Source organism: Chanodichthys erythropterus, chromosome 14, assembly GCF_024489055.1.
Source record: "Chanodichthys erythropterus isolate Z2021 chromosome 14, ASM2448905v1, whole genome shotgun sequence".
Taxonomy (NCBI): domain Eukaryota; kingdom Metazoa; phylum Chordata; class Actinopteri; order Cypriniformes; family Xenocyprididae; genus Chanodichthys; species Chanodichthys erythropterus.
The window spans coordinates 8223833-8295921 of NC_090234.1; the positions used below are offsets into that span (position 1 = coordinate 8223833).

The 72089-nt window shown below is 37.3% G+C and overlaps 1 protein-coding gene across 1 annotated transcript; it reads left to right on the forward strand.

The window, feature by feature from the left end:
- The first annotated feature begins 20815 nt into the window (after positions 1 to 20815).
- On the forward strand, positions 20816 to 55618 carry hat1 (histone acetyltransferase 1). The gene is made up of 11 exons (XM_067409904.1): positions 20816 to 20859; positions 21721 to 21792; positions 22147 to 22222; positions 22372 to 22492; positions 29482 to 29661; positions 31365 to 31486; positions 33094 to 33198; positions 35010 to 35116; positions 40060 to 40211; positions 45832 to 45948; positions 54783 to 55618. Exons 1-11 carry the CDS (start codon positions 20853 to 20855, stop codon positions 54948 to 54950), a joined length of 1227 nt encoding a protein of 408 aa, XP_067266005.1. The 5' UTR covers positions 20816 to 20852; the 3' UTR covers positions 54951 to 55618.
- The last annotated feature ends 16471 nt before the right edge of the window (positions 55619 to 72089 follow it).

A 72089-nucleotide genomic window follows, 5' to 3' on the forward strand; every position in this document is an offset into this window, starting at 1 on the left:
TCTTGTTTAATTAATGTTATTTTCTCATTTTAATTTACCTTGTTTTATAAATTATACATTTGCTATTTTGTTTTTAAATAAATAAATAGTTATAAATAAATAAAAACTGCTGTAATGGAGGAAGGCGTGTGTGGTTGTGTAAGTGTGTGTAGTGAGCCCTCAAACATGTGTGTTTATATTATTATACAGTGGTCTCCTTGTATCAGTTTCCTCAGCCATAATTAGTAAGAGATTCCACTGTGGTTCCGGAAGATTTGAGCCATCCGGATCAGAGGCCTCCAAAGCTTCAAATCAGACACACTCTGTCTGTCTCATTCTCTGATGATACATACAGCTATGGTTACCCACCCTGCAGAGGACAGACCTCACTCACCTCCTGCAATGGAAACCAGAAGGAAATGATATGCAGACATCAACCAGACCAGCCGAGAGCTGGAGATCGAGAAAAAGTATGAACTGAGCTTCATAAAACTATAGTTTGTCAGATCCGGAGTGGACAGAAACCTGTTAAAGTGCTGGACACAGATTATAGTCTGCTGATTACTAAGTGAGGGTACACAGTACTAACTGGTGGCTCACATAAGGCATGGTGGCCCCAAAATGAAAATTATGTCATCATTTAATGACATCATCATTGTTTAAAATGCTCCCAGAGAAAAGATGACTTTTATTATGGGACTATTATTTTGATAATAGTTATTGTAAAGCCCACTTCCCGATGCTGCCACTAGGAGGAAGTATAGTTGTAGTTAATTTCAGAGTTCATAGTTCATATAGTTCATATAGTCATTGTACAGTTCTGAGAGAATGTCAGCTGTGCCTAGAAGTTTCTTCCTGCCTGTTATTTGGATGTTCGTTGGTGTTTTGGTGTTCAAAGTGTTAGTACATGACCCTAGATCTACTTTTCGATACACTTTGGAATCAGAAACTCCAGTCTCTTCATTCTTTGTGTCCTGACCGACACCCAGGAGTGTATACTGCTTATTAGTAGAACCAGAGCCTAATGGCAGTCTCTTTCCTTCTACACCAACTGGTCCTTCGAGCCTGATGCAGTGTTTATTCCTGGTATCATGGAGACTAATAAGGGGATTATTGGGTCAACCAAACCAAAATGCAGAACACATCCACCAGTCTGACTCCAAGACTTTGAAGTGCGGTGTGTAGGGGCCAGAACCGTTACTAAACATGCTATCTCATCCCCCTGGGAAGTACCTGCCCACATGACACCTCTCCAGTCATCATGGGACAATCCTGACTACCTCAATGACGATCCTGCTCCTCACACAGGCCCTCGATTAAGAACATTAAACTTCAGTTATACAGAGCGCAGTGAAAACCTACCTCAGACCTTCACATCATCCCAGTGGAACAGTTACACCGAGCCTGAATACTATAATGAACTTCAAGCCATTTGCAGTGAAAATGCACAGCTGCTGCAATCACGTTAAGCCTTTTGTGCTGAATTGATGGAGCTGAGAGAAGTTCATACGGAGTTCAAAGAACTGGTCAAAGTAGTCCATACCCTTAGACCAGACCTCAGCACAACTAAAACCCATAACAGTTCTCCAGTATGACTGGACCCCCAACTACTGCCCAATCCTTGGTGAAGATGCTAGGTGAAACTAGAGGGGCAACTGACAGAGGGGGAGCAAATGGAGGTGGAGACCCAGGTGGAGCTGAAGAGCCGAAGAGACCAGTCAACACTGAAAGGTCCTAGAGACCAAGGCGGAGCCATGGGGACAAGCGGTCGAGGTGAAGCCAGGGTGCTGGAGGACTGAGGCAGAGCTGGTGTGACTGAGGACTGAGGTGGAGTCAGAGGGAAGGAAGAGCCCCATGGAGCCAAAGGGGTGGAGGGCCGAGGTGCAGACGAAGGCCTGGAAGTCTGTGGTGAAGGTAGAGTGACAACTTACCAAGGTGGAGCTGGAGGGATGAGGGAGCCCAATGGAGCCAGAAGGACGATGGTCCCAGCTGGAGCTGAGGAAGCGGGGGGCCAAGGTGGAGCCAACTGGTTGACGGGCTGAGGTGGAGTGAAGGGTATGGAGAATTGAGGTGGAGCCATGGGGACGAGCAGTCGAAGTGAAGCCAGGGTGTTGGAGGACTGAGGCAGAGCTGGTGCGACTGAGGACTGAGGCGGAGCCAGAGGGAAGGAGGAGCCCGATGGAGCCAAAGGGGTGGAGGGCCAAGGCACAGACAAAGGCCTGGACGTCTGTGGTGAAGGTAGAGTGACAACTGACCAAGGTGGAGCTGGAGGGATGAGGAAGCCCAATGGAGCTAGAAGGATGATGATCCCAGGTGGAGCTGAGGTACGGAGGAGCCAAGGAGGAGCCGATTGGTCGACAAGCTGAGGTGGAGTGAAGGGCTTGAAGGTTCAAGGTGAAGCCAGAGAGTTGACACACCTGGGTGGAGATGGCGAACAGGAAGATCAAAAACTGCTGAGAGGAGCCAACAAAGGAGATGTCAAATGACTGAAGGGAGCCAGCAGGGACAGGGAAGAAGAACTGGATAGCATGGGCAGAGGATTACAAAAGGACCTCCTTAGTCATGACAGGGCAGGCAGAGTTCAAAAACGGCCTCTCTGGCCAATGCAGGACAGGCAGAGATTTCAGAAATGGCGTCCTTGGTTTATACGAGACAGGCAGAGGAGGTGGCAGTGGGAGGTTTGGTGGGAGCTTCCACAACAACACAGACTGGGTACTGGGAGACAAAACAGGCATAGTGGTGGGCAGCGGAACAGGCTTGGTGCTAATCCTCGGGCTGTCTCTGGGCAGGTGTTCTCTGGTCTGTTGATTTAGATCTGATTGTAAAAACATGCAGAGGTTGATGTCATCGTTGTGCATGAAGGGGACCAGATCAAGAAACCTCTGCATGTTCTCCTCGAGGTACTGTGCCCCCCTGGGAGAGGAGGAGGATCTGAACTGCTGCTAGATCCATGTAGGTCAATTCTTCTGTCAGTATAGGGTTGAACAAAGATGTAAAATAAAATAGCTAATAATAGACAATATGATCATATAACACCAATTTTATCATCTCTGCACTGGTAACCTATTAAGTTCTGTATCAATTATAAAGTATTGCTACTGACCTACAGTATAAGGCCCTAAATGATTTAGCTCCTGTGTAATTAACTGATCTTCTATCGCCCTACAATCCATCATGCTCTTTAAGATCACAAAACTCTGGTCTTCTGGTTGTACTAAAGTCCACTAAAAGAGGGAGCGCTTTTCACATTTGGCTCCTGCACTCTAGAATAACCTTCCTTATAATGGTCGGGACTCAGTTTAAGTCTAGATTAAAGATGCATCTCTTTAACCAAGCATTCACATAATGCATCTCATATCTTTGTACAGATCAAATGCACATGACTATCTTTGGTTTAATGTTATGAACAGCAGCTATGCTAATTATCCCCTATTTGCTTTTTTCTGTTTTATCTCAGGATGCCCATTCTAAGGTAACTAGAGAGCACATCAGTTTGGATCCAGCCTCCTATGAAGACTTCAGATGCCTCAACACCTGTGAAGAGATGGCGCCAACCCCTGCAAGGACTTCAGATGACGCAAACTCTGGATCAACATGCACCATTCCAAATTTGTCTATACATCCTAATCATTGTTAACATGTATTTATTACTTCAGTGAGCTCATTGTTAAATTAATTCATTGTTTAAATTAATACATTGTTAGCTAACTGAGTGATTTGTACATTTCCTAAATACATGACTTGGACACAGTCATCTCTGATAACAAATCACTCTAAATTGTAATATTGACATGCATTTCTGTAAAAATGCTTTGAAACAATAGGTGTTATTGCACAGACACACACACAAAATCTAGCTTTTTTATATTAGCTGCTCTCGATGCTGACTCAGTGTCTGGGTGGGGGGTCAGAAAAATAATTTTTACTAAAGAAAAAAAAAAGCCTATTCTTTTAAGCAAAACATTAAAACATTTTCCTCTTTTTTTGACTTAACAGTTCAAGTTTTTGTGGTTAGATTTTAAGGGGTCAGACTGGGTATTGACGTGTTTAATGCTTTCAGAAAATCATTGAGCTCTGTTGAGGAAGGTGAACAGGGTGAAAGGTTTAACCTTCTATTTCCTTTCATCACAATTCTCTCCATCCTGCAGAAGCTGGGTGAGAGAGCAGATTTGGGTGATTATACCTGTGGGATTTACCCTGAGCACTGAAATCTACATACAGCAACGTGTTCTACAGTCTCTCTCTCACACACAGCTGTTTTTACTGTAGGGCAGAATGCTAACGAGGCTGTGCTTTGATCAAAAAAAGTCACTGTAATTACCCACCTAGTGAGACCTCTGTGTGTGTGTGTGTGTGTGTGTGTGTGTGTGTGTGTGTGTGTGTGTGTGTGATAAAGAGCAGAGAGGATGGCCCATGGGCACCTCCGACTCTGCCTCCAGACTTTTACACTCTCACGACAGATAAAAAGCTCTGCTCCAAATCCCAGTGAGTTGCCTTTTAAGGTACCTTCTTTTGGCCAAATTTAGTGCTCGAAGTGGGCCGGTACAAAGCGATATATTTTAATCTGTAGCGTACCCTCACTTTTCAACCAAGGGGTAACTTTGAAACCAAACAGCTTTCTGTTGGTCAACACAGCGAATCTGCATGACCAACTTGAAACCGTTGAGAAATTTGCTTTGGGACATTTTTCGCCCTCACACAAATTCTATTTAAATTACTTTATTTTGCTCACGAAAAGTCACAGAACAACAGTACGTGTCCACACGTTTAATGTAAAAAATAAAATAAAATAAAGTCCATCAAAAGTCAATAGTGTAGTGATGTCCCAATATTTCAGGATCCTGCCTAAAGCAGCTACCTACAGTCTGTCTCATTTCTCCTTCTCTCACATGATCAGACCTCGTCTGAGGATCTTCACACAATAACCCAGCAGAAAGCACTGCCCTGATAAAAGCAGCTATTAAAGACTCTCAGATGTGAGTGTGTATGTTTGTGTGAAGTATGCATTCATGCAGAGCAAGGACGACAAGCCACTACTGCAGGAAATTGGGGATATTTTTTCTTCAATTAGTTGTATGTAATGCTGGATTACAAAAGAGAGCATGTCCCTGCGCTAATTCTGTTTTGGAGAAAGCCTGTGTCATTTTCCCTGTAATAAGCAGGCGATTATGGCATTATAGAGGATGAGAGACCCAGGAGATTAAAGCTTCCTTTAAAACCTACATCATAACAAAAGGGAAATGCTGAAACTCTGAGACCCGAAAAGAAAAATCACAAATGAGAGCTCTTCAGTATTTCAAATGTTTCTGCTAGACAGCAATGAGATTAAATGAAGAACAAAAAGAACTCTCTTGCTTCTCAGAGAAAAATATTGCATGACATTAATCTCATGTTAGTCTCAAGATGTTCTCAGATTTACCAAGATATCAAAGTTTCTAATCAAAAGTCATTTTGAGATTTGAGTATGTTGCTTAAATATTTCTTTTCAAGTTCTTTTTCAATCAAATTATCTGAGCTTTGCTTTACACATTTTTATAGCTCAGCTGTTTCAACAATTGACTTATTAAATTTACTTGCATCTGTTCTTAGGAAGATCTGCTACAAAGTGGATAATAAAAGCAATAGCTCACCCAGAAAACAGGAAATCTGTCATAATTTTCCATTTATCCAAATTTAGTGTCACACAAAAGGCCACTCTTTTCTGTATTGTAAAGGTTGCTGCAGTAGATAGCTCAAGAAGGCAAGGAATCTCCAAAGATATATTTTTTTTTTAATTAGAAACTCACAGAGACATAGAAAACAACCTACATAACACTGATGTTAAACACACAATGTATGACAAGGAACTATCTCAAACTGAGGGCTTAAATACTCACAGCAAACAAAGGGAGAACCTAACTAGACACACCTGAACAGAATACTAAATCAATTAGTAACCTAGGAAACAAATAGGCAGGGAACAGAGGAGAACAGAACTAATTAAAGGGATAGTTCACCCAAAAATGAAAATTTGATGTTTATCTGCTTACCCCCAGTGCATCCAAGATGTAGAGGACTTTTTTTCTTCAGTCGAACGCAAATTATGATTTTTAACTGCAACCGCTGCCATCTGTCAGTCAAATAATAGCAGTGATTGGGAACTTGAACAATAAGAGTCGAAAAAACTTCCATAAACAAATCCAAATTAAACCCTGCGGCTCGTGACGACACATTGATGTCCTACGACACGAAACGATCGGTTTGTGCGAGAAACCGAACAGTATTTATATAATTTTTTACCTCTAATACACCACTATGTCCAACTGCGTTCAGCTTCCGGTTAGTGAGGTCGGATCGCGCTCTGACAACGGAAGTGATGTCTCGCACTCATTGAAGTATATGGGCGAGACATCACTTCCGTCATCACAACGCGTTTTTTGACCTCACTAACAGGAAGCTGAACGAAGTTGGACATAGTGGTGTATTAGAGGTAAAAATTATATAAATTATGTTCGGTTTCTCGCACAAACCGATCGTTTCGTGTCTTAGGACATTAATGTGTCGTCACGAGCCGCAGGTTTTAATTTTGATTTGTCTAAGCAAGTTTTATTTACTGTTATAGTTGAAGTTCCCATCTTCTGCAATTATTTGACTGACAGACGGCAGCGGCAGTTAAAAATCATAATTTGCGTTCGACTGAAGAAAAAAATGCACCTACATCTTGGATGCACTGGGGGTAAGCAGATAAACATCAAATTTTCATTTTTGGGTGAACTATCCCTTTAACCAAATAACAGCAAACAGAAACGGAACACAATGAAAACTGAATCAAAACAGAACATACATGTGAGTGAGGACTGGGACAAGCTTCAAAGGGCCTGTTTACACCTGGTCACTTCTTTTCTGATCGGATAGCTATTATACGGATTTAAATCCGATCACTGAGTATTTCTTCAGCAAACGAAACTGAAAGTAAGTCCCAGATACTCAACACCCAGTCATCTTTATTAAAAGTAAAAGACTAAATGATCTTACCAGTGCTGTTGCTGCACTCTCTCCTATTGTGGTCTTTGATTTTGAAATTAACTGATGGTCAATAAAATGCAGCTCATATTTCTTGCTTTTAAATCTGCACATAGCACAGGAATTGAAGATAAGATTTATATCCATTTTGCTGAGACACATTTATGTGGCCAAGTGTAAATGGAATTCTTTTGATAAATCAGATAGCTCTCTGATCCGTTAAAATGCATGAAGTGACCAGGAGTAAACAGGACCAAAATGACCATAAATCACCGGAAAAGCAACAACACATTGATGCCGTTGACGTAAATGCATTGGCTCCGTGTGTTGTCTTCTGACAAAATTCAATTTGTGTCAGTGGTGCCATGTTTGATTGGAGAGCTGTGGTGGAGGGATTTTAAGGTATAATGACTTAACATTTCTTCTGTTGTGGTTTGTTACACAAAACTATTGTCATTTTGAACAGTTTGGAATAATTAAGATTATTTAATGTTTTTGAAAGAAGTCTCACCAAGGCTGCATTTATTTGATCAAAAATACAGTAACAGTAATATTGTGAAATATTATTACAATTTTCTATTTGAATATATTAAAATGTCATTAATTCCTGTGATCAAAGCTGAATTTTCAGCATCATTACTAAGTATCACATGATCCTTCAGAAATCATTCTAATATGCTGATTTGCTCAATTATTATCAATTATTATTGGTGCTCAATTATTATTAATGGTCCCGAACTGAGGGGTGGAAGCGCTCAACTCTCATTCCTCAAGATAGAGTCAAGATTAGGTGGAGCTTCTCACCGTGACCGCATCACAAAACATGCATTCAACTGTAAACGCACTCCGTTCACACACTAGATTGTTATCACTCTAACAAGAATCAGGTGAGAACGGTGCTCATGCAAACGCTGACTACTATCCCTTGGGTGAGAATGAAAAAAGAACAAAGCTTCTTACCAGTCTCTTTCAGTCAGTCTCACGAATGCATAATAATAACCTCATCCAGCCTCCTCGAGGAGTTGAACGCCCCCAACTCATAGCGTTTGTCTTGCTTACGCATTTACAAACAAACGTCTCCTGAAGACAAAAATTGTTGATAGTGTGCATTCAGGTGCCCCCTCTAAACTCCCTGGCACTCCGTGTGATGTGTGCGGTCTACCAATGGTTTATTGGCGTGTGTTTACAAGTGCTTCAGATGCCGGTCGCACTGATGGTGTTCCCCATAGCGTCAATCAAAAACGGTGTTGAGTTCTACTTTGCTGCTTAATTGTCACATCTAGTCTGTTAAGTAGGGTTCTTTGAGTTTGGGTTTGTCCCAGTGTCTTTGTTTGTCTTGGTTTCTGATTTGTTCATTGATTAGCCACATCTGTTCCTTGTTTCCTTGTCGTCCATTCTCGTCAATGTATGATTTAGTTTTTCCTGTATTCCCTAGTGGTTTATTTTCATTAATAAACTTATGCTGGCATCTAGATACTCATCACATCTCTACTTGTTTGAATCAACCCTAACATTAATTTTTTTTTTTTTTTTTTTTTTAGGATTCTTTGATGAAAATGAAAGTTCAATGAACAGCATTTATTTATTTGTAACATTACAAATGTCTTTAGTTTCAATTTTGATGAATTTATGGCATACTTGTCGAATAAAAGTTGTATTATCACTATTATTTAATCTTATATACCCTACATTTTGAACGGTAGTGTAACACGTTTTCCACAAAATATGAAGCCACACAATGTATTCAACATTGATAATAATCAGAAATGTTTCTTAAGCATCAAATCATCATATTAAAATGATTTCTGAAGGATCATGTAACACTGAAGACTGGAGTAATTGGAGTAAAATTCAGCTTTGATCACAGAAATAAATTACATTTTAAAACATAGCCACATAGAAAACAGTTATTTTAAATAGTAATAATATTTCACAGAATTACTATTTTTACTGTATTCAAATAAATGCAGCCTTGGTGAGCAGAAGGGACTTCTTTTAAAAACATTTTTGAAAAAATCTGAATCCATCCAAACTTTTGACCAGTAGTGTAAATGCAAATGTGACCAAATACTTTATTTAAAAAAGTCTTGTCCTCTTTATCTCTTTATTGTTCCCATTGTTGTCAAAACAGCTCTTTCAAACTTATCAGAATACAGTAAAATTATTATTTATCTATTTTATTTTTTTATCATATATGTGATGCATACAGCAGGTAAATATCTGCTGTGGGTTTGATAAGATGACAGACATATATAAGGTCCCAGGCTGATTGTTAGTTCCAGTCCATCCCTGGAAGGAAGAATAAGAAGAGAGAGAAACAGTGGTGTTAGAGAGGAAGACAGGCTTCTGCTCTCCCCGCTGGGAAACCCAGACTTGCTCCCAGCAGCATGAGCTCATTTTTTCCACAAGCTTTTTACAGTCTTGTAACCTGCATTACTGCTGCGTTATAATGTGTGTTTGCACACACAAACAAGAAAACAAGACTGGACCGGAGCCATAACACACACACACAGACTACAGGCCGCAGGCGTCGTTCCAGTTTCTGTCTTTCCTTCCCTCTTTCCCAAATAAATCAACCCCAGCAGCAACTGCTGTTGAAAACGAGCAATAATGTTAAATTTATGAGCTATAAATGCAATTGTAATGTTTTTATAGCCTTTAGCTTTAATCACAAAGGCTGTTCAGGTTGAGTGTGTTTAATATGCAAGACTTAAAGGTGTAAGTGAAATATTGTACATGAAATCTGCCGCCACTCGTAACAGACGTACAGGGTGTTCGGAGCCTCAAGCTAAAGCATTACAGATATTGTATAAGAAAACCATTTAACGAGAAAATATACTGACATCAGAGTTAATAACTACTTGGCCAGACGGTGGGAACAGTGTGTTATTACCCTCGATTATTTAAGCACCTCTTGCACAGGCGTTCAAACTCCTTAACTTGAAATAAACAGAGATGAGGAGTGAACCGCAGGACCTGTGGATGTGACCTCTGCACAATCCAACATTTTTTTCACTTCATAAAAACAGGTTAGTGGGACCTTTGTGTTTATAATCAACTCACAAATCTTTTCATGAGCTTCTTAGAGGACACCACCCTTTTGAGGTGTAATGTCTTTTAAAAATCTGGTGTTTTGGTGATTTTTAGTGGAAGTATGAAGTCAGTTCTCCTCAAGTCACATCACATTGCCTATCACAGAAATACCTTTTGGCTTGATCTTTAAAAGTTTGAATAATCTTATGCAATGACATTCATACATTTTGACTTGAGTAACTAAATATTTTTTTGGGGTCACTGGACTCTGGACTCACTTGTCTAACACACTCCTCTTGTGAAAAAGAAGTGTGCTAAATTGTTTTGAATGTGCACTTGTAGTGTACTTCAAATCTTAAAAGTATATATATATATAAAAAAAAAAAAAAAAAATAGATTTAAAAAAACTATAGTGTCACTTAAAGGGTTAGTTCTCCCAAAAATGAAAATAATGTCATTTATTACTCACCCTCATGTCGTTCCACACCTGTAAGACCTTTGTTCATCTTCAGAACACAAATTAAGATATTTTGATGAAATCCCAGATGTTTCTGATCCCCAATAGAAAGAAACATAATGACCACATTCAAGGTCCAGAGAAGTAGTAAAAATATAATTGAAATAGTCTATGTGACTACAGTGGTTCAATCTTAATGTTATGAAATGATAAGAATGCTTTTTGTGCACAAAAACAATACAAAAATAACGACTTTATTCAACAATTTTGTCTCTCCCCATCAGTCTCGTACACAGTTGACACAGTGACCCGTAATCAAAAGCATTGACTGGTTCAGTGACAGGATGAATTGACAAGCTGAATAATTAATGAGTCTTAACAAAAGAAAATACACATTAAAAATGTCATTTTGAAAATTGAAACAAAATTGAATCATTTCTGGAACCTCATCAGTGTTGCCAATTGCTTTCAGCTGAAATTAGCTAAAACTGGTCTCTAAATGTCGCTAGATGACGTCATACTTGCGAGTCCACAGATCTATATTAATATAAATATAGATCAGTGGGAGAGAATCATGGAATCTAGATAAGGTTTGTCCAAGAAGTTGGTAGATTTGTCGCTAGGCTTTTGAAAAAAGTCTCGAAAGGGGTGAGGAAATCGCTAAATTTTGCGTCAAAATTGCTAAATTGGCAGCACTGAACCCCATACCAACCTCTTGGAGTAAATTCAGCTGGCTACTTCATCTGAATCTTGAATTGAATGATTCACTCAACATACAGCAGAGTTAACTGCCCTCTAGAGGTTAATCTAGTACTGCAACACATACACACAAGCATTGCTTTGTGGTATACTGTACAAATCAAAATAAGTTTACTATAGGGCTAAAAGGAAAAGAAAAATATCATTGTACAACTCAAGGGGGTTACATACATGACAAGCAATTTCTAATAGGAATGACTTTAAAGCAAAATTTAGTTTAATTTAATGCTTGTCAGTACATTTGCCAATACACTTTAACCATATTTCAAAGACAACAGAAGCAATTATGAAAGGGTTAGTCAATAATTACTCACCCTCACGTCATTCCACACCTGTAAGACCTTCATTTGAAGATCTTCGGAACACAAATTAAGACATTTTTGATAAAATCGATGGCTCAGTGACGCCTGCATTGCCAGCAAGACAATTATCGCTTTCAGATGCACAGAAAGGTACTAAAAACATATTTAATGTAGTTCATGTGACTACAGTGGTTCAACCTTAATTTTTATGAAGCGACGAGAATACTTTTTGTGCGGCAAAAAAACAAAATAACAACTTTATTCTATATCTAGTGATGGGTGATTTCAAAACGCTGCTTCATGAAGCTTCGAAGATTAACAAATCTTTTTTTTTTTTTTTGGATCAGTGGTTCGGAGCATGAATCAATCATGAATCACATTATTACTGAAATCATGTGACTTTGGCAGTTTTTTTTTTCAGTATATGGTGTGGAATGACATGAAGGTGAGTAATTAATGACAGAATTTAAATTTTTAGGTGAACTTACCCTTGAAATTATAATCCTGGTTTCACAGACAGGGCTTAGATTAAACCAGGAGTATAGTTAAATTAGGACATAGAAGTAGCTAGCCTATTATAGATGTCCCTTAGAAAAAATAAAAACATTACTGGTGTGCATCTTGAGACAAAAAAATGGAACTCACATATTTTAGGATTTGTCAGTGCAAGTTCATTTAAGTTAAAATGGCTCAAACATGCATTAGTCTGTGATTATCTGTGACTATCTTAAAACTTGCACTTGAATGTGCACTTGTAGTAAAAGTATATTTATATTAATAGCAAACTGTAATATATATATATATTACAGTTTGCTATTAATATAAATGTATACTAATACATTTTCATTTAATTGCAATTAACATGTGATTAAATATCCGTAAACATTACATTCAATTTGCACTTGCAAAAGTATGTTAAAGTGTTTTTCTGACCCTAACTGAGAAAGAAAATGTGTACAATGCAGAATCCTGTGCATGTGTGTTTAAAACATTTTGTCGGTCTGAGTCATACAGTTCTTCGCCTTATGGAGATCACAGATGTGAAGATCTTGACTGGCAGCTCTGCTGGTGTGTGTGTGTGTGTGTGTTCTGCGAGTTTGCATGTCAATATGTGTGTTTAATGAAAACCACATCAGGTGTAGCCTGATCCTGAGCTCTGAGCCCTGGAGAGGAGGCAGGTGCTTCCGGAGCGCTGGGCCGTGATTCAGGCGGACGGCCCCACAATCAGCCGCGGCAGCCGCAGGAGATGGGGGTGGGGGTGAGGGCTGCTGCCGGAGTCAGCGCTGCTGTCAGAACTGATCAGATATTACGAGCGCAGAGCCTCTGATCTCCACAACTCAACATGCTATCAGTAACTGCAGCCAGGTCTGCTTCAAGACCCGCTGAGTGGACAGAAACAAATCCAGAGGCCCTCGGACAGACACGTGTGTCCACAGCACTCTCATGGGGTGTATTTTACTCAACTGCTGTTTTGGAGAGTTTTAGTAAATGAATGAAGTCAGTGCCCCTCAGATTCACACAGGTGTCCCAACAGTAAATGCTATATGTGCCTGAGCTACCTTTTTTAAAATATTTGATATTTTGTTATGTTATGCAATGGCACTCAGACATTTAAATGTGATTTTAAAAGTCCAAATATTTTGAGGGCCACTCTATTAAAAGGATATTCCCCAAGACATAAACAGAGGTTCTCTTGTGGAAAAGAAGTGCACTTTATTGTATTGAATGTGCACTTGTAGTAAAAGTATATTTAAAAAAACTGTCATTGCAAATAATATAATATTAATAAAAGACCACTTAAGTGTTGTTACTTAAAGAGAGTTTACTAGTTCATGAATACGTTTCTTTACACTTAAGTACCATTTTAAAAAGTGTACTTTGTAATAATGTCAAATTAAAGTTAAATTGTAATAATTTAAAATGTATTTTAATATAACTTTAATCTTTTAATAAAATATTGTGCATACTAAAGAACATGTGAAATATTTATTATAATTTTAACTGTAGTGTGTTTTTTTCGAAATTACACTAAAATTATTTTCATGATTTGTTATCATAGCATTTTTTCTTTTGTCAAATGAACTTAGATAATTAATGTAGTTCAGATAACATAATATTTTAAGTTTCTGTTGATTAAACCAATCGCCTTCATTTCAATGAACTTAAAATTTTAAGGCAACCAGGTAACTTATTTTTTAAAATTAAACATCAATTAATTTTTACAGTGTACATTTAAAATTAATGTACTGTGTTATAAATGTACTAAATTACAACTACATTACAAATGTGTAATAATTTAAATACAAATAAATTTGACATACAAGTTTCAATAGAAATTACATTAATGTATATTTTAGCTTACCATAAATGCTATTCAGTTAATTTGGCATTTAAACCACATTTCAAAGACAATAGAATTCTGAAATTACATATAATTACAAATCCCTATACGTCCAAAAAAAAAAAAAAAAAAAAAAGCATTCAAAAGTTAAGCTAATTGCATTTAATATAAATATAAACTATAAAACTTTTTTTTATTGATTTCCAATTAATGCTGTTAATTGTCCAAAAACAGTACATTCAATTCATACTTCTTTATATTATTTCCATAGTAAGTACTTTTTTATAGTACGCTAAAGTGTACTTTGTTTTTCACAGGAGTTAAGCACTTTTATCAAGGGATTCGCTCCTCAAACCACAAACCTTTTGTTTGATAGTTCTAATGTTTAACAACTACACCAAAATTACACTCTAATTTCAAACTCACAAACAGAGTTCTTAGATGGAAGTTATCGTTTGCAGCCACTTATAGTTTCTAGTCAATATTTACGCTATTAAACGGTCTTACTTCTTGTGTACATTTGGCATGCCATTTGCTTGTTAAAGGTTCCAAATTCCAAAACAAGCAAGTGAACATCAATATTTCACTCCATTTACACAGACATGCCAATACCATCTCTTTTTTTTTTTTCTTTTTCTCACTCAAGGACACTGACTAATGTGTGGTCTGTCATTGCCACTAAAGTGCTCATCCCTAAACCATTCCAAAGGCTGAAATCGAAGACAGCAAAAATCTAAGAGTATTCTTCACTCAACAGCACGTCTGGTGGCACTAATAGCAGTGGGAAATGAAACGCTCCACACGAATAAACATTTGTTTGCTCTGTAAAGTCTTCTGAGGGAACAGGGAGAAAAATCAACCACAATCACTCCTTTGTATCATTGTTCCCAGAGCGATCAGAAGGCTGCTTTATTTTCTCTGAGCTAAAGCTGCTTTTCACTCCTTTTTATTCTGCCTGTGAAAAGACCAAAGTCATTGATTCCGGCTTCTCAACAAAATCAGTACATACTCAGTCTGAACTGGATCGATAATTTTGAACTCTTTTCATAGATTCCATTGATGACAAAAAGTCTACAGAACACTTTCCATGTTCACCTGTCATTCTGCTGAAAGGTGCCGTTTGATGACGGCTCTTTATTCTCGACACAACACCTTCAATGACTTTAGGAGGAACAAGAAAAATAATTTGTGTTTCAGATTGCTTGTTACAAAACTTTTCTCGATGCTCTCTTTCTTTTGCTGGCTGTGGCAAAGTGAACAATGTTTAATTCTCTGTTTCTGAGCATTCACAACCTGTTTTAATTCCACAATGTGATGTGATTTCCAGATGAAACATTTAAAAAAAAAAAAAAAATCCAGAACTGAATGTAAGTTTGTCGTGGATTGTGGAGGTCTGGTCTACTCCCCTCCTAAAACACCAGCTGCACCCACTTTTCAACTGAGATGTCGAGGTCGAAGGTCAAGTTCACTCTCAAGAGCATCTCCACAAATCCCAATTGTGATGCTTATTGCCATAACCTTTATTACATTAACATAAATTTGCAATATGCAGATTATTTTGTTGTTACTACTTGCTGTTGGTTAATATTATCCAATGCCCTTTGTGGCCTTGATGACATCAGATGAGAGTAAGTTATCACAATTTGATGAAAGATAAACATTTTCACAACATTTTTTTGGAACAATGTTTGCTGATTAAACAAATATGTACTGAACAATGTTGGGGGTGACGCATTACAAGTAACTTGGGTTACGTAATCAGATTACTTTTTCAAGTAACTAGTAAAGTAATGCATTACTTTCTCAATTTACAACAAAATATCTGAGTTACTTTTTCAAATAAGTAATGTAAGTTACTTTTTCACATTTATTGACTGACAGTTCTCCTGTTGTGTGTAATCATGATGGTTATTGTAGTTCTAGACTAAATGTGAAAATGCATTTACTCATCTCACTTGCACGAAAACATTCAGTATTCTTCAAAATGAATAAAAACAGTGAAATGCATTCTCAGATGTTTACCCAAACCTGTAATAATTAACTATATTAAATTACACATATGTACTTTATGCATTTAATCTCACTTTATTAACCAATTCAACCATACTAATAAACAAAAATTACTTTAGATTCGATTTAGAAATAAGAACTTCCCTTTCCTGTATCCTATTTCTTCTTTAATCCAGAATGGCAGCACAGCTGAAAGGTTTGTTTGAGCTGCGCCCTCTACTGTACAGGTGTAAATATGCATTTCCTTCATCCTGAGGCTTATTCATTTCACTTCTGGTGTGAAAGGGCCTTTACATTTGCCAAAAATAGAATTTTGTTGTTGTTATTTAAAAAACAAAGAAACAAGCCCAGCCCAGGTGAGAAAAAGTAACGCAAAAGTAATGTAACGCTTTACTTTTCATAAAAAAGTAACTAAGAAACGCAATTAGTTACTTTTTTAGACAGCACTTTTAAAAAGTACTTTCCCCAATACTGAAAGAAATATTTTAGGCTATCCTATCAAATGTGACCCATGCTGGCAAAATGAGTTGGAATGCGCACAGGCTAATTTCGAGCTACAGGCAAAATGTCAATTTTGGTCAAATTTGAGGCTTTCATTAAGTTCATTAATTAAGTTCATTAATTAGTTCATTAAGCCCTTTTTTTGTTGTTGTTGTTTTGTTTTGAGAATAAAAATAACTCGTTTTTGAACATTTGCTCATTGTGACTCATATTGACAGACATAAATTCAGTTTGACACAATATCAAAGCTAGTCCACCAAACTTGATGGTCTGGTGTGGTTTGAATGTTATGCTGAGAAATACAATCCAAACAAATTAATTGCACAGGACTTACATTTATTATTCACTTCAGTCTTGCAGTTCTGTAGAAATACTGATGTGTTTCCTGTTGTTGTTTTAAATATTCTCACATATTCTACTCTTACTTAGATCACATTTACACTTCATTCCTCTCATATTCAGATATCATTTATCCACTTCATTTACACCCGGCACCACAAATGCATCTGATTGCATTCATCATGCTTTACTTGCATTTTTTATCATAAAATGTATCTTCAGTGTCTCATTGGCACATCAGGCACATTAGATGATATATATATATATAAATTTATGAATGGAGATAGGGGCAAGTTGTCACACACGCTTTATCGTTAATGATTGTTTTCTGTTTCAGTGGATATCTATGTTCATTTATTATGAACTGAAACAATAGCTGAAAAGTTTAACTGTTTTTTCAGATTGGGGCACGTTGTCACATTGATACCTCATCTGATATCATCACACAGAATTCTTGTTTGCTGTTTGTCATTTTCATTCATGAATTTCAAATTCAAAAGTGTAATATTTGATATGCTAGTATGTCTGTTTCTTAAACTTCTTAACATATAATTTTTTTATAATATTAATTTTGATTATAATTAAATTTCTGCTAATAAATATAATGCATTCACATACAGATATGCTGTGGTTGAAGATGTTTTCTTCTTTAGTATTTGCTATTTTACAGAAATGCATTCTTTTTAAAATTAATATCATTAGTTTCCATTGTGACAACTTTCCCAGCTGCGCCCTATTATAGGAACTGCATTTCTGGGCAATTACAGTGTAAATGTTTAATAGCATGCTGAAAACAGTGGACATGTTCAATAAAGAATATCAGGGGCTGTTGTGTGTAGCTCTCACATTGTATTCATATTTATAATTCACGGTGTGAGAAAGACACACATTTCCAGTCACACCTATAAGAGAAAACATTAATTCCAAACAATTTATTTAACAGCTTCACTACATAATTAAGCACAAGTTCAGCTTGATAAGCCCAAAGTACTTCATCGCTAAACCAAGCACGTCGCCAGCGCTGGGATGAAATTCAGCTCTTGCTAGCAGTGGTTCCTTTACACATTAAAGCAGTCTTAATTTCAAAGAGCTACTTAATTATTTCATGTGACAAGGGGGGTATTAAAATCATAACTCCATCAATTATGGATTTGATCATTTACGGGCAAGGTTAACTATGCAGTGATGTGTGTTGAGAAAGTGGCTTTTAAAATGGAACTGGGTTAAATTGAACAGCTCACTGTTGAGAGTAATGAACAGTGACAAGTGGGTTCAATGACTACTGCTGCCATTAACAATAGAATTCAATAATACTTAGTTATTTTCTTCAGAGACAACTGATATTATAATGCAATAATGCATATTTTAAAGGTACAGTATGCAACGTTTGTCCCTCTATTTGCAGAACATTGCAAACATTGTGGAAGAACCTCATGTTAGAGAGCTACAATTTACCTGTTCAATAAAATACCTTACTCACTTTGAGTAATAAAAACACCACCTCTGTGTCACTTTTACAACATTTTAAATCCCTCAGTTCTTGCCATCTCTGAAAAGCCAAGCAAATGTTGATTCTTGTTTTATTACGAGCTTTGTCGCATTCTCTTTTTGCCAGCAGATTCTCCTCTGTTCAGCTTTTTTTTTTTACGGGTGATTTCCCAGAGGTCCGGAGGAAGCTGCTCCATGCCAACCTTTCTCGCTCATTGTTGTGACAACTAACCTTTGCCACTCCTACCCACGCGTCTTTGAAAATTTAATAATATACATTTTAAGTTGAGGGAGATCCACTTTGAAATTTGTCATGGAGGTTTCAGAGATTCACATTGCCTGCTTCTCCTAATATCTGAGGTGGTCAGGAATCCACCTCACAGATCACAAATCAGTCAACATGTTTTACTCTTCTATGGTTCAGCCAGCCCTGTAATACCAGAGGTCATGAACATGCCTTCGGTAAACCACTAATCCAGTACTGTTAGGGAATCAGTCAGGATATTACAGACACAAGCAGTTTCAGTAGATTGTCCGGCACAGCTCAGAATCACTATTGCAGGGATAATGACACAGAATTTCCCAGGGTCAGTCTGCACAGCTATTCCATCCTCCACTCCGTAAAGGTCATGTTTTTTTTATTGAGCTCCCACACCGTCTTCCCCGTTTGGAGGAGATTTTCCCTGTATCTAATCTATGAGTCAACTGACATAATGGCCCACTTCATAAAGGTCCAATTTAGTGTTTGACAACATATTACATCTTACCTGATCTCTCTCTCCTTCTCTCTATATCTCTCATAGAGGTATTTTATGTTCTTTCAAGATCCTCTAATAGGATAATTTTGGTCAAATTATAGAGACTAACCCAGTTATTTCTAGTATTTGATCTTGTCTGTTTTCATATAAATGCCTGATAGTGACTGCTAGACTTTTCTGAAATATGTAAAGTTTTTCTTCAGTGATTGCTTTATAATTTCATCATCAAAAACCACTCAGATTTGTTTAATCAACACTTCTGCAAGAGAATATGGCATCGTTGCTACTGCAAGGCAATTTCTTTCCACAAAATGCTTATTTAGGGGAACATATTCAGAGTATTCACCATAGCTTAAAGAAATTTTCATAGGTCTTTTACAAGACTTTTAAAGGGTTAGTTCACCCCAAAATAAAAAAAAATTCTGTCATTAATTGCTCACCCTCATGTAGTTCCACACACATAAGACCTTTGTTCATCTTCAGAACACAAATCAAGATATTTTTGATGAAATCTGAGGTTTTATTATCCTCAATTGAAAGCAACGAAATTACCACATTTAAGGTCCAAAATAGTCAATAGTCAATGTGACTAGTGGTTCAACCCTAATGTTATGAAGCGACGAGAATAATTTTTGTGTGCAAAAAAGAAACAAAAATACCTTAATTGTGGTAATTATGTTGCTTTCTATTGAGGATATTTAATTTAATTTAAAATTGAATTACAAATAATGATATATACACTAATATTATTAGGCTATGAAATTGTAAAATATCTATTCATATATATATATATATATATATATATATATATATATATATATATATATATATTCAAAATTTAAATAAACTCATTACATTATAGACTTTTTAAGTAAATAAATAAATAGAGGTGTTATTTGTTATGAATAGTCAGAATCTTAAAAATCCAATAATAATAATAATAATAATAATAATAATAATAAATCCTAAAACAGGCTTGGTTTAACCTCAATTTTTGGAAGAGAAAAAAGTGTCTTGTTTGCGTCTGTTCTCGCATCAACGCATGCGTTGTGGTGCTCTTGTGAACGTGCATTGGAGATTAATATTTTGTAAATAAAGTTGTTTTTGGCGCAGACAAAGCACTCGCATTACAGAGCCCTGCACATGACGTGCAAGAAAAAAAAAGTAAATCATGCGGACAATTTATTATTTCGTTCCCTCGATTTGCTAAATCGCGTGGACGATTTATGATTTTGTACCCTCGATTTATAAATTGTTAGCAAATTGAGGGAACAAAATGGTGCACGATTTAGCCTACTATTTTTTCCCTGCATGTCATGTGTGGGGCTCCATACTCACATTGCTTCCTAAAATTGAGGTTAAACCACTGGAGTCAATTAATGATGTCTTTATTACCTTTCTGAGGCTTGAAAGCAGTAGTTGCGTAGGCTGTCAATGGAGGGAAAGAAAGCTCTTAGATTTCATCAAAAAGATCTTCATTTGTGTTCCAAAGATGAACGAAAGTCTTATGGGTGTGGAATGACATGAGGGTGAGTAATGACAGAATTTTCATTTTTGAGTGAACTATCCCTTTAACAAGAAGAGACATGAAATGTGATGCAGATTTTTGTATATAACTACAATCATTTTAAAAACAATAAACCTGTGGCTGCTGTATTATCAAGGTAACTGATAGTGACTGTTGTGAAGTAAAGAGTAATCTCATGCTCCCTTGTCTGTCATTCGGTGCTGCTGAAACCGCTGCTGGAGCAAAATCTGATTCTGCTGCGATGAGAAAAACAACGCGAGACGTTATCCAATGGCTTTAGCGAGCGGAAGCACGTGGGTAAACAGGAAGTAGTTTTGGCATTTGGCGGGTTGAACGGAGAAGAAGACGTGTAAAAATGGCGGGTGAGTGTGTAGACCCTCTATTATAGCTTCTGTGTTTTATATTGATGCTGTCATGAAGCATGTGTGTTTATGTGATGTTAGAGCTCGAGCGGTGCTGTGTGCTGATGTGCGGGAGCAGAGATACAACAGAGAAACAGAGTTTTAGCTGCTGCTAAATGCTAATCACCACAAAGAAGAACAGCACATGTTTGTTTACATGGTTATCTGTTCTTTTTTATTTGTCAGATACACTAATAAACATACGGACTCACAATATCACACAGATTAAGCAATGCACATTAGGGTGAATAGACGGGTGGCGGCTGTAAGTTAACTCGATGTATGCAGTGTGTAAGTGAGCTGTCAGTGTAACGAGCATTAGAGATGTTCATGTCTGCATATCTGAGTGTATTTCTGACAGAGAGAAGGAAAAATATATATATTCATAACTGATAGTTAGTTAAATACATGCATACTCTTGGGTCCAAAAGTATAAGGCCAGTAATGCATATGCTTCTATTTAGCACATTTTTTGTCATTACTAATTATATTATCAGTATAACAAGTCAATAGTTTAAAGCGCTCAATGATATAACTTGGTGAACATGTTCTTCAGCATGATTTGAGATGTTTTAAAGAGCAATGAAAGAAAGTCTGTACAAAGAAGCTCACATGGTCGATATCACAGATTTGTTATATTTGATTAGTGAAATTTACCACATTTTATTAATCTGTGAGGTGCAACAGCAGACCCATTATTGTGTTGTATCATATTGCATTGAAATGATTGTTGTATTGAATTACTTTGAGTTGTTCGGAAGTGATATTTGAACATATTATTTGTGCTGTTATGATTGACATGTTTTTCTGTGTTTTCTATAGCTATGAATGACATGGAGAAGAAACTTGCGGAGTATAAGTGTGACACTAATGAAGCTATATGTCTGAAATTAGGTAAATCATTAATCATTACTATAAAAAAAATGAATCTATTGTTGTACAGTCATGTTTTGAATTTAAAATACATTTATCCTGCAGAATTTTAGAAGTCAGGATGAAATTTACTTTATTTACTTTCCCTGATTGTGAACGATTCATCAGTAGAAGTTATTCCAAATTCAACTTGTTCTTCATCTGAAGCAACTTTCCTTTTCTGCTTCGGATTTGTTTGGATGATGATAATGTTAAACAGCTATTTAAGCACTATTTGATCAAACTTTTATTTGATTTGACTCCATTCTGATATGTAATGCTGCTAACCTTCCATTCAATTCCCAATTGATAAAGTCAGTCTTTTGTGTGATGTAGTGCGGTTCCCAGAGGATGTAGATGATGAAAGCACAACTTTTCACCCTGAGTACAGTCATCAGCTGTTTGGAGATGAGTATGTATCACCTACCATTGCATATCATACACTGTTATACTTTTATTAGTATTTTTTTTGTATGAATTTGCTAATATGTAATCAGTGTGTGTTTTCCTGGGACCCTTATTCTTTCCTGTTTCTCAAATGTTTGTTTTGTTTTTCCACAGTGAAGTGGCGTTTGGCTACAAAGGTCTTCAGATCCAGCTGTACTACAGTGCAGGGAACCTAAACACCCTGTTCAAAGTCAAGTACTCTTCCAGGGTCACAGAGAAGTTTGACTGTGTGGAGGTACAGCTTCTCATTCCACTCATTCATTTCATGTCGTGTATGTTCTTCTCCTTGACATGCACGGTATTTGCATGCGTACAGTCCAATATAGATATCCATTTACATATCACATGCTGAACAAAACATGAACACCATGTGCCCTTCTAACATATCCAGGACTCAACTGTAAGCATACTTAAATATTTGGTGCTTTGTCATGTATTGAACATTGTTGTTGCAAATTCTGCTACTTTAAAGGGTTAGTTAACCCAAAAATGAAAATTCTGTCATTTATTACTCACCCTCATATCATTCCACACCTGTAAAACCTTCATTAATCTTCGTAACTTAATCTTCGGAAATTAAGATATTTTTGTTGAAATCCGATGGCTCCGTGAGGCCTGCATAGGGAGCAATGACATTTCCTCTCTCAAAATCCATTAATTTACTAAAAACATATTTAAATCAGTTAATGTGAGTACAGTGGTTCAATATTAATATTATAAAGCGATGAGAATATTTTTGGTGCGCCAAAAAACACAAAATAACGACTTATATAGTGATGGCTGATTTCAAAACACTGCTTCAGGAAGCATCGGAGCGTTATGAATCAGCATGTCAAATCAGCATCATAACGCTCCGAAGCTTCCTGAAGCAGTGTTTTGAAATCAGCCATCTCTAAATAAGTCTTTAGTTTGTTTTTTTGGCGCACCCAAAATATTCTCGTCACTTTATAATATTAATATTGAACCACTGTACTCACATGAACTGATTTAAATATGTTATGACTCCTCATGGAGTCATTGGATTTCAACAAAAATCTCTTAATTTGTGTTTCGAAGATGAACGAAGGTCTTACGGGTGTGGAACGACATGAGGGTGAGTAATAAATGACATTATTTTAATTTTTGGGTGAACTAACCCTTTAAATATGTTGAGACTATAAAGTTATCCAGCTGACTAATATATGTGAGTTGTCAAAATACTGAGAATGAGTTTTGGTAGTCTTTAATTAATTATAACTTATTAATATATCATAATTATAAGCCAATCAATAATGTTTTGCATCAAATGCCTTTTTTTTTTTTTTTTAACCAGGAAAAGTATATTTATTTATCCTCCGTATTTTTAACATTAGAGCGAGGCATGTGCGAGGCTTCTGGTGGCATTCACTTCATTATTTTAGCTGTTATGCTGCTTGATATTACAAACTGGAATTTATTATCTTACATCATAAATGCACTGGTACTGCAAATAGTTTTACCGCACTTTGTTATTCTTCTGGTTATTTACCGATAGCGGCTAATGAATTTGGAATGAATAATGTTTTCTTCTGTATCAGAATGTACATCCGGTTTATTATAGTTAAACTAAAAACAAACCTTGTCACTTGCATTAAAATAAACATTAACTGAAATAAAAAAAAATAGAAAACAAACTTCAAAACTACTAAAAGGTTCAGTTTCCAAGGCGACCTTCCTTAATTTAATATAGTTTAACTTGAAGTACTAAAATACCTAAAACTGAAATAAAAATGAATAAAAACTATATAGATATATAAAAACAACTACTAAAAATTACAAAAATACACAACAAGATGACTAAAGCTTTTACTAAAATTAAAATGAAAAGGGTAAAATATGAATACAAAATACAAACAAAAATTTTAATTTTCTATAAAAATCAGGTTATTGGGAAAAAAATAGGACGGGGACTTGGTTATGTCCATCAGTTGTTGATTAGATGGAGGCAGATCTGATTGCAGGCTTGCGGTCAAATGTAAGAAAAAATCTTTTGTGTTCCAGAGAATTTGGAATGACAGTAGGGTGAGCGACTGATGGCAGAATTTGTATTTTTGTAAACTGTTGCTTTCATATCATTCAACTGTGCTTAGCAGGCCTCAGGTATATGAGTTGCTGGATGTGTCTGTGTCCTACTACTGCACACACACTCTTTATAGGCCTATTCACACACCGTCCCAGACTTTAATTTCAGCTAATAAAACGCTTTACACAGAGGAAATGTTTAACAGACACACTAACCTATATTGTTGTAACTCATCCTGTCTACAGTATTGAACAAGGTTGCTTGTGCATGTGATTGATTCAGGCAGTTGAGGCTGGATAACATCAGACCTGAGCTGTTTTTTTAAAATTAGACCTAATTATATATTGTGTGCTGAGTCCATGTGACTTACGTGTTTAGTGCCATTTCTGAATATCTTTCACCTTTAAGCGTAGTATGCAATTATAGTCGTAAACATATGTTTTTTGTGTAGGGATAGTTGATTTTATTATGTCTTTTCTTTTACAGGGCTCCACCGTTGCTCATATCAGGTTCTTTTTTCATCTTTTTTCCTCCATAGATGATGTCTTTGATTAGAAGGGGTTTTTTTTCAGTGTAATTAGATTCAATGCCGTTGTTGAACCCCATCGTATAAAGAAGACGTATTCTCAGAACGAACCTCAAGTCTCTGAAGAGTCTTGCATCCTTAAGCGCCATTAGTTAATACAGGAACGCCACAATGCCATGCTTTTATTTGTGCGATTGAGCAATTTGCCCGAGAAACTATTTTTACAATTTTCTGTCTGCTCTGTTTTTGTCATCCTCTTTTCGCTCCCGTAATGCAGCGGGACAATAGTGAGTGTTACTCAGCTGCAGGTGCACCGATCCCCTTCTGATATTAGCTGATGTCTGAATGAGCAGGAATTAGCGGCGTGTTGCATTAGCCTTTTGTCGTGTGTTTTGTGGCCGTTGTGAATGAAGAGTCCCGCGACACAAGCGCAGCCCATCACGCGGCCAAAGGGCCCTGCTTAGCAACTTAATACAAAGTGTTCTCATGTCAGCCCCGCTGGAAATGGATACAATGCAAACATGGGTGCGCATTCTGCTGGGTAAAAAAATCTCAGAGAGGGTGGAGGAGGGGGGAGGCTCTATTGTCCGACCCGGAGCCCGTGAATGGAGAGGGCAAACTCGTTTGATTGAGTTCGCTCACCAGCCTCAGAACACAGGAACCTATTATACATGTCCAGGCTTTTTTTTTGTTAAGTCGAGATCAATTCATTAAATTTTATTGCCCGGTGAGAAGCTGGGACACATTACGGTGGGGGGAACTTCATCTGATATTCATGGTTTAAGATAAGTAGTAAATGTATTCAATTAAGTGGTCTTTCAGAGGAGGCATGGGAAGAGGGGGGGCTGGAAACTCCTCAGCTGACATTGCTAATTGCCTAATGGGGCTCCTTTTTGTGCCACAAAAATATGTATTTTTTTCCTTTAATTCCTTTTTGCGGTGTGCCAATCACAGCTGAAGTATAGCTTAATGACAGAACAATAGGGAATTACTCTGTTAGGGCTCTTTTGTGATTATATGTAAGGCCGAGCGCCGGGGGAATAGACGCATAACTCATAAATGTGCCACTTCAGTTTATATGATTAAATTCAGCTGCTCTCTCTGTATACTAGACACAGCTGAGTTAACCGCTCTCGCTCTGTGGGAGTTTGAAACGTGCTTTAGATTAAGATGAACGTGCGTTACCTCTATAGAGATGCACACATTCATTCTCGTGTGCTGATCTTTGCTTTTAGAGGGATAGTTCAGCCCAGTATTCTGTCATCATTCACAAACCCTTACAAAAGTGTGATGTTTAGCAGAATGTTCACACTGTTCTCTTCTCCGTACAGTGAAAACCGACAGTGACTAGTGGCTGTCCAGCTCCTAAAAGGGCAAAAAGCACAATTCAAAAGTGTTGAGTTGTCCATATGACTCTGCAAGGATGCGTTAATCAAAAGTGACAGTAAATCATTTATAATGGGTTTGTATTTCAAATAAATGCTGTTCTTTTGAACTTTCGATTAATCAGTAAAGAAAAATAAATATTTCATGGTTTCCACAAAAATATTAAGTGGCACACCTGTTTTGTGTTTCTCGAGCAGCAAATCAGCATATTACAGGGTTCCTACACGTTTTGGAAAAGTATGGAATTTGATTTGAGTAATTTCCAGGGCCCTCATTTATCAACAGGACAGATTCGTGCGTAATGAGTGCGTAAGAAGAGTTTCACGCAAAGTGTGGGATTCACCAACTTATATGTAGAAATGTGTGTAAATATGAGCACACCCCTGAGCATGCTTATGCAGAGAATCTAGTGATAGAATAGCGACACTACACATAAAAAGCATTTAAGAGTGTCACAATATGCATTAAGCAATTCACATGTCCTGTGTTTCCTTTAAAGGATTAGTTCACTTTCAAATTAAAATTTCCTGATAATTTACTCATCCCCCATGTCATCCAAGATGTTTGTCTTTCTTTCTTCAGTTGAAAAGAAATGAAAACATTCCAGGATTATTCTCCTTATAGTGGACTTCAATGGACTCCAAACAGTTGAAGCTTCAGTGCGGCTTCAAAGGGCTCTAATCGATCCCAGCCGAGGAATAAGGGTCTTATCTAGCGAAACGATCGGCCATTTTCTTAAAAAAAAAAAGTAAAATTATATACTTTTTAACCATAAACGCTCATCTTGAACTAGCTCTCTTCTTCTTCTTCTCTATTAGAATTCCGGCAATGTAGATGATGCTCCACAGGTCAAAGTTTGAACTAAATTGTCATATACAATATGCTTGTGCAAGTATAAAAAATTAGTTCAAACTTTGACCTGTGGAGGACAATAAATTTGAATTTATAAAAATACATTTGAAAGTGAACTAATCCTTTAGTTATAAAACACTACATTTATCATTTGTCTAGTTTTAAACACAATGCATAATTGGTGTCAAACCCTATAAAAGACAGCTGAGAAAAATGTTTGCCTCAGTGCAATGGCTTATCTTGCTTTATTGGAAGACTAGGCAAACAATGCGCTCCACAGAGAGCGCATTTTTCCAAGATCGTGCTGATCACGGAGTGCTCTCTTTGCCATTATTGCGGTGAGGAAAAAACGCAATCACGTGACTTTTAAAGGGAAGTGTTGTCACCATATATGGTTCATTGGAGGCGTTTCTGAATGCTAATGACCGTGAACATGAATGAACATGTACTTACGCACATGTGGGATTTATCAACAATGATTGCTTACTCATGTGCGTAAGAACTGTGTGCGCATGTTTGATAAATATGGATTTTCTTGTACTTGGGCACATTCTAAATTTCATTCGTAGGACAAAATATAGAACCTTTTCTGTGCACTGTTGATAAATGAGGACCCTGCTCTTGATAAGTATGGAGTATTGAAAAATATTTGTCTTTCAAGACTATTGTCCTTATTCAGTTTTCTAAAAATCTAAAAATTAAGAATTACTAAAAAATTTAATTTGTCTTTCAATTAGAGCTGGGCGATATGGCAACAACAAAAAAATAAATCTTGTTTTTATTTTTTTTTTTCAGAACGATTGACTGATTCACAATTTCAATTCATTTATTTTTTTTATGTTTAGCTAGTCAATTTAAAAATGTAACTACAAAACATTAAATTCCAAATAAAAAAACTCTCGCAGCCCTACTTACAAGCAGAGTGTTTTCATGGCAAAAGTTTAGTTGATCGTTTAGTGATTGGCGAACATGACTGAAGATAAACAGACTGAACATAAGCGAGTCTCTTTTGAACCTCACTAAAAGAATGTACATGTGCCACTCAAACAGCAGCAGATAAAGCAGCAAACGATCATTTAATTCAGACTGTTTTTTGCTGTTTGGTAATAGCACATCAAACCACATTTAAAGAATTCAACTGATGTGTCAAAGGTGAATATATGCAGGTTAAAAAGCATTTTTAGGTTCTTCTCAAATCACATATAACATTATCATTTTGTGAAAACCAATGAAAGCAAGAGAAAATAAAACTATTACAGAAGACTGTAATGTATACCAAAAATAATACTGTATGAACTATTTGTTTAATATGGTCTGTATACACTTACATACATTCAGTCAAACCAAAAATTTTTCAGACACTAGATTTTTTTTTTACTAGTGGGTGCAGGACCCTGTAAGTTCAGTTATGTAAGTGAGGATAGCAAAATAAGGTAACTTGTGACATATCATACCCAAACATTCTTTCTTACAGTGGGCTACCAGTAAAATTGATGATAAATTTGGAACCAAAAATTATTCAGACACTTTGACCTGATCATGTTTTGCTTAAGTATTATCTGACATAATTAAGATTATTTTTTTCTGACACAGTTTAACTGAGATCTTGTCATATTTTATTACCATGTTTTTAAACTGTAGTGAATAAACTGTAATAATGAATTAAATGTTCAAGGTGTCTGAATAAATTTTGGTTTGACTGTACATACATAGATGCATACATATAAAGCTGTCTTGATTGTATAATGTTTGTAAAGTGTTTTGCTCAAGTTGAACAAAAACAACAACCTTAAAACCTTGTGTGTTTTCAGCTGTGTTCTGACTATCTTACTGACTAGCACCTCAGATTTGCCGTTGCGTTCAAGCGCTCAACAGATATGATTGTGACAATGCACAATTCTTGTAAAAACACACTGTTATTAGAAACCTTTGCTTTATACAGAAAGCTCAAACAAACATGAATGAGAGCATATGAAAGCAGCGTCTATCAGCTGGTACACGGTACTCTGCTCAACTTTGTTTTGTACCGGTAGTACCGTTATGTTTGACAACCCTAATGTAAGGATATTTCGAAATATTTAATACTTAATTTTTGATCAAATAAATGGATTTTGGATAGCATAAGAGACTTCTTTCAAAAGAAATCTTTTAATTTAAACACAGTTGTTTACCACATGTTCATTCTGTTTAGTATTTTTTAATTGAGTAAAATTCAGTGTGACTTTAGATTCTCACGGTTCTTTAATTGTGATTCTTGAAGGTTTAAATATTGACTTTGCTTTGGTTTGAATTGTTACATACAATCTCTCTTACATAACTGCTGTTTTCTCATTGCAAATCCAGGTAGTTTTTCATTTGATGAAATGTTTGTAGTTAGCCGTTTAAAGCCTGCTCTCTCTTTCTCTGTGTTTGTCCTCAGCCAGATGATGTGGAGGGTAAGATCAGAGAGATCATTCCTGCTGGTTTCTGCTGCAACACCGATGACTTCATCTCTCTCTTGGAGAAAGAGGCCAACTTCAAACCCTTTGGCAGCCTGCAACACACCTACAAAGTTCACAATGTGGAGGCAGGGGAGGATCTCACCTACCATATACACAAGGTACAGAGTTTCCCACTGCATGTTGAGTCACTGCTTTGACTGTTGGCAATGTCATTCAGCATTCAAACTGGTTAATATGGTTTGGCAGTGTGGATTATGAATATTATGTGTTAGGCTATAATTTAATTATTTTTTTTGCTCACTTTTTTTTACATCAACATAAAAGTGGAGAAAGTTGTTGCACTTGAATGAGATTATTGGATTACTGGTGTGTTTATTGTATTACTACCATGTCATCTAGTGATGCACCGAAATGAAAATTCTGGACCGAAACCAAAAATTCAGGATGCCTTGGACCCAAAACTGAGAATGTCTTATTTTTTTTATACTTATTTTAAAATAATTTTTTAAAATAAATATAGAATATAAATATAGACTTTTTAAATGATTAAATGATTTTTACTGAAACACCGACATTCAAATCAGAAAATGAATATGAAGTATTTTAAAGGGATAGTTCACCCAAATATGACTATTTGATGTTTATCTGCTTACCCCCAGCGCATCCAAGATGTAGGTGACTTTGTTTCTTCAGTAGAACACAAATGATGATTTTTAACAACCGTTGCCATCTGTCAGTCTTAAAATGCGAGTCAATTTATAAGTGTAAATAAAACACGACAGACAAATCCAAATTAAACCCTGCTGCTCGTGACGACACATTGATGTCCTAAGACACGAAACAATCGGTTTGTGTGAGTATTTATATCATTTTTTTACCTCTAATACACCATGTCCAACTGCGTTCAGCACTCGCTTAGTGATGTCTGATCGCACTCTGACAACGGCAGTAATGTCTCGCGCATATACTTCAATGAGTGCTAGACATTACTTCCGCTGTCAGAGCGCAATCAGACATCACTAAGCGAGTGCTGAACGCAGTTGGACATAGTGGTGTATAAGAGGTAAAAAATTATAAAAATACTGTTCGGTTTTTCGCACAAACCGATCGTTTCACGTCTTAGGACGTCAATGTCGCCACGAGCCGCAGGGTTTAATTTGGATTTGTCTGTGCATGTTTTTTTGACTCCTATAGATGGAGTTCCCATTGCCATGCATTATACTACTGACAGACGGCAACGGTTGCAGTTAAAAATCATCATTTGTGTTCTACTGAAGAAACAAAGTCACCTACATCTTGGATGCCCTGGGGGTAAGCAGATAAACATCACATTTTCATTTTTGGGTGAACTATCATTTACTTAATCAAATTTATTTAATAATCAACACTCAAATAAAATAGCTAAAATCGACAAAATTTGAAAGTTGCGACTTTGTTCATATTAAAAGCAACAAAACACAAAGCTTATTGCGATTATTGGATGACAGGCACGCTACAAATATTCAAATATTTTTGTTCACACATCAGCAGAAAACAGCATGGACTAAAAGATCGAGGTTGAGATTTAAGAATTCATATTAGTATTGATTAAAATCGAGAAATTTGTTTTGTCAACCTTGCCCTCCACACAGCTGACACGTTTACTGTTGTAGTTTATCCACATTGTGTGCCCAAAATAGATGTTTGGTCAATGATTTCGTCCCTTCAAAACAATTTTGGTCCAAAAAATTTTGGCAGCTGAAATTTTGGTGCATTACTCATGTTGATTTTCCCGCTACACATTTTAACGAACATTTAATGAAGTTCTAGCACAATTCCTTGTGGACACACCATGGATTTTATCTGCTCTTCATGATTTCAGGTGGATATCTCATGTCCAGGGTTCAGAGAGTACCATGAGCGCTTGCAGACATTTCTAATGTGGTTCATTGAGACGGCCAGTTTCATCGATGTGGATGATGATCGCTGGGATTTCTTCCTTGTGTGAGTGTCTAAGATTCACAGATTCTTTATGTTGTATCAGCGTTAAACTATAATCCCTCATTCCTCAGTTTGAAAACACTTGCAAAAATTGCTTTTACTGTAAAGATCTTCAGTGTAACAGGCAAGAACATGTTTACATCCGCTCACATAAGTTATGTTGGTAACTCACAATCAGCTGTGACGTTCCTAGAACTGTTGAACTGTAATCCCACTACTAAAAGGATGATTTAAGGCCTGTTCACACCAAGAACGATAACTATATAAGTGTCCACACCAGCAGATGATATCATTCTGTTTCTTACTGCATGCTTGTCTGTCACTTAAAAAATGCTCAAGCTCTTTACAGCAGGATGGAATCTGATTGGCTGTAAATGTTTTTATCGTTCATCTTCTGGATAAAATAGTTCTGAAAGTAATTCCAACGATTATCGTTATAATGTTATCTTTGTAATTGCTATTCTTTAATGCTGAGAGTGATTTTTAGAAACATATCTTTATCGTTATCTTTATAGTTTAGACTTTATAGATTGTATTACATGCATTTGTGTACATAAAAAAAAAAAACATAAATAAAGCAAACTTTGCATTTATGTTTTGAATATCTTGCCCCATAGACTTGTATTGTATGTCCATTACTGTTAGTCTAAATTACTGTAAGTGTAAAATCTAACTTATTAACTGTGGTAATTCACCATGTCACAGATACTGACAATAGGACTTATAGGTATAGTTCACCCAAGATTTAAAAGTCACCCTCATGTCGTTCCAAACCTGCATGACTGACTTTCTTCTTGAAACATAACAGAAGATAATTTGAGAAATGTCTCAGTGTTTTTACAATAGAAGTCAAGAGGTAACCAGAATAGTTTGTAACGACATGAGGGTGGGCAAATAACAAATTTAAGTTGTCTGCAAAAACTTGTGATTAGAGTTGATAACTTCAGTAGGCAAAAAATAGAAATCAAGTGCTCTCACAAAGTGAGCGAGTGCCGGTAAGAATGTAGTGTCAATTAATAGAAAACAGTAACTTTCTGAACAGTGATTTCCTGAGTCTTTCTCACACGCGCACACGTCTAAAGCATCCAAACGGACCCAGTTACGTCTCTCCTTCCTTTGTGGGGCCTGTGGGGCCAATTATCAGACTGCTTTAATTATATTTTCTCCTGCATTGAAGCAAATTGTTGATCTGGCAAGAGTTTCCTTTGTGTTGTTTGTCTCGTTTCTTTGCTCTTGTGTTTCTTTCTTTCTTGAGTCAGGCCAAGAGGCTGAATTGAATGTTGTTATCTTTTGAAACGCTGAATGAAGTCTCCAGCGTTAGTGAAGGGGACTCTGCCTGTGTTTTCTTTGCTTTGGCACCTATTAAAACAGACAATGGGCAAATGGACTGGAGTGATGTGAAGAGGCTAGATGCCTGCCTCTCTGCTCTAAGTTGCAGTGCACCAATTAAGTGCATAATGCATTCAGTGTCTCCAGCAGGTGCAGCGACAGGCCACTGGCCCTCCACAGCGCACTCGCGCTGACGATGGGGGGTTCGGTGCATGGGAGCGTGCCTACGATTGACCTGCCTGCCTTTGTCATCTCTCTCTATCTCTCTGTCTTTCTTGCAGATTCGAAAAGTACAATAAGGATGGAGAGACCCTTTACGCGACAGTTGGCTACATGACAGTGTATAATTACTACGTATACCCAGACAAAACCAGACCACGTGTCAGGTAATTACTAAGGAAGCACGTGCCCACTATCTGCTGCTTTATTCTGTGAAAAAAGGAAAAGAAAATTACACATCTCTCTCTCCCTTGTCCCTAAAACTCCCAAATTACCATCTTGCATCTCTTGTGTGCCAGCCCCTCACTGGGTATTATAAGACCAACCAATTCAGCATCACCCACCCAAAAGCTCGTTTTGAAAACGAGTCTAATGTATTGATTGGCAAGACGTGCTAACGTTTCATTACGTTGGCCACTGATGAATGAACAGATATAACCTTTCGCAGACTGATGATATCATTGCTTACTGTATTTGAGAACATTTTCAGCAGCTAAATTGAGGCAGTCTTTATCAGTAATTCTCAACTGGTGGGTCGCGACCCAAAATGAGTTCTGATAGGATCATGGACAGCAGCAGGGGAAAAACCATACAAAATGCAAATAATAAATTGCAGCTAACCATATAATCCTGCATAGAAAGCAAATCAAATAAGTCAAATAAATAGGCTTATCAACTTTTGAACGGCTGGAGAAAATGCTTCCCATTTCTTTTGATGTTGATTTCACAGGTCATGTGTCCAATCACTCTTTCACTTGGTAATATTGCAAATATAATTCAATATTTATCTCTTTAACACACTTCTGATTTTTTTTTTTTGTATTTTGGTACTTTTTAAAGGATTAGTTCACTTCAGAATTAAACATTTCCTGATAATTTACTCACCCCCATGTCATTCAAGATGTCTTTCTTCAGTTGAAAAGAAATGAAGGTTTTTGAGGAAAACATTCCAGGATTTTTCTCCATATAGTGACTTCACTGGGGTTCAACGGGTTGAAGGTCCAAATTGGAGTTTCAAAGGGCTCTACATGATCCCAACTGAGGAATAAGGGTCTTATCTAGCAAAACAATCAGCCATTTTCTAAAAAAAATATAAAAATGTATATTCTTTTTAACCACAAATGCTCATCTTGCACTGCTCTGCGATGCGCCACGCATTACATAATCACGTTGGAAAGGTCACGTGTGACAGACGGAAGTACTAAGCAAAAAATCTTATTTTCTCCTCCAACTTCAAAATAGTCCGACATCATTGTTTTACATTTTTTTGTAAAGAGCGTTTGACTTGGTCTATGCATGTTCGCTTTGTAGACACTGGATCGGTACTTCTGCCTATGTCTCTCACGCTTGACCTTTTCAACGTGATTACAAAATGTGTGGCACATCACAGAGTACTGCAAGATGAGCATTTGTGGTTAAAAAGTATATGCATTTTTAATTTTTTTAAGAAAATGTCCGATTGTTTCACTAGATAAGACCCTTATTCCTCGTCTGGGATCGTGTAGAGCTCTTTGAAGCTGCACTGAGACTGACATTTGGACCTTCAACCCGTTGGTAGTTGTTAAAGTCCGCAGAAACCTAATTTTATTTCGACTGAAGAAGGAAAGACATAAACATCTTGGATGACATGGGGGTCAGTAAATTATAAAGAAATTTTCATTCTGAATTGAACTAATCTTTTAAGGATATTTTTGGTACTTTTGGTGTGATTAAGTTTTGCTACTGTGTTTTGTCAGTAAGTTGATGTTATTGAATGATGGGGTTGAAGCAAAACCTCTTGCCTATAATGTCAGTTTCAGTAGATTCTGTAAAGCCAGTAGTATAGTGTCTGTCTGAAGGGTGCTAGAGTTGTAACAGGGCTCTGTGTTTGCAGAACAGTTGCTCAAAGGCTCAAGAGCTCTAACCTTAAATTGGTATTGTGCCTAATCATCGTGCTCTTCTGTGCAGCGTCACTGAAGCTTTTGTATTGTATGTGTAGCCAGATGCTGATCTTACCACCATTCCAGGGAGAAGGCCACGGTGCTCAGCTCTTAGAGACAGTCCACCGATACTACTGCACATCTGCAAAAGTACAGGACATCACAGGTATGAGTGGACATTGAAGCCTAGATTAAACATTTGAGTCCTGTTTTGAGCTATTATTATTTTTCCTTCTTAGATGCCCTGTTTAGCATTTTATGTTTTATTACTTGTGCTGTTTGCCAGAGAAAGAATCACTGCTATTCTTTCTCATACTTAAGAGTTAAAGGTCACATACACAATGTAAAGATTCAGGAGAGCAAACCGCATTTAAATACTGGAGTGAATCCCCTAATTTATAATTTTGTGCATGTAAGGAACATGACTCAATCCCAAAATTGTGATTATTATCACATGATAATAGGTATCATTTCTATGTTAATCAGAGAATTTGTCCTAATCAGCCGTGACGACGATACACAACAAATTTATTTTAGAAAGTTTCTGTTTCTCAGCTACTGTTTATGTGCTTTATTTAATGTTAAAAGCATCTGAGTTTGACTATCATTTAGCATGACCTTTATAGCCATAATGAAAGCGACAAATGGATAATTCACCTCAGCGCTTGAAAACATATTTTGAACGTTTGAACTGTGGTTGTGTATTCTATGACACAGATTGCTTCACTCACTCATTACTTTAATCATGTTAAAATGGTGTTATAGATATAGATATATAGATATAGATATAGATTATGTGCTCATCCATTTCGATGCGGTGTGCTTGCAGAGAGACTCTGCCCACAAGCTCTTCTGATTGGCTGTGATTTTATTTTGATTTTGCAATGTGTCATAGTCATGTCATGCCTGGTGTGGACAGACAAATTGCTTGTCGCTGGAATCTTATCGCATCAGGTCTGGTTAGTTAGTTTTTTTTTTTGTTTTTTTTTAACGCACTATTTTATGTTCGGCAAGTTTAACTAAACCATCCAACTACCGTCGGTTTGGCAAGAAACCACTACAAAATTCCAGATGGTTATTATTACGGTTTCATAGTTTAATTATCATTAAAGCCATTTTTGATTAATGCAATTAAAAAAAATCACTAAATACTGATGTCAGCAGTCTGACACAGGCACAGCATGCAGCGTAGGTAGTTTTGTGTGAACTACATCTGAGTGCTGAAGGAAATTTTATGAATGAATGACATTTTGGTGGTCTTGTTTTCAATATAAAGCTTTTAGATTTATTTCGTTTTATGGGTTAAGTCGTACCCCTTTCACATTGCACATTTAAATATGTAATTAACAACTAGTAGTTAATTTGGGTTTTGTATACACTGTGTAGAATGTGTAAATGTGGTTGTCACTGCCTTAAATTACTGAGCTCTGTGTGTACAGAGCAGGATTAAGCACTAAAAGCTGATTGGACAAACAAATTTAGCTGCAGTGTGTATTTAACCAAACATTTGAACAAAGGACTTATCCTAAGTATTAGGGGTGTGATGAGATCTCGCGAGATTAAAATGTGACAAGAATTCTCGTCGAGGTGAAAAGCTGTCTCGCGATATTGCCATGACGGAGTGTGAGAGTGAAATTAGGATAGAATATGCCACCGCTACGTTTACATTACGCCTCCACTGTCGTTTTGCTTTTTATAGACATAAAAAACATTTAATTCAGTTGGATAATGGTCGCTTCAGTCCCATCCAGCTCATCCAACACGAGCTACAGTCATACGTAGTGCAGCAGGAATCAGAGTTCACTGATTCCATGACAAGAGTAAGCGACGCTGATGACTGACAAGACCATGGCGGAGGATTCCTTGAACAACAGAGCCTAAGCGTCTGATAAATCTCATCTTGTAGAATGCGCTCTCAGCGCCGCCTCTCCCTATTCACAGAGAAACACGCAAAAGCGAAAGTAAAAGGCGAGCGCGCATTCAAACTCAATTTTAAAGGTGTCATCGAAGGTTTTTTTACAAGATGTAATATAAGTCTAAGGTGTCCCCTGAATGTGTCTGTGAAGCTCAAAATACCCCATAGATTTTTTTTAAATTCATTTTTAACTGCCTATTTTGGGGCATCATTAACTATGCACCGATATATAGGTTGCGGCCCCTTTAATTTTTTAATTCTCATGAATGCGTCGGATTATGTGGGTATTGTATTTATTTGGATGTTTACATTTGATTCTGAATGAGTTTGATAGTGCTCCGTGGCTAAAGCTAACATTACACACTGTCGGAGAGATTTATAAAGAATGAAGTTGTGTTTATGAATTATACAGACTGCAAGTGTTTAATAATGAAAATAGCGATGGCTCTCTTGTCTCCGTGAATACAGTAAGTAACGATGGTAACTTTATCCACATTTAACAGTACTTTAGCAACATGCTAACAAAACATTTAGAAAGACAATTTACAAATATCACTAAAAATATCATGTTATCATGGATCATGTCAGTTATTATTGCTCCATCTGCCATTTTTCGCTATTGTTCTTGCTTGCTTACCGAGTCTGTTGATTCAGCTGTGTACAGATCCAGACGTTAATACTGGCTGCCCTTGTGTAATGCCTTGAACATGTGCTGGCATATGCAAATATTCGGGGTGTAAATATTAATGATCCCGACTGTTACATAACAGTCGGTGTTACGTTGAGATTCGCCCGTTCTTCAGAGGTCTTTTAAACAAATGAGATTTATATAAGAAGGAGGAAACAATGGTGTTTGAGACTCACTGTATGTCATTTCCATGTACTGAACTCTTGTTATTTACATATGCCAATATAAATAACATTTTTAATTCTAGGGCACCTTTAATACCCCGCATTTTGAAAGCGGCTCCCTGATGCATGCACATATCTCCCAATATGAAATCTATATAGGCTGGGCTGTGTAGTTGTAACCATAGCTCTGTATCATGCTTGAAGAAAAATTTGGTCTATATTTGCGCTTTGAATATTGAGAGAATACTTTGATTATGGTTGCACTTATTGTATAAGAAGACTGTTATAAATTTTATTTATACAGTTTGTATTTCTATAATCAATTTGTGGAAAGGATTTCAGAAGTCAAAAGTTGTAGAAGCTCATAATTCATGTACAGTAAGGTCTGAAGGGACTCATACAGGAAATCATACAGGAGAGAAGCAGTCAGTTGTGGCAAAACCTTTTACAGTGCTTTAGTATTATTGTCTTTTACTGCATATGATAATTCATATTCAGAAAGTATAAATGAAATTACATTCATTACAAGATGATTAGTTAAAAATTTCAAATGACTATTTTAGTCACACATTTTGTCATTGAGGATTTCTTAAAAATATTTCTTAAAAATGTTGTCTTGTCTCGTCCCGTGAGCTAACCATCTAGTCACAGCCCTACTTACTATTATCTTTTGGCTTGTAACTTGTCCCACACAATACTAACCTCAAAGATGATAAAATGTGAAAGAAAATGTGAGTGGTTCAAATGGTGTAGCATAACTGTATAGTAAAGATTTATAATATCGGCTATCATATCAGTTTTTGGCCCTAACGTTATTTAATTATCCATTATTATACATTACATTAATACACATCTTGCTGGACCATCGCTGACCATTGTAGTAGCAAAACTATATTGTTTTTATATAGCTATGAGTAATTTCTTTATTTGCATATAATAAAATAATTTCTACTCAATCTATATTTCATGTCTATTTATTTATTTGACAAGTAGCTGTGTAAAAAGTGGAATAATATCAAGTCAGTCTCCATTTTGCGTCAGGGTTCTCATCACACTTTTGGGTTGGGTCTGCGGCTGACATGAGAAACCCATACTGATTGAGCAACATTTACATGCATTAATGCAGTCAGTATGTAATGACAGCATAAACGTTTCAATACAGTTGATTATAATTTATCATGTTGTTTTCTTTATTTTGATTTTGGAAATCCTTTGCAAATGGTTTTATCTGATTAAAAAAAAATGAATGTAAATCCTAATACCATTAGAGCGTGTTCAGAAAACCGACATGTATGGTCACACAGCTTTTCTAATGATAATCTGTGTGTTTGAAAGGGAGAAAGGGCAAAGTGTTGTGAATTTCCTTTCATAAGGCAGTTGTTGCTGTTGAGTTGCTCTGCCTTCAGTTTTGGGGAGGTGAAGGGATGTGATGTTAATTGCTGGCAGTTTGCTGCTGAAATGTGCTGGCCACATGCTGCCACTCACTCACTCACTCACTCACTCACTCACTCACCCCCTCAACAAAGACGCAATTATTCAGAGAGAGAGAGAGAACCACACTACCAGATCTCTACCCAGCTCGCACTATTTTACCATGTCTGTTCATTTTTCTCTCTATGTATAGAGAGAGGAGGAGATACAAGGGCTGTGTAGTATAGCATTATATAAAACAATATAAAAATATTTGCTACTTATTATTTCTACATTATATTTGCATTTATGAACGCTGAATAAGTTAATCATATCAATCATACACTAATTTAACAAATACATACTGTACATGGTAATAACCAGCAATATTTACCTTTCATATATTTTTACTAAAACATTTTTTTGATGCACAATTCAAATTTATTATCAGTTTGAATCGATTCATTTAAAATGAGTCAAGCTTAGCGACTCTAATGCCATTTTTGCTTCTGAGGTTTAAATATATTAAGACATTTTTAACACTCACATATTTGTATAGTCTAATACTGCGTGTGCATTAAAATTAATATTAAGTGCATTAAAATCATGATATTAGCTTTTTTTTTTTTTTTTTTGCCAGAATCTGCTATATACTGTAAACATTAAATACATTGCCCAGTCCTAATCTACATTGTGTAACTTGTCTTTTCTCTCCAGTCTTTTTTTCTTCAGTAAAAGTCTTTGTTTCCCCTGATTTCCAGAGTAAACATGCATTTAGCTTAATTGTCTCCAATGATGTATTCAGCATATAATGAGTGTTTTTATGAAGGTTAAGTTGTGTTTGTCTGGCGTCAGTATCTTAATACTGTATTTTACCAAATGGAAACTTTCAAGACTCATGGACTGACATTTCACAACTGTCTGCTTTGCAGCGGAAGATCCGTCTGAAAACTATGTGAAGCTGAGAGATTTTGTGCTGGTGAAGCTGTGCTTGACCCTGCCATCTTTCTCCAATGAGAAACTCTCTCAGGGCTTCAGTGAAGAGATGGCATCTGAGGCCAGAGAAAAACTCAAGATCAACAAGGTAACATCCCTCGCTGGTTTATTTACTTTATGGATTTTACCTGTTTAGTAATATCGATATTCAAGAGATAAAAACATAAGAAGAAGAGATGGAAATAAGACACACTAAGTCACAAGCTGGATTCAAACCTGCATCACACACGAGCACGTTTGTTATGCACGACATTTATTATTTTAATGAGATTTGGCTATTACATTTTCTAAGACCATCCCAGTAGGCTATCTTCGCAAGAGCATGAAGACTAAGATATTTGAATAGCACCTCAGTTTTAAAAACCTGATTAAATAGTTTGATTAATTTCAGTAAATCTGTTTCTTCGAACTGTTTCAGTGAATCAAATCAGTGGTTTGGGATCATCTCTAAAAATGTTCCCAACAGTTCCTGCATAGAATTTTATCTGCTTTAAAATGTTTTAGTAAAAAATATGGGTAACACTTTACAATAAAGTTAATTTGTTAGTTAACTACATTAGTTAACATGAACTAATATTGAACTGCACTTGTGCAGCATTTATTAATCTTTGTTAATGTTAATTTCAACATTTACTAATACATTATTAAAATCTTGTTAACATTAGTTAATGCACTGTGAACTAACATGAACAAACAATGAACAGCTGTATTTTCATTAACTAATGTTAAAGGTGCAATATGTAAAATTTTCTGTTCGCTAGAGGTCGCTAGAAGCCTATTCAAAACAGAGGCGTAGCTTGATGATGCCATGTTTGAGCACAGAATCTTGGGACATGTGGTCTTCACCTCACAGCCGGTGGAAAATAATCGGGACAGCACTCGGGCAGACATCATGTTCATGGATGGGATTATTAACATTACTGTAGTATGAAGCAGAGCAGGAGCGAGTGTTGTGGAGCTGAACGAGGCCACTGGAGCGATTGCACAACATGCCTCACGGGACTTTTATTATGACACAGTCGCCGCGTCTGCTATTCCTTTCAAGCGTATGAGGTAACACAGCTCTGTTTATCATATTAGATACATTTGAGTGTTTTGAAAATGATGTTATAACGTTATTCTGTGCGTTCACTCGACGGCTGCTGTGAAACACTGTTGCACACTGCAGTAAGATAGATCGATTGTAGAATATCATATTAAATATTGGATGGCTTGTGTTGATAAATGGCATGCAATTCATTTTAAAACGTATTGTGTGATGGAGAAAATGCTGTATTACTGTTGATAAAAATAAATCTGCATCTGATTATGCTATGTTGGCTACTTCACAAAATACTGTTTTTCTCTGAGGCATGGTAAAGCATGGTACTCGCAAAAAATCAAGAAAATTAGATTTTAACAATAAGAATAATTGAGCTATTTAACAATAATTAGTTTTCGGCCTATAAATATATCAAAATACTTGTTCCCTTGTCTGATAAAAAATATATTAAAGCACATTTCTACAAAATAAAACCGGAAACCGAGGGTAACACGGGTATGACGCAATTAACAGGCGGTGACTCACACGTCCTGGTTAAAACTGCAATTTTCTCAAGATTTGCAAATAATTGGAAACATTTGGGATATTATAAGTACTAGAGGTGGGAATCTTTAGTCACCTCACGATCTAATTCCGATTCTGGGAGTCACAATCTGATTCCAAAACAATTTTTGATCTACTTTAAAAAAAAATAATAATAATTAATTAATTAGTTTACCAACTTGAAAATCTTAAAATCCTACATTTACATATCCTTACATAAGTAATTATAAGTAGCCTTCTTTTTAAAATAATTACAAATTGAAAAAAAATATAAAATTAAAACCATTTTTTTTTTAAAGAATTTTAAACAGCCTATAGGCTATAACTTCAAAACATACAAACAAGTAGCAAATAAAAAAGAGGAGCAAAGAAACATATTACAAGCAATATACAAATAGTGCTTTCAGTATTTAAGATTATCGGAACGTTTTCCATTCAAGAACTGCGAGTGGTTTTTCTTTCTCATCTTTACTGTTGTTTGATTGTTACTATGACATCATAGAGAGTGGGAGATAAGCTGCATTCACGCACTTGAAATATAAGAAGTAATGTGGTTTGTCCTGTCCGTTTATTCCCTTAAGACATAACTGGCTGTGTTTAGATGAATTTTGCGTCATAAAACCATTTTGAGACGCAAGTGCATTAAACCACTTACACGCACAGCCACATGCGCGAGCACTCTACACAAAGCGCGCGTCAGCATTTGTAATTGAAAGCAGCCTTCTGAGTTTCATATTTTAAATATATAAGTCCACTGCATTCCAGACGACATACATGATGACTTCGTAGAGCATTTCTAAGGAAAATACCAGCGGGTGAGACCACGCACTGCATGTGTAACATCACACAGGCCATCCTGTGCAATGAAGCCCGCGAATGTCCTTTGTAATTCGCTTCAACTTTTCCGAACTTTATGAATGATTATTTTGCGAAAGTTTCGAGTGGTGTATGTGTGTGAGGAATTGGAAGCAACTAGAATAGGGGTGTTTCTAAAGCACACTCAGCCTCATTGCGCATCTAAATAAAAACTATAAGCTCAAAATCGATTCTGAAATTCTCAGAATCTAATCAGAATCGTTGGAGAGAGAATCGTGATGCATCTATTTTTTTCTTTTCTCCAACCCCTAGTAAGTACTCAAGTGAACAAAATATATAACACTGGCCTAGTGGTTTTTGGATATTTTACTGCAAAAGTCTTACATATTGCACCTTTAACGAAGATTGGTAAATACAGTAACAAATGTATTGCTCATGGTTAGTTCATGTTAGTTAATACCTTAACTAATGTTTAACTAATGAACCATATTGTAAGTGTTATCAAAATTAGGACTGTTTATTACTATACATTATTATTGATGCATATCAAAATAATAACAGTAATAAAAATAATAATAAAAATAATTGTCTTTCTTTCTTATGTTAATTTATTGGGAAAACGTGCACATTTTTTTTTTTTTTTTTTTTTGCTATATTTTGCTACTTGTATTTTGAATCCACTTGCCAACAGTAGCTGTATGGTTGAAAAAAACCCACACAATTCTAAAAAAGTAATTTCGTACTGTATATTGTTTTTGGCAATATTACCAGCCCTATTTTGCCTTGTTTTTGAGCACTTACTTTAAATCTTTTCTGGTGCTTTATACTGTAGCTAGTAAGGCCAAGTAATTATACAATTAATTCTAGAAAAGAGTTTGTGTATTTATACACAGAGGTTATGGCTTTTTCCTGATGGGTTTTCAACTTGTAATGCCCCTAAAGGTAGGAGTGAACATCCGTTTCCTCTGAGGGCTGCGGGCCATTAGCAGGTAGTGAGTGGGAGTGGGCCTAACAGTGACCCCTGTGGGACTCCTCTCCCTCTTGCCACTCTGGCCACTCTTTAACTGCTTCAATTATGACCCAGCATCTTCTTTTTTGCCCCACAATCCCCTCTGTTCATGTTGTTTGTGAGTGATTATCTCAGGGTGGTGCCTGTGGCATGGCCAGGTAAAATGCTTGGCTCTCCATACTACCCTAGTGGGAACTGCGTGAGGTACGGTGGACCTCTCGGAGTCATGGTTACAGATTCTCTGCTCTGAGATTAACACGGGAATCCCAGAGCAAGATGCTTTTAACCCAGAGAAGTGGACACCATTAAAGATTCAGTCCGTAATTGCTGCGGCTGGTACATTTTGTACAATGTATTTAGAGTCTCTGCTCTTTACTGTTACAAAACAACATTATTCTCTCCATATGGACGCAGCTAGCATATGGAGCATTTGAATCATCAAAATGACAATTATTTTGGTAATAGATTAATTTTTTGATTATTTTGATGATTAATCGAGCAATCGGATACTTAAAAAAAAAAATAGAGCTAAGGTGAACAATTGTCTTTTAAAATTACTTTAAATGCATATAATAACAATAAGGCAATAATAATTGGTTCAAAAAAGTATCAAAAGCAATTAATCGTGGTTTTATTGAACACTGCTAAAAAAACCTATAGAAACCATCACAGAAGTTTTAATGGTTTCCATTAAAAAAAATCCAATAAAAACATTACAAACCATCAAGCATTAACCATTAAAACCATCACTAAATGATTTCAGTGGCAGTATTGCCAAGTTTGCGGGCTATTTGAAAACTGCTGCCTGCTGATTTTTCCCCTCGAGTTTAAAGGTTTGACATATAATTGCAATTCACTGGAATGCATGTATTAAAATATTATGCAGTGAAAGCTTCCTTTTCATGTTTAATTGATTAGAAACATAATCTAATCATCTATGGTCTTTGCCCTCATGAGTATAAAAAAGACTTTTAGCAAAACGGAAGTTACACACATAGCACAGTATACATGATTATAACTCTAGTATGAGGGTTCTAGGCCGTTTTTCTAAATTGCATAACATTCTTCTTTTGATTCAGGTTTTTTGTTTTGCATTTGTGTATGTTACAGCTTAGGCTATGTGGATAGCATCTGTGGCACACTGATAGTTTTGACCATAGAATGTAAAAAAATATATATACGATGCACCTTCACTCTCTTCCATTGTAGAGAAGTAAAGCCGTCAATGTCCAAATATGGCGCTGACATCCTGGAACCCGAGTCTGCGCAGTAGTGAGCGTGAAGTGGAGCCGCGGTATCAAGGCCCCACCCACAGTCCCGCAGAATCGGTTAACTACAGTTTACTGCATTACAACTCATTATGTCAGTGTGAAATAAACAGTTATGGAAATGTAGAAATAAAGTTAAAGCTTCAATTTCATCCCAAAAATCCCCGCAAAAATAGCCTCAGTGACTACTTTTGCTCAGATAAGCTGTCAATCTCAGCTGTCAATCATGACGTCTCAGCCTTTTTTTTTTTATAGCATCAAATAACTAAAACCAAACTTATTTTAAAATGAACATTTGAACTTACATCAGCGTGATAAAAACTACATAAAATGACAGAAACCATCTTTGGACAAAATTTATTTGAAGTGTAATTTGACTATTTAGTTTGTCTCAAGCTCCATTAGATTACATGGAGAGGGCGGGTTTATGACCTATTCTGCATCCAGCCACTTGGGGGAGATCGAAACGTTTTGCCTTCACATTTCAGGACTTTTGCGGCACACTTGGTTTTGACACATTTCTTTTATAGGTGTTCGTTTCACTCCGGGCTCTCTTTATTTTCACATAATAAAATAATTTCATATCAAATCAATATTTCATGTCCGTGTTTTATTTATTGGTGAAAACAATATAATTGGATGAATGTCGCACAGTCAGTTGGTCATTATCAAAATAAATTTATTTACGGTGCTCAGCTTTGTATCCTATTCACCCTATCTGTGTTTATTTTGCAAACATTATGGGCCTACTGAACTCTCCCCACAGGAATTACATTGGTATGGCATAACTAAACTTTCAACTGTAATGGCATCACTAAACTTTCAGAGTTGTTCCACCTCTGAAGTTCTATATTAAGTACTATTCTTGTACTAAACCTCACATATTCTGCTTTTAAATGCTCAGGACTGCAGTTGAAATTATTGCTACAGATGCTGTCCCTAAACCTTTGGATAAAGATAAGCTAGAATGTGTGTTACATGAAACACAATATGCTTACAATATGCTTCTTTTTTACTTTCTAACTTTCAGAAACATGCAAGGCGTGTTTATGAAATTCTGCGTCTCAGAAACACAGACATGAGCGATGAAGAGAAAGCCAGAGAATTTCGCTTGGAGGTGAAAAAAAGACTCTATGGACCCTACAGAGTAAGTGTGCTTGTTTGTTTTATCTGCTCATGTCGGCTGTAGGTCCCTCCGTCTCTGTCTATGCTGATGGACTGCTTTTTAAGAAGCAGAATATCTGCAATCTGACTCAGTACACGAAGTGCATTACCTATTAGGCGTAACTGCTACAACTCCCATGCAATGATTGGTCAGTCATAAAGTGCAGAAAATGGTCCCTGAACTTCATGTACTGAACGTGGATTTCAAGAATCAACAAAACAACTGAAGTCTTGCCAAAACAAACCCCGACTGCGACTGCCAAGATTGGCCTGCTTGTGTAACGTTCTCCAAACCGCACAACTCAAACTACAACATGTGAAATGAAGCATTTCTTGACTTCAAAGAGAGCTGCACATTTCTAGCCCAGTTTATATTAGTGTGCCGTGTAAAAATGAACAGAAACAAAACTCTTTCAGTGCTGCCGTTCTGATAGTCTGCAGTCTTTGTCTGGCGTAATTTATTCATTGAGTGGTGTGAATAGTTTGCGCCGTTTCCTGTGTGATCCTCTCACGCGGTGTTAAGAGCGAGAGGGACCTGAGGCCTCAGTCTGGGTTTGTTTGAGGGTATAATGGCTCACACCGGGCGGCAGCCGCAGTCTCCACATCCACACCACGAGCTCCATTCACAACAAGTGTCATTATTACAGATTTGCATCTGATTTAAGCGAAGCCATTTAGCAGGGAGAATGCAGCACCCAGTCACCTGCACACGGACTCTCTCTCTAATCCGCTCTCTCTGCATGAAGACACCCTGTGTATCTCAGGATTGGAGCTGTGCCTCTGAGCATCAGTGCAATTTCACTAAATTCTTTTGACCCCAGTAGTTATCTTTCTGCAGACTTTGAATGTTATAGTTATAATTTGGAGCAGTTTGACGCAGTATTTTAATGTCTTAAGTAGTTATCTTTAAGCCCACACAACCTCTGTGCAATCTTATTGCCTTTTTCTGCTCTGATTATGGGAGGAAAGTCGATGCATTATCAAATTGGCCAAAATATTTCATAACGTTCAAATGTTAGGGTTATGATTTTTTTTTTCTTTAATACTAATTCAGAAAGGATGCATTCAATTGATCAAAAGTGACAGAAAACACATTTATAATGTTACAAAAGATTTATATTTCAAATAAATGCTGTTCTTTTGTACTTAAAGAAAAAAAAAAATCTGTTTTCAACTGATAACAATAAGAAATATTTGACTATGTAGTTAAAAAGATAATTGCGTTTCAAATATCATTCCTCATTTTTGTTCTAAGTTATTATTTCTTTCTTCTGTGGAACACAAAAGAAAATATTTTCACCCCAAAAATAAGTACATTATGCAACCACAAATGAGATTTCAGGAGCAGTATTTTCAGTGAATATAAATTAAAAATTTGTCCTGGTTCTCATGATAAACTCTCATCTTCAGGAGTCTTGGAATACAGTATATGATATTCTTTTATGGTGTTTTTTCGGAGCTTAAAATGCTCCAGTTACTGTATGTGTTCAGTGTATGAAAAAGAGCAAAATGAACATTCTTCTGAATTTTATTTTTTTTGTGTGTGTGTGTGTTCCAAAGTAGAAGGAATGTCAGACAGTTTGGAACTTTCCAATTCTCAGGAGGTTTTTACAAAATTCTGTGACCAAAGATTCCGTGCAGTGGTCTTTATCTTTTCATCTTACTTAAATTGTAAGTCGATTAGATGTTTCTTTTCGCTGCATGTGTCTTGATTCTTCTTGGAGGTTGTGAAGATATTAGTTGATACGTTGCAGATAATGTAAGTTGATATGAAATGTGCTTTGGTGCTGAAGCTCCAGCAGTGGTAATCTGTTGGATCAGAACTGCTCTCATCATGACACTGTCCAGGACAGAAACTCTGACAGCAGTATAACCGCACAAACACCAGACAAAAAGACAGAGCCAAAGAGAGAGTGAAAAACATGAGGCTGGGAAGGAAATAGATCAGGATCTGCAGACCATATGCCTCTCTCTCTCTCTCTCTTCTGGAGGTCTCTTTACTTTGAATGTGTTGCAGATTTTCCTGTTCTCACAACAAGACCCAATGTACAATATTTTAAATCCAATATCTAATCCAATATTTTGCCTGTTTAAATTCACTTTAGATGTTAATCTCTCATCATCACGATAGTCACACTCATTGTGTAGCCCGCATGCACATACACATTGTGTTTGAAGGCAGACGCCTGTGCGACAAACAGCACTCATACAAAGTCGGCATGCTTACTAATACTGTACCAATGTTGTAGTTTACAGCAGTGACGAGCGCATTCTATAACCAAACTCACACCTGTACATTTTCTGGACTTGCAACCGTGAAATCCTGCTGTGTAAACAGAACCAGACAACTAGTTTTCTGTAAAGTTTGGTAACTTACAAAGACGTTCATATAATCTACAGTATCTCACAAAAGTGAGTACACCCCTCACATTTAACAACAATTTTATTATATGTTCTCAAGGGACAATACAATAGAAATGAAAATTGGATATACTTTAGAGTAGACAATGTGCAGCTTGACTGCAGATTTACTGTCCTCTGAAAATAATTCAACATACAGCCATTATTGTCTAAATACAGACAGAAGTGAGTACACCCTAAGTGAACATGTCAAAACTGTGTCCAAAGTGTCAATATTTAGTTTGAGCACCATTGTTATCTAGCTCTGCCTTAATCCTCCTGGGTACGGAATTCACCAGAGCTGCACAGGTTGTTACTGGGATCCTCTTCCATTCCTCCATAATGACATCACGGAGCTGCTGGATGTTAGACACATGATGCTTCTCCACCTTCCGCTTGAGGATGCCCCACAGGTGCTCAATAGGGTTAAGGTCTGGAGACATACTTGAACACTCCATCACCTTCAGCTTCCTCAGCAAGGCAGTTGTCATCTTGGCGGTGTGTTCAGGGTCATTATCATGTTGGAAAACTGCCGTTCTGCCCAGTTTCTGAAGGGAGGGCGTCATGTTCTGCTTTCGAATATCACAGTACATGTTGGAATCCATGTTTCCCTCAATGAAGCAGAGCTCCCCAGTACCAGCAGCAATCATGCAGCCCCAGACCATGATGTTACCACCGCTATGCTTGACTGTAGGCAAGACACAATTTTCTTGGTACTCCTCACCAGGATGTCGCCACACATGCTGGACACCATCTGAGCCAAACAAGTTTATCTTAGTCTCATCAGACCATAGGACATGGTTTCAGTAATTCATGCTCTTCAGCAAACTGTTTGAGGTCTTTCTTGTGAGCCAGCTTCAGAAGAGCCTTCCTTCTGGGACAACGGCCATGCAAACTGACTTGTTGCAGTGTGCTGCGTATGGTCTGAGCACTGACAAGCTGACCTTCCACTTCTGCAAACTCTAAAGCAATGCTGGCAGCACTCATGCATCTGTTTTTTGAAGCCAGCTTCTGCACCTGACGCACAGCACAAGGTCTCAACTTCTTTGATTCAAAGTGGAACCCTCTTAGGGTGTACTCACTTTTGTTGCCAGCTATTTTGACAACAATAAATCTATAATGCTATACAAGCAGCACATTGACTACTCTAAAATATATCCAAGTTTCATTTCTATAGTATTGTCCCTTGAGAAGACTAAAATGGTTGCTGAAATGTGAGGGGTGTACTCACTTTTGTGAGATACTCTAGCTATTTTGGCTCTAACAATGTTTTCATCCAAAGTTGCAAATTTGACTTGGAAAAACATTTGCATTCCCATGTGTTCAAGAGAACAAAATTGTCACTTCCTAGGAAATTGGCACAAAATATCTGTAATAAATATGAAAGTTGCTGAAATCGCGGAAGCCACTGTGGCTCTTTTATCCTACATTATCGGTTGGCAACCTATGGCACGTGAAGGGGTAATCGCTGGCGCGTGAACAAAAGCGAAAGAGGCGTATGTACTTAATTCAGATAAAGTACTACCTCTTACCTGCATACAGAATTACATTTTGAGATAATCATTTCTTATAGTAACACAGCTAGTTTTATTAAATTAGGAGTTAAAAAGTACGAGAATTAAACTGCGGAAGTCAATGAAAGTGCGCAGCTCTGATAAAACCTTAACGCTACCACTGCGCAACTCGCACACAAGTTACTGACTGGCAGCTTAAAGCTTGTTCCACTGTACAAACCAAAAATTATTCAGATGCTAGATATTTTATGTTTTTTTTTTTTACTAGTGGGTGCAGGACACTATAGTTTATTTATGTAAGTGAGGATAGCAAAATATAGTAAACTGTGACATATTATACCCAAAAAATCTTCATACAGTGGACTACCAGTAAAATTTATAGAAATTTAGGACCAAAAATGATTCAGACATTGACCTGACCATGCTTTGCTTAAGTGTTATCTGACATAATTAAGATGAATGTTTTCTGACACAGTTTAATTCTGAGTTCTTTTCATATTTTATTACCATTTTTTAAACTATAGTGAATAAACTAATAATGAATGAAATGTTCAAGGTGTCTGAATAAATTTCGGTTTGACTGTAGTCAATGCTATAAATTTCTGAGATATTCAACCAAGCATTTTGGTAAACATTCCACACACATCAAAATGACAGTGATGCATGTGAAAACTCTGTGAACCTGGTCGCTTCATGTGTTTTCTCTGATTGTATAGCTATCCAGTCGTGAAAAGACTGAAAGAAAGGGCATTTTTTCGCATTCCAGGTGAAAGTGGACAAAATGCATCTGCAGCAAGCATCGCCGCAGAGGATCTCTTTAGCAAGCCGAAACTGAAAGTTCAGTGTCACATCCTGAAGCTTGACACACAGTCTTCTTCATTAAAAGTAGTGACACTAAATTATCCTACCAGTGCTGATGCAGTTCTTTCTCCAATTGCAGTCTTTGATCATGAAATTGGCTGACGATGTGTAGGGTGTGGCACATTTGAAATGCTGTGTGATGAAACTAATCTGCTGGTTAGTCCATGTAGCGAGGTATGAAAAGGGAAGGTGGCATAACTGGCAAAAGTTCAAACACTTTAATGATCATAAAATAAACATAAAATGAAAGTAAAAGCGTCAGCCCCTCATGGACAACTGCCAAAAGTAAATCCATGCCTGGTCCTCTCTCGTCCTTCACTGTCGTTGCTCCTCCTTTTATGCTTCCAAAGCTCCTCTGTGAGATACGAGACTGGTGGGGCACGCGGGTGACGCTCATTATCAATCACGCCACCAGCCTCACTCCATTCTCACGGCCCTCAACCTCATCCTGCTTGCTACATACCCCCCTCGCAGGCTGGGGGTTCCCACGAGACTCACGCTGCCTGCAGCACCTGGGGGTAAGGACAGATGAGGTGAGAGAAAAGGAGACGGAAGTATGAGAAGTGACAGAAATTAGAGAGGGGAGAGAGGAAAAAAAACCTTGGTCCGGTTCCCAAAACGCACTGCCATCCAGTCCTCCACCAGCTGGGTGAACTCCTCCATGATGCCTGGCGGTGGCACTGGATAGCGCTTGGTGGACGGCTCGGCACTCCTCCACCGCCTGGTGGACTGTGATGGGTTCGGGCAGCTGGCAGGAGTCCCCTGTTCCCTGCTCTTCCACTTCATGGTGGACGGCAACAGGCTTCGGCCTGAGGCAAACGGTGGCAAATCCTCCGCTCCCTCAAGGACAGCAGCCACCCCTCCACAACCCTGCAGCAAGTTCGTATGTCCCCCTGGCAAACTCACTCCAGCTTATGGATTCCCCACAGCGGTGAGGGCTCTTTGACAGAGCGTTCCTCTTTCCTTCCCGGGCTTCGGCACCATTGTAGTGAGGTATGTTTATGAGGGAAGGAAGAGGCGGGAACCGGCGAACGTTCAAAAACACTTTAATAATCATAAAATAAACACAAAACGAAAGCCCCTCACAGACGACTGCTGCACACACACAAACAAATCATAATGTAAATCCAGGCCTGGTCCTCTCTTGTCCTTCACTGTCGGCGCTCCTTTATTTCCAAAGCTCCTCCGTGAGATAGGAGACCAGTCTGGCGAGCAGGTGACCCTCATTATCAATCACACCACTGGCCTCGCTCCATTCTCTCAGCCCTTAGCCTCGTCCTGCTTGCCATAGTCCAGTTATCCAATCACATCCTCTAATGGGTAAAGTCACTTGAGGGTTTTTTTTTTTTTTTGCACGTGTTTCCATCATAATTCATGCGCATGTCTTCTTATCTGATCAAAGAATTATTATTAACTCAATTGGGCTCTAGTTTTTTATGCACATTTTTAGAATTTATGCACATCTTGGTGTTTCCAAGATATTTTTTATGTGATATCCCAAAATTTGCATAAAAATAGATGGATGGAAACATGGCTACTGTCTTTACTGTCTTAACATGGCTACTGTCTTTAGAGTTTTGTGGTGTGCGTACAACTCAAATGCTCTGCAAATACCTGCTTAAGTTTTAAGGCTGCTGTCATGTAACTTGATAGATGAACTTGTGCCTCGACTTTTGTCATTTCAAATGTAATACGTTTTTACATTTTTAGACTTTTACATCTTTGATATTACTTTAGTCACTGTCACTAAGGTTACAGTTCCTGTCCAGTTCATACAGACAGTATTCAAGAGCTAAAAAGTAACATCATGGATAATCTTGACCGATCATTGTTTACATTATCAGTCTTTGGTGTCACTTGATTACTTGTGTACAGCCCAGTCAAATAGTTGTATGCTGTGTTATATATAGCTAGTGTTATGTTGCAGTGCTTATATTTGCAACAACCCAATAAATTCATTTACCATCAAAACTTCAGGTATTTAAAACAAGTTGGAGATTATCTTGACTTTTTAAGAACGTTCTTTTCAGGAATTCAAATTCTTAAGTTTGGTCCTTAGAAAACTCTTAAAAGGAAAATTCACCCAAAAATGAAAATTCTGTCATTAATTACTCGCCCTCGTGTCGTTCCAAACCCGTAAGACCTTTGTTCATCTTCAGAACACAAATTAAGATATTTTTTTGATGAAATCCGAGAGCTCTGACCTAGGGCTGGGCGATGTATCGAATGCTTTTGTCACGCGCATTTCTTCAGTAAAGCCGGTTCCCTGATTACCGCTAAATCGCCATCACCTGCTTTCAAATGAAGCGGCATTTAATAGACAGAGCCGTAGTTCACTGATAAGACACGCAATATCGCGTTCAATATCGACGGCGATACATATCGATATTGAACGCGATATTGCGTGGCTTGTCAGTGAACTACGGCTCTGTCTATTAAATGCCGCTTCATTTGAAAGCAGGTGATGACGATTTAGCGGTAATCAGGGAACCGGCTTTACTGAAGAAATGCGCGTGACAAAAGCATTCGATACATCGCCCAGCCCTACTCTGACCCCTCCATAGACAGCAATTTAATTACTACTTTCTAGGCCCATAAAGGTACTAAAGACATCATTAAAACAGTCTACGTGACCACAGTGGTTCAACCTTAATGTTATGAAGTGACGAGAATACTTTTTGTGTGCAAAAACAAAACAAAAAAATAACTTTATTCAAAAAATATCCTCTCTTCTGTGTCATTCTCACACTTTGTTTACGTCCAGCACTTCCAGGTTCTACATCATAACGCCGACTCATTATTGCTCCTGCGTCAGCATCACATGCATGTGTCATGCTGCTCACATGATCAGCTTTGGCCAATACTGAGCCGGCGTTCTGACGTCAAAGTAAAAATGACCTTAATCTTCATCAAAAATATCTTCATTTGTGTTCCGAAAATGAAAGAAGGTCTTACGGGTTTGGAACGACATGAGTAATTAATTGACAGAATTTTCATTTTTGGGTGAACTAACCCTTTATGTACAAAGATAAGCATTGTTGAGAAATGTTCTTGGGAATACCAAATTTTCTTAAGTTTGAAAATAAGAAGAAAATAGAAGAATTAAGAAGGTTATTCTTGAGAATGTTTTGTGAAACGTTTGACATCCTTATCTGGGACACGTGACATCCACACACTGTCTGCACTGCTTTAGTGCTTACTAAAGGAATTACACAATAGAGTTGTTCAGTCGTGATATCAGTTTGTAGGCCAACCCGGGAGACTAATTCACCGTGGCTTCTCTCTGGAATTACCCATGGGTTTTCAATAGTGCTTTTTTTATTCATGAGTAAAATGAGGTTCTGTGGTAACATTACCAATTGTTTCATGTAACATAAATGACGCAATCATACCTCAAATGTTAATTTTGAAGCTGCTTTGTTTTTTTTTGTTTTTGTTTTTTTGTTTAATGCAAGTTGTTATATAAGGATTACAGTGTCTGATTTGTCAATCACCTAAACTCCTTGTGGAAGTGGTCCTTCTCTTAGCAACTTATGTTTTATTAAAAAACAAAGTAGATTTACAGGGAAATCAACTGACGAATGGCTTGCTTATAGTTGTTACTGCGAATTAAGCTGTGATAGTAGGAAGTATTTTAACATCAGAAAAAAATAAATGCAGAAAAAGTAAAGATCCTCGTTCTTGAAATCCTATGTGGTGCCACTGTTTAGCAAATGCTTTTGTATGTGAATGCTAAATCTATATACGTTGTGTGTGTGCGCTTTCTTCTGAATTCATGTTTTGTGAGTCTTGGTTCAGTGCCAAAGCCTCTCAACAACTTTACAGACTCAATTTCTGTTCATGGCTCTTTTATTTCTCCCTTCTTTCTCCCCCTTTTGTTTTTATACGTGATGTTTAGCTGTGATGTAATCACATTTGCCCTGGGGTTTCTATTCAATGGCAGTTTTTGGATGGGATTGGGTGAGCTGGTTAGCGTCTTATTTTCTCCTGCGCTGTACTGACACCTGTGTATTTTTTCCCAACGCTTTTGCCATGTGTGTAGAAAAACCAGCGTGAGCTGTCTAAGATGCAGAAATGTTTGAGGCCGGAGGAGTTGGCGTCTCACATCAGCCAGATGGACACAAGACTTCAACACGAGGAACTGGAGAAAAGCTACCAGGATGTGCTGGCGGATTATCGGCGAGTCCTGGAGCGACTGGCTCAGGCTTGAGTACAGGGAGACTTCTGCATCATTCTGGAAAGACTGGCCGAGACACACACACACACACACACACACACACACACACACACACACACACACACACACACACACACACACACACACACACACACACACACACACACACACACACACACACACACACACACACACACACACACACACACACACACACACACACACACACACACACACACACACACACACACACACACACACACACACACACACACACACACACACACACACACACACACACACACTGTTCTATTGCATTGTACCCAGTGTTAATAAGGGATTAAATATGAAACATCTGCATTTGTTACTTGTGTGATAGATGATGGGCAGTTTTTCACATAATGAGATTTGAGTGCATTGGTCTACTGTGGAAAAGAAGATTTTTGAGTTGATGTTTTTTCCATCAAATATTTTCCTTAATGTAAAAAAATGTAGATTTTGAAGCACTTCCTTAAAGAACAAATAAAATGTTTTGTATATTGCTCAAATGTATGATTTGCCATCTCTTTGGTGATGTGTCTAAAATAAAAAGATCTTCATTTTACTTAACAATGTTTGATATATTATGTAAAACATGCATAATACAGTATGTGTTTGAAGTATGCGACTGATGGAAGTTAAAAAGAATAAAAACTTATTTAGCAAGGATGCATTAAGTTGATCAAATATGACATGCTTGAATTGTTACAAAAAAAATTACAAACAAACTACAGAATCCTTAAAAAGTTAGTATCACGGAAGGATCATGTGACACTGAAGACTGGAGTAATGATGCTGAAAATTTAGCTTTGATCACAGGAATAAATTACATTTAAAAATATATAAAATATTCAGATAGTAAAGTTATTATTTTTTTTTTTTTTTCAGTCAAATAAATGCAGCCTTATTACAAATATTACCGATCCCAAACTTTTGAATGAGTGTATTTTTGAGCACACTGAATATGTTTCTCATAACCTTAAAGGGGTCATATTATGCCATTTTTACAAGAATTAAAATAAGTCTCTGATGTCCCCAGAGTGTGTGAAGTTTTAGCTCAAAATACCCCACAGATCATTTTTATAGCATGTTAAATTTGTCATTTTTTGAGGGTGAACATCTGTTTTTGTGTGTGTCCCTTAAAATGCAAATGAGCTGCTGCTCCCAAGAGCTCAAGTTAGCAGCTCCGATTACCTCATACAGACTCACTGAAAATGTCAGAAACTGTTCAGCCTTCTATGTTCAAACCGGAGTCGGACAATGATGGAGAGACTCAAGTGACAACATGTAGACTCCAACAGGACATTTCTGAACGGTTAGTTGATGAATTTATGTAGCTGATGTGGAGTTAACTATCTTAAAGTCATTAATTATTATATTCTTCATGATCATCTATAAATCGCTCGTGTTGGAACTGTTGTAAGATGCCTACAGAGCCAGATAATATATGCTGAATGAAGAGAGAACAGGTATAGTGTAGTTTAATTATGGTTATAACTTGTCATTAGTCTTACATACTGTACTTCAATAACATGGCCTCACCCCCTTTGTTGCATGTTCTCGTGGGCAGGGTTTATGTAAATTTTATGTCACCAACCCAGGAAGAAACTCGTTGTAGTCCTTAAACAGAATTTTTTAAAAGAAAGTATCTCACTTTGCTTTCAACTTTGAGCATCGTAATTGAAGATGTTGTTTTTGATCTAACAACAACATTACACACTAACTAGAGTAAAAAAAAAGTGAAATCATAATCAACCACCCCTTTAAGAAATATATATGAAAACCTATGCTTAAATGTTTGAGATTTGGCAGATAAATATAAAAGAATATAAATAAATTTCTTTACAAAACTGAAGTGCTACTTCATTAACAAATTAATTAATCTATTATTTTAAATGTGAACAGATAGTGGAGGAAAAGTACCGTACAATATTATTTGAATCACAGAAATAAATTACATTTTAAAAGATATTAATGTTTTAACATTAATATTTCACAATATTACTGTTTTTACTGTATTTTTAATCAAATAAACAGCTTTGTTATTTTAGTTGAGATTTTTTTTTTATTTTTATTATTGACATGTACCTGAAATATGTCCAAAAGAACTGATATTGAATCAAATTGAATCAAGATTAGAATTGAATAAAGAGCTTGTAAACTGGAATCTAATCGAACTCTGTCAATACCCAGAACTATTAAAAAAGTTGTGGAACTTAAACGACACAGATAAACAGTGGAGTGTTATACTACACATACTAGCAATTTCGGAATAGCCTACTTCTTGATGAATCACAATAGAGGATTAGAGTTGTGATTTGTTTACTTTACATTTTGATTTCAAATGATCTTATATAAGACTACTTAATTTGTGAACTGTAAACCTCATGGCCAAATGATGATTTCCTGGGTTGAGGTAAACCTGAGTGTCTGCAGCTCCACATGATGTTAAGACAGTCACTGACATACGAGCTGAGATCTGAAGATTAGCCGGTGATACACTAAGAAGAGTTAGAGCTGGCATTACTGCACAATGATACAGAATTTAAACCTCTGATCATTCACTCATTTCAAGTCAAATCAATTTACAAGCAGAAACGTGCTGTAAAATTTGCTCCCTCCCTCTTGCAGCTAATGCATCTTCTGATTGCATTTAGCATTGAGTGCTTCGCTAATGACTGTTACGCTGAAACCCTTCCTGTCCTTACGCCGACCACTCATGCTGATTCCATGGATGAATTACCATCTCTTCCCTTTTACTCAACGCAGTTAAAAAATTAAGGTCTGGAGGTTAATTTTCATTTGTCATCCTCTCCAAATGTGAGAAGTTGAGCCCAGAACTCTTGACCATGTCAGATATTAATTGTATCCTCTCATGTTCCTCTGGCTCCTGAGTTCATATCAAGGCCTCTCGTCTAAATCCAAATAGAGGAGAATAATTAATGTGGCTGAAGTATCTGGAGTGTTAAAGAGGATTTCCACTGAAGATTTTGACAGTAGATATTTATGGTGGAACTCATAATGATGCTTTGGGATTTTTTGAAAGATTCAACCCAGACATTTGAAGAGTCTTCTAAATATATATATTGTTTGTGATTTTCAGCTGGTGACCAGATTAAATAACAAATAAAAATGATCTAACTGACCAGAACATTTGGACATTTTTGCAGCAGAATTTTGCGGGAAGATAAGGTCTATTTTCGATAGTGTAGCAATTTATGAAACACAGCTCACACAGAAGTCGCTTCCAAACAAAGTAGCTTTCTGTTCATCAGCATGCTGAATTTGAAACCTTTTTGCCTTCATTAATTCCTGATTGTACAGAGCCCCTAAAAGGACATGGTGATGGAAAAAAATATGGGATGGGAGGAACACAATTTTTCAAAGCTTTTCTCTCAACTTTTGCATTCCTCCGAGAAACTCGAAAAATTTTGCGTTCTCTCACGGTCAGTGCATAGATCAAGGCAGGTTTCGACGTAAATGGAAGACACCTGAAAGGGATATTACGTGAATCTACAGAGCCCCTAAGGGGACACGGTTGTGGAAAAATAAGTCAATGCAAGTCAATGCAAATGTTTTGCGTTCGCCTGAGAAACGTTGCATTCCCTTGCAAAAACTTGTGCGTTCGCTCACAAAGTTCTCTGCGAATTAATGCAAAGTTTCTTGGGGCAACGCAAACATTTTGCAAGTGAACGCAAAATTTCTCAGGGGAACGCAAACCTTTTGCGAGAAAATGCAAAAGCATTGCCAAATTTTCTACCATCTTATACTTTTGTTTCTTCACCATGTCCCTTTAGGGGCTCCTTACAAATACATGCACGAAGCACCACACAGAAGTCTCTCGCTAGGACACACATTTTGCAAGAGAACACAACAGGATTTGCAAAAGAACGCAAATATCTTTGAAAGATAACGCAAAAGTTTGAGAGAAAGAACACAAATGTTTTGTGAGCAAACACAAAGTTTCTCGGGGGAATGCAACCGTTTTGAGAGAGAACGCAAAATTTGCACAAAATATTTTTCTGCCGTGCCATATTTTTTCCACCACCATGTCCCTTTAGGGGCTCTGTACGATTGTGCAAATTCCTAGTGAAATGACGGGTTTCCTGAAATGACGTCCACAAAATTTCGCCAGGCAGAAACTGCATCGTTGATCTGCTCTTGTAAACCAGTTAAGACCATCTTGGACTTTAAACTGGTCCAAGCTGATCTAAGCAGGTTTTTCTTTAGGAATGTATCTTGGATCCACAGCAATTTCTTTCTTGCTCTTATGTACTTGATACTTATTATTTAACCCACAGATATTTATTTCCACTAGTCTGCTTGTCATATTTCAAGTGTGTGTTGTAAAATACACCAGTAGAGTTCTTAGATTAGTAAACAGTCCGTCACGCTCAAAGGTGAAATGTTTTAAAGCTGCTGATGGTCTATGTATGTGTGTTTTGGGGAAAATAACTGTGTTCTTGGAGGCATCACTTTTGAGAGCTGTGTAAACCATAATATGTGCTTGTATTGCAGGGTTTCCCCGACTGCAGTCACTCAAACCGCTGAGCCCCTGAGAACCAAACACAGACATCAGAGTTAACGCGCACTGCAACAGAGCCTTTTGTGTTTTATTGTAGAGGATCCATCATCATCACCGTAAGAATGGCTGTCAGTCAGTGTTCTGAGTTCAGTGCTGGGTGTAGGAAAGGTTAGATTACAGGAATCTTACTGTCTGCACCTCTTTTTTGAGATTAGCAGGGTTTAGCTTTCGTGAACTGAGATGGATATAAATGCTTTCATAAGTTTGATTATAAACATTCATAGTGAGGATCATGCTGTATTTGAAAATGTCTTGAGCACTTTTAAAAAATAAAGTTTGTTATTCAATATTTAGTTCCACAAAGAACCTTTAACATCCATTCAAACATCCAAACTTTCAATTGCACAAAATGTTCTTTCTTAATGAAATTAACAACAGTTGCACTAGATGGGCAACAATGAGATGACCCCCAAACAGGAATGGTTTTACATGTGCAGGCCACTGACATTTTTTTACTCATCTTTTCTGACTGTTTTTTGCTAGTTTTGCATTTGGCTAGGGTCACTGTCACAACTGGTAGCATGAGGCGATACCCTACAAAGGTTGCACAGGCTGTCCAACTCCTCCAAGATGACACATCAACACGTGCCATTGCCAGAAGGTTTGCTGTATCTCCCAGCACAGTCTCAAGAGCTTGGAGGAGATTCCAGGAGACAGGCAGTTAGGAGAGCTGGACAGGGCTGTAGAAGGTCCATAGTCCATCAGCAGGACCGGTATCTGCTCCTTTGTGCAAGGAGGAACAGGATTAGCACTGCCAGAGCCCTACAAAATGTCCTCCAGCAGGCCACTGGTGTGAATGTCTCTGACCAAACAATCAGAAACAGACTTCATGAGGGTGGCCTGAGGGCCTGACGTCCTCTAGTGGGCCCTGTGCTCACTGCCTCGCACCGTGGAGCTCGATTGGCATTTACTATTGAACACTAGAATTGGCAGGTCCGCCACTGGCACCCTGGGCTTTTCACAGATGAGAGCAAGTTCACCCTCAGCACATGTGACAGACGTGTAAGGGTCTGGAGAAGCCGCGGAGAACGTTATGCTGCCTGTAACATCGTTCAGCATGACCAGTTTGGTGGTGGGTCAGTGATGGTCTGTGGAGCCATATCCATGGTGGGACTCACAGACCTCTACACCCTAACTACCATTGAGTATTGAGATGAAATCATTGGACCCATTGTCAGACCCTACACTGGTGCAGTGGATCCTGGGTTCCTCCTGGTGCACGACAATGCCCAGCCTCATGTGCAGGTAGTTCCTGGAGGATGAAGGAATTGATACCTTTGAGTGGCCCCCACACTCACCTGACCTAAATCCAATAGAACACTTCTGGGACATTATGTTTCGGTCCATCCGATGCCACCAGGTTGCACCTCAGACTGTCCAGGAGCTCAGTGATGCCCTGGTCCAGATATGGGAAGAAATACCCCAGGACACCGTCCGTCGTCTCATTAGGAGCATGCCCCAATATTGTCAGACATGCATACAAGCACATGGGGGCCATACAAACTACCATTTTCTAGCCTGCTGCATCATTTTTTCATTTAGATTTTCTGGGTGTCTTTGAATTCAGTCCTCTGTAGGATGAAAATTTTAATTTCCATCAAACGATGGCATCCTTTTGTTTCTAACTCATTACCCAGTCTATATCATTATATATATCCAGCATGATATTTTCCCCCATTGAGATCTGATGTGTTTTCAAAGTGTTCCTTTCATTTTTTTGAGCAGTGTATAATTTTGATATATTTAAATGTTCTTTACACTAAGAAAAACATTGTTATTTTAAGAACTGTTCACTAAGAGGTTCTTTGGGGAACCAAAATGGCATTGCTGTATAAACAAAGAAAAAGCTTTTTGATATTTTATTTTAAGAGCGCGACCTAGATGTCTGTCACGAGAAGTATGAAGTGAGAAGAAGTGAGAAGTTCCTGTTCATTGAAAATCTGTTTGCCCAAAACTTTGACATCATAAAGAAATTGTAAAAGTACTCCAAGCAGTTTAATCCAAGTCTTCTGGAGAGACATGATTGCTTTATATATTATTGAGCTATGCTTTTATTCACATTTATACAACAGTTCTTTCTGGTTCTCAAATCTGATTGGCTGAGAGCCATGATATTCTAGTGATAACAGCACTCTTACCTTTTCATCGTTTGTATCACTCGCTTAAAGCGACTGTCATGGCAGCCAGATAAACCTGAGATATAATTCATTTTGGGTACATAAAACAGGCAATCTTTGGTCTTATTACTCTATTACTTGTTCCTGAGCAAACTGAATTCATTAGATCCATTAGATGGTGGGAAATTTTGCAATGAATGAGTCGGTCGCAAGAGTCTTTTAAATTGAAATGGGCTTTTGTAAATAAAGAATGTTATTTTAGCGCTGTTATAAAAAAATCCCTTAGCTGTAAAATGGAATATAAATATCACACTCATAACCGTGGGATATGGCTGTATATCAGCACATTGTGATTACCTACGGTACTTGGACGACAGCTGAATCAAAGCCGTGCTGTAACGCACAGCTGCGAGTGTGATATTGTTCATATAAACATTGATCAGCGCACCTACATTGAGCACATCCAATATGGTAAATGGAATCTAAAACATACTTGCTTGAGAACAAACCTCATTGGTTCTTTTGCATCAAGCAAGCATGTTTGAGCTTCTGTTACCATATTTGATGTGCTCTATATATGTGCACTGATCAGTGTTTATATGTAAAGAAAAGCCTAAATTAAAACTGTTCGTCAAAAGTGATCTCTTCACAAGACTTGTATTAAACCACTAAATTTATATGGAGTGCTTTTACAATGTCTTCATGAACTTTTTGAAGCATGAAAGTTTTGGGTGAATGGACTTTAATGAAGAGACATAAATCTCTCATGTTTCTTTAAAAATATATTTCTTTGTTTCAAAGATTTTTTTCATTTGTGGGTTAAGGAAATTATTTCAAATTGTTCCTCAGTTTGTAAAATCACATAATGGACCTACAATGGCCAGCAATTAAGATAAACAATTAAAATATGCAGTTATTACATGGTTTCAGAAGTATTAAACATTGCATGTGCTAGCATGAGATGTTGTGACACAGCTTACCAGCCATGTCATATACAGAACAAAGAAAGTAAACCTAGCTACTTTTATTTTGTGTCATCACACCAGGAAGAAACATGGAGAAGATCCTTACAGTTCTGGGTACATATAGGGACCTCCACACCTGGGAATTACAGTGGTGACACACAACCAGAAGTTATTCCACCTAGACAAGTAGTTCTGCTTCCAAATGATGACTTAGTGTTTTAAGGAGAAAAAAAAAAAAAAAAAAAACTCTAAATACTCTGGAACGCTTGTCTGCTAGGCTTTCATTGTAAAAGTAGTACAATGTTTCCATTTATACAAACTGTGTGAATATATATCTGGAATATTCCTGTAGGAAGGTGTTTTGTGCAGTTGAGTTCTGGTTACTGTATATGTTGAGTATATTCCAGTGACAGCAGTGTTTCCCTCTGTAATTATGATGGACTGGAAGTTTCAATCTGGGTTTTTGGATCTCCAGTTACGCTAGTTGGCACGTCAACTCAGCGCCTCTCGTTACCTGGTGGCGCCTCCGTATCCCTGGCCTGAGACAGCGAGGAGCGGTTGGAACTCATCCCAGTCGTCTGCAGCAGCCTTACAAACCTGATACCTCTCCTTCGGAATCCCAGCGTCTTAGTCCCAGAATTCCCAGGGGGCGGGAGAGACAGACATGCTGTATCCCCCCCTTCCTTATCGTGTTCCCAGACCATTGTTTCCCTGTGCGCATTCTCATGCCTGAGGGACAGCAGTTCTCCTCAAACTCACTTTTCCAGACCGCTCTCTTTCTGCCTTAATTGAGACCTTCTTTAGATACCCTTTGACATGCTGACAAGCCAAACCCAAACACGGTTAAAGAAACCAGGTTTGACATCTTTTAATTGCGTGTGCCAACAGAAGACTGATTACGGTGGGGGGGATCAGGTGGGCAGGTTGGGCTGTAAACCTGAGCGCTCTGATGTGTTTGTGTGTGTGTAACAGAGCAAGGATCTCTAGGGGCTTGTGGCAAAGCGTCACGCTGTGTAAACACACACAAACACACGCACCTCGCTCTACCTCGTACAGGTGCTTCTCCTGCTAGAGATTCACTTTAGAACCTGATGATTTTTATTATAGCTGGAATTTCTAAGCCAAGTCCATCCTTGAGGTGATATATAACTTCATGCAGGATCAATGTCAAAAAAGTCTTTATTGAAGCATTTTAATAGAATTCAATTATGTATCTTTAGATTATTTGTGGTGTTTGCTAAGACAAGCATCCTTATTACTATTGCTCATACTGACAAAAGTGCATGATAAATAAAGTTATTGTCTCTCAAAAGAAAGAATCAACTCTGACCAGCGTAAACGAGTCATCAGGAATTCGAATCCCACTTCCGTGACGGGTACACATCACTGGGTAACATATTTGCCTAATGGCCGCGTATATTCTACGTTGTCCATCTGTGAGCAACTTGACCTGCCAGTCTTTTCGTGTTGAGAAGACGCTGTGTTCTACTCTGTGAGCATAAATTTGTTTTATTTTCACTTCCGAATGATGAGGCTGCGAAGAATCAGTGGTTAAAATGATTTTTTTCAATGATACCACAGCACTACAATCCTAATCTTTTGTCGTGTTCCCGTCATTTTACTGACAACTGCTTCTCAATTCTCGGGGAGTTCAACGCAGGATTCCCAACAATGATGCTGCCATCAAGTCTTATAACATACCACAAACTAAGTTGACACCTATCACTGAGAAACGTTCTGTTCCAGTCGTGCTTGCGATTGAGTTTCTGGTTGATCGACTACTTCAGATGTTTCATCATTGGACTCAGGCTTGAATTGAGAAGGTAAAATTGATGCCATCTTTTCTGTCCATGCATTTTATACAATCTCTTGAGAATTGATAAGCTTCCAGAGCCATGGCAATGGGCATTTTGTTTTTGACATGCGCTGTACACGGTAGACCAGTCACAACAGACTGGGCCATCTGACCAATCAGAGCAGAGAGGCTCTTGGAAAGGAGGGGTTTAGAGGGTCTTCGAACTAATCATTTAGTGAAGTTCCTAAACATAATTTTGATAGAAATTAACCCATCTAAACTTTCATTTAACTTCCCGAGCATATAAGCAGCCTTTCACCTTAATCTGGTATCAGCTGTTTTGGCATCCCTCCACTAATAATAATAATTTAGGCATCTTACTACCAGACTCAGCATCCAAGCATATAGTAGTCCCACTGGTGGGTATATATAAGCTTGAATTGAAGCTCAAGCCCCTCCACTGCGAACAGCAAGCCAAATACATTTAACCTTAATAGCTTAAAGATTATATGGGCAAAAGAACTCATGAAAGAATCTTTGAGAAATTAGGTGATATTAACTGTATATTTTGAGAAAACAAGTGTTTTTTGGTTTTTTCACTTTGCATGCATGTAAACCTGTTGTAGGAGACTCCCAAAACAATATTAGGAACCTTAAAAAATGGCATAATAAGGGCACTTTAAATTGAAGCAGGGGCTTGAGCCATATCTAGTAGGACTTGATGGTAAGCTGTTTTGACTTGGAAGAGTAAGCAACTCCCTAGAACACCCTAGCAACTGCCTAGCAATGGATGAAAAAACACTCTGAACATCTTAAGACTGGAATAGACCACATGACTTTTGCCCAGATTTTTGCCCCTAATTGCAATAATAAACTGCTGTCTGCAGATTTTAGGCATTCGACAGATTTCACAGAAAATTGCGTAGTGTACAAACAACAATCCTCAGTCATCCCCAGTTGTTCTTCTTATCCATTTTGGCTGGTAAATGATGCTTAGTATTTCAAAATCTTTTAAGATTTTATAAAAATCATGTAGTATTCCAGCCTTTAGTAGCTCATAATTTCTTCAAAAAATGCAGAAATGTAGTTAATACACTCGAAATATAGTTTCTTGTTGGCCGATGACTTGGTTCTATGCAACGGTTGTTGATTGGATTTTGAGATGTGGCTGTTGCACTTAAAGTCACCATGAAATCAAAATTGACAATTCTTATTTTTTATGGAATATTGCAGTGGTTATTATAAATGATTTATCCATGCGCATACAACTTCCCCTCCCTTTTGCAACATCACTTCTCCTGCCTGATGACGTGTTTACTGGCGCGAGGGCGGGGCAACCTGTCAATCACATGAGATCTCAGCGATAGCAACGGACAGTCATCCAATAATCTAATTAATTCTGATGGACAAAATCAAGTCCCATTTTTCCATTTTTGAGAAACAATTTCACCCAAAAATACACCACAATACAGGGATGAAAAGACTATCGCAAGTTCCGTTTCATGCTGACTTAAAAAATAAAGTCTGGAATAAGTCACCAAGTATTAAACATGCATAAATTAATCGGTCATAATAAGATCTACAACATGTAGGCTATTTACAAAATAGATTTTACTTTAAAAAAATAATATTTGTTACGAAAGATTTGTGTACAGTGTGGGTGTTCCAGAGTCTGTGCTTTTAATCCTTTTGAGAAGACTTCACTTGTCATGTAATATCTAATTGTGTAGCTGAGGCAAAGTCAGGCAGGGAATGGGAATACTAAGTGTGATTTTGATTCGTTTGGTTTTTACAATTAGCCTAATATGTATCGAAACAGACTGGCGCAGCAGTAAGTCTGTAAGAAAGCACTTGTTCGCTGTGCATCTGGTTACAATGATTGACGTTGACTGAACAGTTCCAGTCCTCTGCTTGTTATTTTTTGTCACTCGTGATGTATGTAGGTAGAGCTGAGACCATAAACAGTCCATCCTGATTCGTGGCTTGATATCGCTCAGGTCGGCAGCCCTAAAGCCCCTTCCTGCCAGTGCGGCTTAGCAAAACATTTAAACTTTTTTGTCGCACTCGTCTGATGAGCTCATTTGTTACATCGTTTCCCCCTCCCCTCGATCCTTCACTTGTTTAACGTTTTGTTTTTTTAATTGATTCTAACAAATGCTAATGGGCAGATGTCATTAGGCTGAACGAGCCGTGCTGAGTGACCTTCGCTCATGGCGACTGAGGGCTTTTGTTTCTCCTTCACAGAAAGTGAACATGTCACACTTTCTTGGTTCAGACAGTCAGAAAGTGGAAGAGAGAAAGATTTCTATTTGAGCTCCTCAGGAGGGGGCTGTCTCGCTACACACAGCACAATTCAAACAGCCACACAATGCCTATGTGCTGAAACAAAACCAGTTTCCCTTTAACACCAATTAAGTTGGGAGGGCGATTTTTTTTTAACTATAAATTCATAGCTAAGATTCACTCACCATGCAGCAAATCTACATTTGCATAATTTTTAAACAAGTGGCTTTCTTTCTGAAAAGAAAAAGAAACATATGAAGGAAACTGGAGCTGCTTGGAGAGATTGTTTGTAACTGGCGCAAAGGAATAAATCAGGTCTCGCTGCGGTTCAGAGCGGAGACATTAATCTCTTGAATCTAACGAGCGGCGGGTGCGGAGGACGTCTGGCGTACTGCAATTAAAAGAGCTGGAGTCTGTGCGGTAAGATCAGGGGCCAGTTGCATAAACTTAGCCACTATGTTAAGACTGTGTCTTAAGAACTAGTTTGACCAACTAGCAGTTAGTTAAACAGGTAATCAGGCTTCTCAGATCCACATTAGACCAACCTACCTTTTAAGAATATAAGAGTGTGACCAAACACATACACACACACACGCACAGATGAGGGGTTGGACAGAAGCGGTATGGTCAAATGAAGATGGAAAGATAGAGAGAGATAGAGATAGTATCAGGGCAGGCAGACAGGAAGTCTGTGATGTTCTGAGGTGATGGATCTGTTCTGAGTCTGACTCTTCTGCTAATTCAGTTTAAACCGCAACACACAACTTAAATAGCCTACTCTTATGCGTGTACCAGCGAACCCTAATTTAACTCATCATGCCTTGTTATCATTCACTGGCAGTGGCAGTACAGTGCAGCGACATGGTTGCAAAAGTGTTTATTTCTCATTTATGTATTGAAGTATTGAGGAGACGTCACTATAAAATCAAAATTGACAATTCTTATTTCTTATTGCAGCATTTATTATGAATAATTTATCTGTGCAAATCATTTTTATTATTATTATTCATGTGCCCTCGTAATCTTTAATCAAAATTTACCCTCCCTCTTCTTCGTGATCACATGTTTACTGGCGCGAGGGCGGGACAACCTACTCACATGATATCGACCAATAGCAAACCACAACCAGCCAACAATCCAAACAGTTCCAGATGGACAAAATCCTGCCCTACATTTTTTCTTGTTTGAGAAGCCATTGTGGTGACAAATCAGGTCCTCCTCGAAATTGGGTCACCATTAGGACCCCAAGCTATCCTATTGACTCAACTTACTCTAAATAGGTACTCTCTTTAGTGCCTGATTACAATTCCTACAAAATCATGTTATGATAAATGTTGTTTAAACTATGTTATAATAACTGTTAATGTCTGTATTAGTTAGCTTATGTACTGGCATAGCATACAGATACCCGATTAACCTGATATCTTAGTTTATACACTTACCTTGCATGTTTTAACAATCATCTTTAATGTAATTATTTGTTAAACTAAGTGTTAAATTATCAAATATTTCAGTTATAAAAGAATGTGATGATGTTCATTTATTCACTTAATAGGCTATTATGGTCCCACATTATATTAGGTGGCTTTAACTACTTACATCAAAAAATAAGTACAGTGTACTTCTTTGTGTTGATGTTGTATTGTGAAACATGTGTACAGATATTGAGGATAGGACAGGTTTGGTGTTAAGGGTAGGTTTAAGGGTGGGTTAAGGTGTAAGGGATGGGTCAACAGTGTAATTATATATGTAATTAAGGAAATTAATTACAGATGTAATTAAATGCAGGTATTTTTAAAATATAAGTACAATGTAAAACATACACAATAAGTGCATTGTATCAAATGACTAATTTAAATATACATAATATAAAGTGGGATTGCTATTATTATTTATTAACTAATTAACAGTTTATCAAGTGAAAAAAAAACTTTCGGTTTGTTTTATTGTGCACTATATCTTATACATATTTTAAATTAATATCATTCGTATGTACTTAGTATAATCATTAAGTTGATAGAGACCCATTTTGAGGGACGACCGATTTGTCATGACACCGTTTTACTTGAATATAAGTCGGAAAAAATGACGATCACAACTTCCGTTTCATAACGACTTTAAACAGAATTTGTAAATAATAAATTGTATAGTTTTTAACTTTTAAACATGTGACTTCTAATGACATTTATGAAAAACTCTTGTTCCTATAAGACATTCATCCTGTCAATTAAAATACGTTTTCATTATAGTTGACTCTTGTCTGAATGTTTGTGGTTTTATTGAGTTCACTTGTTGCCCAACAGCTATTAAAAAAAAATTATAATTGTAATTTTAGTTTGGAGGACAGAATAAAAAGCCAAGAGTTCCAGGTCAAAAATTCTATATTGAAACATACATTTAAAAAAAAAAAATCTTTAGAAAATAAAAATTCACTGAGCCTAGTGCATAGTGCTAGACTAGATAGTCTTCATGTATTTCTATGCTCAGTGTAAACGTTTCTCTTTGTGAGCTTTGGTTTGGGGTGGCTGAACTGCCAGTCTGCATGGAGAGCTTCTTGAGACTCCAGACACTCCAGCAGCTTCAAATACCTGTTTGCTGCTCAACTGTGGCTTTTTTATAGCTGTCCTTGATTTGTTTGACAGAAACTTTCCTTATAAGCCTTTTTCTGACTGGGTTCTTCTGTGCTCCAAATAACTCATAATTCTTTTCAACAGTTAGACAATTTCTATTCAGTTTTCTCACAATATTAGTTGGTTTCGTGCCTTTTGCAAACATTGCACTATTTCATGCTTTTCATCTTCAGAAAGATCTTCCTTCCTCCCCATAATTCATGAGAACTGTGACTCACTGAATGATGTTGAACAACCTCTTTAAGTAAGGTTTCCATTTACCTAAGAAGACCTGGCAAACTATTTAACAAACCTGAGATTGATACCAGTTATCTATTTGTTTTTTTTTTTGTTTTTTTTTTTTTTTTGAAAAACTACAATCTGAATGTTTATTGTACTAAAATCTTACACTCTAAAAAAGGCTGGGTTAAAAACAACCCACTTTGGGTTCATTTTAAGCTAACAATACAGTCACTTTTAAACAATAGTCGAGTTAAATAAAACTAGCAGGTTGGGCAAACATTTAACCCAACCGCTGGGTTTGTCCATTTTCAGCCCAACTTGGGTTGTTTTTAACCCAGAATTTTTTAGAGTGTACTGTCACTTGCATAATAATTTGAAACACAGTGTAATAGTTTCGGATTTATAGCTATATGAAATAATCATATATGAAAAAAATAAATAAAGAGTGAACGTCTCCCAGTAAGTAGCTGCTAATCCAGGATCAGGCTTTAACATTTCTGTTTCACCCGTTCTGTAGCAAAGTCCTGCTGTGGTGGAGGTTAACCTGACTGAAGACAGATTACAGATCTGCCTCGTCTCCTTCAGGGGCCCGTGGGTCACGACCCTGATTACACTTTGATTTCTGAGGAGTGGATGTGTTTGCTGAAGCCATGCATTTGTTTAACAGTTAGTTTGCATTTCTAAAACAATATACATAGGTAACCCCATATCATAATCATATATTATATTGCATTATATGAGATTTATTATAATTGTGTTAAATTGAGTATACAAAATAATGTAATATATTACAATATAATACAGTAAAACTATCTCTGCACATTTTTGCTGAATAGGGACACTAAATACTCCACCCTTTACATGTTGGTTAATAAATAGGCTATAAATATATTGTTATCAGTGTTGAAAACAGTTGTGTACAATTTTTTTTTTCAGGATTCTTTGATGAATAGAAAGTTCAAAAGAACAGCATTTATCTGAAATAGAATCTTTTGTAACTTTAAAAATGTCTTTAACTGCCATTTTTGATCAATTTAATGCATCCTTGCTGTATTTTTGGCTTATATTTTGTGCTGATCTTCATTCATTATTTGAAAAGCATCCCAGGATGCACCTCGTAAAGCTGATGAAGTGATTGAGTGTGCAGAGCTGAGAAATAGGCCAAGGCCAAGATAGTTTTGATTTGTTAAACTTGGTTTGGTCACTTTTCACATTTACATTTACATATTTCTATTTTTGTTATTTCATAGTTTTAATGACTCTTATGTGGGAAATAGTAATAATAAAGAACACTGGTAATTGTGTTTACACTTCAACTACAAAATCACATCGGTTTTGGGTTTACAGTTATTTTTGGTCTGGATTTTCATTACCTTGGGTTGCCAAAAGTATTGTGTACTTTTTTACTGTACTGTACTGTATATTTTATTTTGTCATCCTGCAGGATGTTTGTGAAAACCAATCATGTAGCAATTTCTGGTGTCTTTTTTTTAATGAATTATTTTGTAGGCTAATTATAGGTTTTGATGGATTGTTTATTGGGTATTTTTTAGTTATTCACAGAGAAGTTTTGGGGGTTTAGGCAGCATGATCTTACTAAGGGAATAGGAATGTTGCCAATGCCGCGAGGAGACAAGCTGAAGTTTCCCAGATGCAGAGAGCTAATTAGCCTTGAGTATTCCCATGATGCCGAGTGTGTGAGAAACCAGACCAGTACAAAACTAGTATACTCCTGCACCTCAACCTTTAGGACATGCCTTACAGGCCCGCTGCTGTTTACATAATGCAAACACTCCCAGCGCAAACACCTCTTTGCTATTTGCTTTACAACCCATCAGGGAGTTATTTCAGAGAGTGAGAAACTGTCATGCTATAATAGGGTTATTCCAGAAAGATGGTTTTGATGGTTCGTGAAAGGAAAAGTGAAATGTATGCCATGGGAACCTGTTCAATATGTTAGTGTGTGTGTCTGTTCTGTGGGAGTTTCATGTTGGAGTGTTTTTTTTTAATTGACATTTGTCAGACTCTTTACAGTTACATTTAAATCTCTCTCTGTCCACTTCGGCCTTTTTCCGCCATCCTTCCTCTCCAAACCCGTAGCCATTTGCCATTTTTCTGAAGAACTGTACTGTAATTACACGTCTGTACGCTCTGGCATACACGCTCTCTCCCACACACCTCTGCCAATCTCCCTGCTGGGCTTTTGTGTTCTACAAATCCTACAATATGAACAGAACTTTATTTACAGGCCATGGAAGACTCCATCCATCTAGTGCTGTTTGGCTGTAGAGAGCAGTGTGAATCCTGCTCCTGCTGTTTAGAGCGACATCCTGCATCCGTACTCTACTCAACACATTCACAATGACATGCTACCACAGTATGTGCATTTGTATGCATGGAAAACATGAATAGCCTTGAATACTTCCATTTTCAACATGATGACTGAATTGAAAGCAATATCAACAGTGATTTTAAAGATGATATGTTGAATACTATATAGTACAGTCTATCTTAAATGCATAGATTACCCAGATGA

Excerpts from the sequence above, each read along its gene's own strand:
- hat1 (XM_067409904.1), top strand. Across the intron at positions 29,662-31,364 it reads TCACCTACCATATACACAAG|GTGGATATCTCATGTCCAGG; the intron begins GTACAGAGTTTC and ends TCATGATTTCAG. Across the intron at positions 40,212-45,831 it reads AAAAACTCAAGATCAACAAG|AAACATGCAAGGCGTGTTTA; the intron begins GTAACATCCCTC and ends TCTAACTTTCAG.